The sequence below is a fragment of the Pelobates fuscus genome, chromosome 1, assembly GCF_036172605.1.
Source record: "Pelobates fuscus isolate aPelFus1 chromosome 1, aPelFus1.pri, whole genome shotgun sequence".
Lineage (NCBI taxonomy): Eukaryota > Metazoa > Chordata > Amphibia > Anura > Pelobatidae > Pelobates > Pelobates fuscus.
Genome location: NC_086317.1, coordinates 255,197,354 through 255,269,442, shown reverse-complemented (window position 1 = coordinate 255,269,442; position 72,089 = coordinate 255,197,354).

The following is a 72,089-nucleotide window of genomic DNA, read 5'->3' as shown; positions in this document are numbered from 1 at the left end:
CATGTTCTATACACCAAAACTGCTTCATTAAGCTAAAGTTGTTCAGGTGACTATAGTGTCCCTTTAATGGAAAGAAAGATGCTAACAATTACAAAATCCAGTGAGAAAAAAAACCCAAAAAGTGATCAAGTGTAAATTAAAATCCAAGGATCCACAAAAGCATTAGAGAGTTTCTAAATTTGAATTCACAGACCTATATACCTTATTCACATTATATTTCTATCAATACATATTTAAAGCCATAAATTGTATATGGATAAAATATACAATGTTCTCTTCTCTTACATTAACTGAGACACAATAACTCCTGAATGAGTGAAATAGATACTACTATTTTGTCTTATAATACAGGGGGGGTCTTACAAGTGACTACACATTAGAAAAGCACCTGTGACTAGAAAATGCAGCATATTCCAAACCCCATTAAGAGAACATTAAAGTCCTCACTGGTTGTACAAACTAACAATTAGATTGTAAATTGATTTAAGCACAATATAAAAATAATCAAAGCTTGATAAAAGCTTAAATATATCAGTCATCAATACCAACAAGGCATGAATTTAGGTCTGTGGTCATTCCTAGTGAATTTGATTACACAAATGTAGCCAGCAATTCAGGTGCAAATCTTCTATTCGGCCCACTACTGAAGAGAAACTGCAATGATTACCTTGCAGGACTAAGACTGCCACTAGTGGCTGTCAATCAGACAGCCACTAGAGGCACTTCCTGATCCTAATTGACTTTTGTCATCTAGATGATGCTGGACATCCTTACACTATGCACGAGGACATCCAGCATCAGTAATATCCTCATAGGAAAAATTGAAGCAATGCTTTCCTATGGAGAGGGCCTAATGTACTCACTTCGCTTTTTAAACCCCTGTCAGATGAGGGGGAGCACTCACCCAGTGCTGAGGGAGAACAAAGGTTTTTTTAACCCTTTACATGCAAACAAACTTTTTTTTTTTTTACATGTCGTGGGAGCCGCGATGGAGGAGGAACCAGAGGGCACTATAGTGTAAGGAATACGATTTTGTGTTCCTTACACTAAAAATCCCTTTAACCCCAGGTAAAAGGTTAAACCGTTTGTAAACTGGAGGGACAAAAGGCACCATACACTGTACTGTACACTGGACTGTATGTAGTTTTTATGGCACTTGGACTGTTCCTTTAACCCCTTAAGTCCGGAGGACGTATATTTACGTCCTTTTAAAAGCGGCTCTAAACGCCGCAGGACGTAAATATACGCACTCCGTTTTTTTTTTTTACTTACCCGGTCGCCGGCGGTCCCACGCCGGCGATCACGGTTGGGGGGACTCCCACGGAGCCCCCCGCAGCAGATCTTCCTCCTCCGGTCCCTCCCGGTCATGTGAGAGTGAGGTCCTTGCGAGGACCTCACAATCACATGGCCGGGATAGCTGGCTCAGGCATTGCCAGCAGGGGGACCAACTGTAATGACATGTAGTCCCCCTGCTGGCTGAAATCAAATAAAATCAAATAAAATAAGTGTAAAAAAAAATATACATATACTTAGATCATATATATATGTTATATATATATGATCTAAGTATATATATACACATATACACACACACACATACACTGTCTAGGTGTATTTTAATATTAATATATATATAATTATATATATATATTAATATCAAATTACACGTAGACTGATACTGATTAAATATATATATAATTATTGTTATATATATATATATTTATAAATAATATAAAAAAATAAATATGTAAATACGTAAAAAAATTAAATAAAAAAATAATTAAAAATAAAATATAAAAAAATATATAGATGTGTTTTATTTCGTTCTAACTGTATTGTGATATTAATATATATATATTTATATCAAAATACACGTAGAACAAAATAATATATATATATCTATATACATAAATATATACGTATATATCACTATATATATACCTATATATAAATAAAAATATTTAAAAATATATATATATATATACGTATATATATAAATATATACATATATTAATTCTACACATATATTTATGTAATAATTTTACATAATTAGGTATCCTAATTAATTACAATTAGCGGGACCTGCCGGACAACCCATGCCGAAAGTATAGGGAATTTAATTTGCTAGCACTATATTTAACCCTATAACTTTCCAAGACACCATAAAACCTGTACATGGGGGGTACTGTTTTACTCGGGAGACTTCGCTGAACACAAATATTAGTGTTTCAAAACAGTAAAATGTATTACAACGATGATATCGCCAGTAAAAGTGAAGTTTTTTGCATTTTTCACGCACAAACAGCACTTACACGGACGATATTATTGCTGCAATACTTTTTACTGTTTTGAAACACAAATATTTGTGTTCAGCGAAGTCTCCCGAGTACAACAGTACCCCTCATGTACAGGTTTTATGGTGTTTTCAAAAATTACAGCATCAAATATAAGGCTTGTGTTTCATTTTTTTCACATTAAAATTCGCCAGATTGCTTACGTTGCCTTTATGACCCTATGGTAGCCCAAGAATGAAAATTACCCCTATGATGGCATACTATTTGCAATAGTAGACAACCCAAGGTATTGCAAATGGGGTATGTCCAGTCTTTTTTAGTAGCCACTTAGTCACAAACACTGGACAAAATTGGCGTTTTTTGCATTTTTCACACACAAACAAATACTAACGCTAACTTTGGCCAGTGTTTGTGACCAAATGACTACTAAAAAAGACTGGACATACCCCATTTGCAATACCTTGGGTCGTCTACTATTGCAAATGGTATGCCATTATGGGTGTAAATTTATTTCCTGGGCTACTATACAGTCTCAAAGGCAACGTAACCAATCTGACAAATTTCAATTTCAAATGTAACACGCTATATTTGACCCTGTAACTTCCCAAAACACCATAAAACCTGTACATAGGGGGTACTGTTTTACACGTGAGACTTTGCTGAATACAAATATGTGTATTTTATTGCAGTAAAAGCAAACAGTATTATGACATTGACAGTTAAAATGTCATGTAGAACTAAAAAAATAAAAAAAAATCTTATTTTCTCCCATGTTTTTCATATTAAATTATGTTTCATAGCTAAATATTTGATATTAAATGAAAGCCCTGTTTCCCCTGAATAAAATGATATATAATAAGGGGGGGTGCATTTAATATGAAAGAGGTGAATTACAGTTGGACAGACATATAGCGCAAATGCCAGGTTTTGTTTACATTTTGTTTCGTTCACAACTTGTACATTTGGCTGCGGTGTTAAGGGGTTAATCCTGTTCATTCATTTACTAAACCAGTAAATTTCTGATTTAATGAGCAAGTAACCCTGTTTTAGCATTTAAATTTTAGGTCGAAATAGCAAAGCTGAAAAGCCATGATTATTCTTGTTTTTAATGCCTAATCCTGGATATGTCAAATGTGACGTTTGCATGATTGAACAAGATATAAACAGGGTTATTCACAAAATTGTGAGTTTTGAGAACTGATAAAAAAAAATTCAACTTTTAGGTCAAACTAGCAAAATTAGGACAATTATCATTTGTACTTTTCTAGCTCTGAAATGCTAAATTATTTGTGAATTCCTGGCAACTCATGTTTATTGAATAATCTGGAAAGGGGACCAGGACATAGGAATACCTGACTACTAAGCAGTATTATATTTTATTGTATCCTCACAGACATTTCAGCAACATTTTGACCTTCCCAAAAGTTTTTGACAAGCTTTGCTAGAAATGAAAGATTGAGGGAGATTTATCAAGGTAAAAATAGCTGCAATTCTGGGGAAAAAAAGTGTTAAATAAACAAACTTATAAATTAATAGAATGTCTGTCAACATAGTTTGCACTGAAAATAGCACCTGTTTACCTTTGATACATTTCCTTTATTCTTGTAATGCATGTGTGAACTCAACGCTCTATGAGGGACATCGGCGCTGGATTCAGGAAAGTGGCAGAAGGGTTTTTATCCCATTCTGTGCTGAGGGAGGAGGAGGGGGGCGTGCATGGGGGACACTATAGGGTACTATAGTGCCAGAAATACAATTTTTTATTCCTAGCACAATTGTTGCTATTTAAGGGAAAGGAGATGCCATCCCTGCTCATGTATACATGTGTAATATGTTATCACTTGTGCATATGTGCAGACTATATACAATATACATACCATCATGAAGTAGAACACATAGTTTAATAATACTATTAGCTAAGTGATGCACACATGTATGAGAATAATGCAGTAAAACAGGAAAAGGGTGCACCAATTGTGAACAAATGTGTTTAAAATATTAAAATACTAAAACAAATAAACAAAGAACAAGTAGCAAATATAAAAGTCCAAAGTCAATGTGTAAATTGGCAAAGGTAGCAAAAAAATCTCATAGCGGAGTCTTTTCATCCTATTCTATATGGTTACCGGATCCAAAGTTTCTTGGTAATCGTATAGACATACAAAATAAAACAAAGAAGGAAGCCAAGAGTGCAATATGTTCCAATATTTTGTGGTACTTTTAAAGTGCAAGTCTTATATGGTCCTACTCATGTTTTATAGAGCTAAGACCAGCTCTGGTATGATAGGCATATAATTACCAGATTTTACTAATTACGACATAAAGTCATGATTTTATTAAGGACACGGAGGCTCGTATTAGGCTTATCTCTTTCTTTATTCCTCAGCAACAAAGAAAGGATATTAAGGTATTAATATTAAAAAAACAAATACCCCTTAAAGGGTTAACCATATAACACATTCAACCAATGGGAGCAGTCATTGTTCCATATACTCTCATGTGACCTAAGCCACTCCCCCTCTTTCTTGATGCCGAAGCTGAAAACGTCAACAATAAACGACCAACTTGAACAACTGACTCAACATGACCAAGATTCCAACTTCCGAAAGAAGCGAAGACATGATCCGTTGGTAGAGGGTTCTAGGGAGCATTCTCCATTGCAACCAAGAGAAGAAAAACAATCGAGATTGACCCATTGTAAAGGTTTAACCCCTTAACGACGAGTGACGGACGAGGTCCGTCACTCTGGGGATTGCCTTAACGACGAGTGACGGACCTCGTCCGTCACCCGTTAAAATTAACCCCAGATCGCCGCAATCGCGGCGATCGTGGGGTTAATGGTGCTCCGGTCTGCCTCTGCATTAGAGGCAGACCGGGAGCACCGGATCGGGCTGTCAGAGTACATGTGCCCGCTCTGACAGCATGCCAGAGCGGGCACATGTGCTCTCTATACTCACCTCCGCCTCCCTGCACTTCCTGGTTCTGTGTGAAGTGCAGGGAGCCGGATCTTCAGTGATCCTGCCCCCTGGTGACAAAACAATAAAGTTAAATTAAAATCCCACCCCCCTTTACCCCCCCTTTACCCATTTTAATATAAAATTAACCCCTTCCCTGCCAATTGATCACTGACTACAGTGATCAATTGGCAGGGATTACATTTTACTATGATCTGATTTTTTTTTTAACCCCTGAGGGTTAATTATTATTTTTTTTAACCCTCAGGGGTTAAATTTATTTTATTAATTAATTAAAACATTTTAAAGTTATAAATTTAGCTAGCTGGGGAGGGTGGAAGTTAGTGGGGAATTGGGGGATTTAGTATTAGGCTAACTAGGGGTTAACGTTAAAAAAAGTTTAAAAATAAGCTTTAAAAAGTTAAAAAATTAAGTTAAAAAAAAGTTTTAATAACGTTTAAGTAAAAAATGTAAAAAAATAAACCCTTTACCCAGTCCAAATAAAAATTAACCCCTTCCCTGCCAGTCGATCACTGCCTACAGTGATCAAAATACAGATCACAGTATTATACTGTGATCTAATTTTTTTTTAACCCCTGACGATTAACTTTTATTTATTTTTTAACCCTCAGGGGTTAAATTTATTTAATTAACTAATTTAAATATTGTATAATTAAATATTTTGCTAGCTGGGGTGGGTGGGAGTTATGGGGAAATGGGGAATTTACTGTTAGTGCTGCTTACTGCTAGTTAGGGGTTAACGTAAAAAAAAAGCTTAGAAAAATGTTAAATCTGTAAAAAAAAGTTTTACGAAAGTTTAGGAAACTTTAAAAAAATTAATAAGCAAAACAAAAGTTTAAAAAATAGTTTTAAAAAGTAAAAAAAGTTTTAAAAAGTAAAAAAATACATTTAATAACGCTCATTACCACTACACCTGGTACAAGCTAGCGGAAAAATGATCCCACGCTAAGGTTCAAAATATGCCTTTTAAAATACCCTGGGATGTCTTCTTTAAGAAATGGTATGGCTTTATGGGGTATTTGGTTTATATAGCCTGGTAAAATACTCTAAAATGGGACATGGGCACAGCGTAAAAATGTAAAGTTTGAAAAAAAAATGGAATGGCTGTGTCCCAAATGTGCCCCTCCGATGTCCACATATACCTGGCAAAGGTACATACGGGGGTATTTTTGTACTCAGCAGACATAGCTGAGCAACATATGAAGTATTATACAGTGGTAGTACACATAAGGTTTGCAAAATATACTGTGCAAACTCACTTTGTGTGTCAAAAAGGCAGAAAAAACGCTTATTACCACTACACCTGGTACAAGCTAGCGGAAAAATGATCCCACGCTAAGGTTCAAAATATGCCTTTTGAAATACCCTGGGATGTCTTCTTTAAGAAATGGTATGGCTTTATGGGGTATTTGGATTATATAGCCTGGTAAAATACTCTAAAATGGGACATGGGCACAGCGTAAAAATTGAAAGTTGGAAAAAAAATGGAATGGCTGTGTCCCAAATGTGCCCCTCCGATGTCCACATATACCTGGCAAAGGTACATACGGGGGTGTTTTTGTACTCAGCAGACATAGCTGAGCAACATATGAAGTATTATACAGTGGTAGTACACATATGGTTTGCAAAATATACTGTGCAAACTCACTTTGTGTGTCAAAAAGGCAGAAAAAAACGCTTATTACCACTACACCTGGTACACGCTAGCGGAAAAATGATCCCACGCTAAGGTTCAAAATATGCCTTTTGAAATACCCTGGGGTGTCTACTTTAAGAAATGGTAGGCCTTTGTGGGGTAGTTTGAATTTAAAACCTGCGAAGATGCTTGGAAATTGCACTTAGGCCCGGCGTCAAAATTCAAAGTTCGGTAAAAACTGATATGGCTTGGTCTCCTATATGGCACTGTAGCTTCACGAAATAGTGCCATAGACATACAATGGGGGTGTCCTTTTACTCAGAAGACTTAGCTGAGCATAATTTGGGGGGTTTGAGCTTAGTGGCACATATGAAATATACAAAATGCCCAGCAAAAATGCAATCCGTATGTAAAAAATGCACAAAATTATTTTTTACCACATACTTTGGCATGTAATGGTAAAAAAATGGGGGCATGTTAAGGCACAATATGCACCTTATGACATACCCTGGGGTGTCTACTTTTACAAATGGTAGGCCTTTGTGGTTTTTTTTTGAACAGTCAAACTGTTATAATACCCCAAATGGAAGCATAGGCTCATTAAATCCGTCTCTCAAAATTCTACTGTGAATACTGAAAAGGACAGGTCTCCTATATGGCACTGTAGCTTCACGAAATAGTGCCAAAGACATACAATGGGGGTACCGTTGTACTCAGCAGAAGTAACTGAACACATAATAAAACTTTGTACAGGAATAGCACACACCAACTTTACAAAATACACATGAGAAGTTTTTTGTTATAAGTTTGTGTGCGAAAACCCCCAAAAAACACAATTTTACTCCAATATTTAGCAGAGGTTGGCGGTAAAATGGCTACGTAGAAAGTGTCAAAACAACCTTAGGTAAATAGCCTGTGGTGTCTACTTTATATAAATATATACTTTTGTGTGGCAATTTTGTTTTCTTTTATGGCTATTAGGCTTACAAGACAAACATACCAAATTCTAAAATCGCTCCACATAAAAAGTGTATTTTACTCCTTGTGCTTTGTGACCTGTAACTACCAAAAAAAACTGAAAATCCCAGACACATTATATATTCTGTAATTCAGAACAACTAAATGAATTTATTTTTAATTACTTTCCTTAACCTGCACTCATTATGTACACATTATTATTGCAAAAACTGTAAAAAAAAACACACAAAAATTCATTTTTTTGCATATTTCTGTATTTTTTTAATAATAAATAAGCATTTATATATATATATATATGTGTGTTACATCAAATTAAAGCCCTTTCTGTCCTTTAAAAAACGGTATATAATATGTGTCGGTGCAATGAATAAGTAAAAAGCAAATTGCAGTTGAACGCAAATAGCAAAAAATGCAAAAAATGCCGTTGTCATTAAGTGAAAGACAAGCTTCTGAAGCTCTGTCCTTAAGGGGTTAAGCTGTAGGAGACAGAGAGACGTGGTAAAATATGTTCAAATACTGATGTCATACATTTGTAACTGTGACAATTAAAAGTTTATAAAATTGATATTTCACTGTGAATCCAGCAAAGAAACAAATCATTCTAAGTATTCGGCTACCCACACTAGTCAAATCATACATGCTGTCGATATTGGGTGGGAAGACAAAAACGTACAACTTACCTGTGTTTTGGGTGGGCTAATACTCGCTTTTATGTCATGTAATTATACAAATCTGGTAATTTTATTACTGGACACGGAGGCTCATATTAGGCTAGTTTAAAGCTGTGAGATAACCATAGAAGAGATGTTCCAATGGCCATTGGAGGGAATGCACGCCTGCCAACGTCAAGGCAGACCCCCCTAAGCGGGTCCTAACACTCACCCTTCAGCCTGCTTCCTTGAGCTTCTGGCAAAGATATCTCTAATGAGACAGAGAGGGGTATTTTTTATATACACCCCTATGTACTTATTAACCCTTAACAGGGAACACATGGGATGGGCGACAGCATTGTAACCAGGCTGTGTGATACAAAGTAAATACAAGTACAAAAAGATAAGTCCTGCACTCACTCCCATCACTACTGGGCCAGCAGCAATGACTACAGTACACATCAGCCCCAATATATAGTAAAAACCAAAGAAAAGAAAAAGTTACCTGCGCTCTCTCCTTAATCCTTATGTAAATTTAGACAAATGGATGTCATTTAGTTGCTCCAATGGTCATTGGAGGGAATGCCCGCCTTCCAACGTCAAGGCAGACCCCCCTAAGCGGGTCCTAACACTGACCCTTCAGCCTGCTTCTTTGAGCTTCTGGACCAGTAGGGAATATGAAGCCAAAAAATTCCTTTATTTAAACAGAGTAAAGTACATTGTAATACCAGTTTCTACTTAACCCCTTAAGGACCAAACTTCTGGAATAAAAGGGAATCATGACATGTCACACATGTCATGTGTCCTTAAGGGGTTAAAGAAGCCTGTTTAGGCGAAACGCATCTAGACACTTTTTTACTCTGCTTAAATAAAGGAATTGTGTGGCTTCATATTTTAGCTGCCATATTCCTTTTTTTTCTTTTATTATTTTAATTTATATACTTGACCTGACATCATCATTTTTTATCGTTCCCAAGAACCATAAAGAATCCCTAGGTGGGGATTATACCACCCATACGCTATTCACTGAGCAGTGAGCCTGCTCGGTATACTGTAAGTACATTTCATACTTTTATTCTTTTACGTAAAGATACAGTGAGCACTATATTCTATTATTCCTTTTCTTTTGGGTATACTACTGTTATGGGCAAATGCAAATATTACAAGTTTTAGAATGAAATGTTGTATTTCTTAAACTGTGTACTTTGTCTTTAAGAGATATTGCAAACTGACAAGGTGTTAGAAATGGAACATATTGTTTTTCATAGATGTTTCTTTAAGCAATAACCTCAGTGCATATTATGTTCACGCCATTTTGTCCCAGACGAATTACAATAACAACAATGCATAAACAAGCTTCAAGGCTATGCTACGACTCTTTCAGTACAGAATATACTGTGGTAACCCCAAGTTAATGGAACGTCCCCAAATCCGGGAATCTCCCACGACTGTGCACTTACGTCTTAGTATAAACAACAGATAAGCTATTCAGACTTTGGGAAGCCATCTTGTCCCTTGAACTTGATGGAAGTTCCCCAGGTCCGGGAGTTTCCCATGACGTGTGCACTCGCTAGTTATGGACTTTTTCATATGAACTATGGTGACTCTAAAATGACGACACCTAAGGTATAAATAAGTGTACTTTTAAATGTTAACGTACAGAGGAGAGACTTGGAGACAGACGCTGCTCCATCTTAAAATGACTGAGAGGCTGACATGATGACATGTTCAGAAGGGTATGTTAACCTATTAATGATATTTGCAAGCATTTAATTTCATCTTATAAACTCTGCTATAATGGATTTGATATGTCTACATTTATATTTTTTATATAATAAATATCTAAAAGACAAAATCTATTGCTTCCAAGACAATCCTTATTTTATATTGTATTCTCAATTATTTACATATGTTAAATAGAGGATCTCTTACTAACTATATAACATTATGGCTAAGATATCTGTATGGTTAGCCCTGCTAAGTTCTATGCTTTAAGACATTATAGAGGTAAATAAGGGAACCGCAAGCGGTTACAGTTGGCGACCACGAAGGGCGACTGAAAAGGAATATTGGTGGCCCAATATGGGAAATACTGTAATTCATGTGTTTAGTAATCATAAGCATTTGCTTATTGCCACATTACTGATGTACTGTTTATTGAAATATTAATATCTAACGTACTTTTTGAATTACTATACATTGGAAGTTTGCCAACATCTCATGGTTATAAATATGTTTTTGTATGTGTTGATGCATGTACCAGGTTTACTTGGATATATCCTGTGCGAAGTGCAACCTCTGATACCACGTTTTCTAGTCTCACTTCCTTAGTATGCATTTGATAATCCCAGGACCATCCATTTGGATGGTGGTCCTGCAGTTACTACAAAGGAAACCTAAAACTGGGCAACCACATTTGGGTTACTTTGGGATTTCAGTGCCCCAACCACCCCCAAAGTAGTGGGGTTGTGGTCTGGGAAAATGCTGAGGTTAAATGATTATTAACCAAGTTACCAGTTGCTTGCCCCACACAGTGGTATCTATTTATTCCTATGGTACAGATGATCACAACATACCTGATGATACAAATGGTGAGACACCATATGAAATGTTACATGTTTTTCACTGACAAACATATTTCTGCACCAGGGAGAGCTTAGAACCATTGGTTCTATTAGAGAAATTTAGGGATTTTTTTTCCAGCCCACCTCACCATGCACCACCACCTATTTCCTACTGTTGGCCAGCTTGTCCTGGAGAGGGTGACTCCGAGAACTGTTACTACAAAGAACAATCAGAGCCAACAGAGAACAGTGAGTTTTGATATTTTACAACCTGCTAAATACTTCCAGGACGTTCACAGAACCACTGACTGACACAATGGATGCTGGATGGTGTTAAAGATGACAAGATAAAACAAACAGAGGACGACAGAAATGCCACTAGAACACAGCCACCAGAATCATAGCCATGTAACAGACTGAATCATGATCTGACATCTGAACCTGCAAATGTGAAGGAGAAAGGATGAACAGACAGGCATGATACATTCACAGTTAACATGGAATGTATGAAAAATGAATCATCAACATCATTATAAGAAAGACTCTGGAGAAAACAGACTGAACCTGAATTATCTTATACAGTAAGAAAGAAATGCAAAGATGGAAGCAAAAGGATGCTAGAAAATTGGTTATGGTGTCTCCTTCTTACAATCTGCAGCATTATCATAACATCAACCCAAGCTGTCGTTTTAAAACTGCATTGGGATTATGTTAACAAGCAGGAAGCACCTGAACTGACTTGGACTGCACATTATACAAGTTCTTTGATCGTGAGGACTGCCTCCAAGAACTCTCAAAAGGAGAGACACAGCTCACAGTGCAATGATTGCTAATGTGACCTACACTGGTATTTCACAAGGAACCTATTGAGATCATTCCAAAAAACGATTATACATGAGAGAGATGTGATTGGACTATTTCAAATCCTAATAATGGACTCAACGATGATGGCAAAGCATGCTGAAATCAGAAAAAGATGGGACAGATGCTTGTGAAAGACTTTGGATGCACCTATGAAGGTGATTAATAAAATACTTTGCCATATAATTTATCATTGAATGACTACTGCAAACAGCCTTCTTATGCTGAAAAGAAGTGCTATGCTAATTCTGGACATTGCTATTATCCAGACAGAAGATGACCGGAAAAAGAAATAAAGGCTGATAATTGTCAACACCCAGCTGTTTCTCAAGATGGAACATGGTACTGAGAAAACCTGATTGATTATCAAAGCACCTCACAGTACAAGACACAGATTGTTGCCTACAACTCAGAAAACGTGGTTAATAGGAAGGAGCAGAAGAGGAATGTGGATTTCCTACTGGAGTGAAAAACCATCCTGGAACAATATGCTGTAACAATGAACTTTATTATGACATTTGGTGGCATATGAATTTGAATTCGGCAGAAACATATCAATTAACGAAAGAAACCTTGATGCAATTAATAAATAATAACAACACAGGCCTACTAAGAGCAGATGCCCTGCCAAGAGAATGGAATATAAAAGGCCAGCAAAATCTGTCAGAAACCTGACATCACGGGACACTTGTACTAAAGCACGATTTGCAGCTTTTCTTAAACTCTACATATTATGTACATACCTGCAAAGTAAGGAACTCCTGTAAACATAAACACAGATACATTGCTACAACAAGGAATCTGTAATTGTTCTGTTGCAGATGTGCTCTACCGATGTACTCCTTGCTATTTTGGTATAACTATACCAATCAAAACGTTAAATGGCTCCATAGAATCAAACGACAAAGGATTTTTGCTATATTCTGGACTTCCAGGAATGTGGTGCATGGACAGAAAAATTATAATTACTAAAGCAATCATGCTACTTTTTTCCCTGTATCAGAAATGTGTCAGTGACAATGTGTAATATAATACAGATACTATAATTAATGGTATAAAATAAACACATAATGTGTTAATTACAAAGGTGGATAGACTTTGTGAATATCTGAAACGCAATTGAAAATTATTGCTAAAATGCCAAATGCAGCTGCAGTATGGCCTACAAACAAATATATTAGATAAAGTATAAGAGCATAACAGCTAATTACCCAGATAAATAATTGAATCATGATAGTTAAAGATCATATGATTACAATAACAACTGCAATAACGTTTAAACTTTAGAAGAAAATGTGAACTGTTCTTATTAAATCAGAAACTACTTGATATCCGTATAAGTTGGCAGAGTGGTATAATTAATATAAGTGAAGTACTTCAACAGTTAAAACTTAACTGAAAGACAGGCAGAAACTTTACTTCACCTATCATAAAGTTTATTTACAATGATAAACATATTCAGTCTGCCATAGCTAAGGCCAGCCAATGGAAATCAAAGAGTATTATGGATTAACCCGTCTAGGTGATATACATGATGATTTTGGAAATTGATCATTTAGGTCACCTATTGCAAACAGGTGAAAAGATGTCAAAGATATAAATTCAACATCCATACCACTCTATGTATATATATTAAAATACACGTAGAAATATTTTATCGGTTTTTCAAATACCAAGGAATTGTTATTTGGTTTGTGATGGTTAAAGGTAAATAAAACCACCTATACACATAGGTAGAGATAAAATATAAATACCTTCAATATTGTATCTGAGTGCTTTCTTAACTCACTTTTAGAAATAATAAATATCCAAATCATCTTAAGCCACACCCAACAGCCACTGAAAAATATACTTGAACAATTAAGATTCACATTGTTAAGCATCCAATCTCACGAACGTAACTTTCCACAATGGCTGTCAGATCTTGGTAAAAATAAAATTCAATATTTGGGTGTTTCTGGTATTTTAAGCCACTAATAACTGTAGTTATTATATTATCTAACCATAACTTAGGGAATAAGTTGTCTTCTACCTAACAGGACAAAGAAAGATAATTAATGTCATATTTCCAATTAGCAACTATTCTAAATATATTGAGGGATTTTGAATAAAAGAGTATTTTTAACATTTAAATAGAATTTAATTGTATATACCATTGTGAACAAAGGTGGTAAATACTTTGCTGCTTCAAAGTATCCTTATATCTCTAAATCATATACAATGGTTTATCTTTAAAACAAAACACTAGAAAGATTAACTATGTTACTATTTCATCTATCATTATTATACAAAGTATAACAACAAATGTAAAGATTTTTCCACAGATTTTACCTGTTAACATTTTTAGCACAACAGCACCTGATGTCAGTGAGATGTCTATCACTGAGATGTTACAAAGATTCCAGTACAGCAAAAAGAGGCGTTCTTGAGAATCCACTTCGATTGCTGTATCAACATAACATTTACTATAATGGGAACCATGTCACTTAAGACAATGTCTTGGAAATGCTGTCAATTAATTTATTCCGTAAAAGAATATCGGAGAGTATCCAATCTATACACATCATAATCGGTGTAAAGATATTTCATGAAAAAACAAAACAAAAAAAGCAAAGACAAAGACAAATACCAACACCATCACCACGGTGATAACAGATGATGCTGATTCAATATCTGCAACCAATTCTAGCCAAAAATTTGGAAAGCTGGACTCCACAACCTATACTCTACAACAAATACCCGGGTATTCTACAAACACAACCTCCAGCAATATATCTAAGGAATGTAAACTTCTACAGACCTTTAAAGACTTTGGATTACAAATACAATTACTACTTTTAACTTTGGATTACAATTCGTATCCGGATCCATCCAAGAATATCTTACTCTGGAACTTTGTGTTCTTTTCAATTCTTTCCTAGACAAAAGCTTTGCTCATTTTAATCAACCACCTTTACAGGAAAAGATCACACTACGGATATTTTACTGTTACAACAATGATCAAAGATGCTGGGAGCACAAAAAACCTAAAGACTGTTGGAGAACTTTGGTTCACTAATTTAAGGAAGAAATGCTCTACAATGCCCACAGTTTAATGGAGAGGGTGTTATGGGCAAATGCAAATATTACAAGTTTTAGAATGAAATGTTGTATTTCTTAAACTGTGTACTTTGTCTTTAAGAGATATTGCAAACTGACAAGGTGTTAGAAATGGAACATATTGTTTTTCATAGATGTTTCTTTAAGCAATAACCTCAGTGCATATTATGTTCACGCCATTTTGTCCCAGACGAATTACAATAACAACAATGCATAAACAAGCTTCAAGGCTATGCTACGACTCTTTCAGTACAGAATATACTGTGGTAACCCCAAGTTAATGGAACGTCCCCAAATCCGGGAATCTCCCACGACTGTGCACTTACGTCTTAGTATAAACAACAGATAAGCTATTCAGACTTTGGGAAGCCATCTTGTCCCTTGAACTTGATGGAAGTTCCCCAGGTCCGGGAGTTTCCCATGACGTGTGCACTCGCTAGTTATGGACTTTTTCATATGAACTATGGTGACTCTAAAATGACGACACCTAAGGTATAAATAAGTGTACTTTTAAATGTTAACGTACAGAGGAGAGACTTGGAGACAGACGCTGCTCCATCTTAAAATGACTGAGAGGCTGACATGATGACATGTTCAGAAGGGTATGTTAACCTATTAATGATATTTGCAAGCATTTAATTTCATCTTATAAACTCTGCTATAATGGATTTGATATGTCTACATTTATATTTTTTATATAATAAATATCTAAAAGACAAAATCTATTGCTTCCAAGACAATCCTTATTTTATATTGTATTCTCAATTATTTACATATGTTAAATAGAGGATCTCTTACTAACTATATAACATTATGGCTAAGATATCTGTATGGTTAGCCCTGCTAAGTTCTATGCTTTAAGACATTATAGAGGTAAATAAGGGAACCGCAAGCGGTTACACTACTCTGCCATATTTGGTAACCTGAAAAACCCTGTTCTCCTCGAAACCTGAGGAATCCTATATATCCTTGAGTGGGGATTATTCCACTTCACTGGATTTAAGCTCTGGATATTGTGAGTAGTTCAATATTACACGTTAAGTACCCAGTGTTTTTTATATACGATACCATTGGAGCCCTCTTTCTTGTGTTTCCTCTCTACATATTCCATCGGAGTACAAGCCTACACTCGTGACCACCAATCCCATGTGTTGGCCTAAAAACAACTTTTCCTAGTGTTGGTGGATGACCTTGTTTGGACCAGTGCTAAGTTACCCGGACTATTATTTATTATTACTGTTTAATTCCAATCTTATATTTTTACAAATATACTCCTAAAAATTATTTTATATACTTAATACAATTATATTACGATAATACTATCCTTTGAAGGCGCACCCCTTTTTCTTGTTATTTTCTTATCACATTTATTTTGGGGGGATAAGAGGGGACCCCTCTATCTATAGGTGTGCTGCCTACATTTTCTCCATATTTCCTGTGGCATGTTAGCGCTCACCCTCATTCTGATTTTTCTCTTTACATATATATGCATTATATATGTATAATATATTATAAAATGCTTTAATTATAATTGTGACGGACCACCTGGCACTACGACCGAGTGCCTCCACTAATCGATGCTCCTAGTGCTCACCAAGGAATTCCAGCACTCCACCAGACACCATAAGCACTGCAGACCGCACTTCTAGCGATGCAGTTGCGCCGGGGTCTCGCCGTCCTTCACCCACACTGGACCCAAGACCGGGATCCAGCTTCCAGTGGGAAGACCTCTCCTACTCCCAGAGAGTGTAGCAGGAACAGCTCTTCTTATAAGACCTAGTGATTATAATTCCTGGGGAGTATAGTGATATAGCAATCCCCAGGATAGATACAGCCGTTTCCCCCATACATGAGATGAGACTCTATGTTGAGGGTAAGCAGGAACAGAATTTTAATGGAGGCACACTGGCCATTCATGCAAGTTTCCCAACAAGTGTGAAACCCAGGTGGACCTTGTTGGGCACAGGGACACAAAGTGAATAAACCAATAAAAACAGACTCATACAGTGAGACACACCCATACACAAACAATAGAATCCCTCCTCTGTGCTTTAGAGATAATTGAATCAGGAACTGTACTAATCTAACCCCATTATCTCCGAACACAGAAAAACATACAATTTTATTAAAAAAAACAGATAAACCCCATACAGTTACATCCCCTGATACCCCAGATCTAGGTGAACAACATATGCAAAAATCACCCAGATCGGTTCAGGGGATCAGGAATTTCCTAGAAGTCATAGTTTTGACCGACTGTGCAAATGGTCCTATGCCATTTACAGGTTTCCCTGCAGGGCCCATAGTCTGTGGGCAGGAGCCTGGCAAGCAGGCCCCTCCAAGTACAAGTGGCGAGGTTACTTACGCCATAATAATATATTGTAAATATATAGGAAATAAAAGTGTGTGTGTGTATATATATATATATATATATATATATATATATATATATATATATATATACACACACACACACACACACACATACTTATTATATACACACGTATTATATGTATATGTGTGTGTGTGTGTGTGTATATGTATATACACACACACACACACACAAACGTATTATATATATAATATATATAATTTAATTGGTTATGGAATATGTTAGATGATGCAGTGTTGGCTGAGGTGTGCCGAAACCAACCAACGAGTAGGCCTGTAATAAAAGAGGGCAAAAAGGATGATGCAAAAAACACACTTTATTGCTTCTTACAAGGCTAAACATTTGAATGCTTGTCTTAGTTCTTTCTCCGGTCGTGGGATATAGTTATTGTAAATGGAGGATTTCCAACGACCCAGTCTCTTAATGATGAGGACTGGCGTGTTAGAGCTACATGCCGACGAATCTGCTCCTATCCAGAAGGAGTGACCAGAGAAGGAAGAGGGGTTGTAGCCAAACCTTAGTAGCAGAGTTCTGATGTGAAACGTGAACTTGGATGTGGTGAGTTGGTGATTGTGGAGTAGTAGTAGTGGAGAGTTAGGTGAGTGACTGTGGTGAGAACTTAGGAACGTATCTAGTACTTTAATTGGGCACCAGGCATGTCCCGTAGGGAAGAGAGGAATGGTAGTAGGTTGATTGGTGTGATTTGTTTTGGATATTTGCAACGAAAGGATGTAATGGTCATTGACTTTAGTCAGGTGAGAATGCTTAAGACTTAAGTTGGCATCTGACTGGCGTATGACAGTGAATTGAAGATTATGCTAGCGCTAGTGTACTTATAATCTTAATTTTAATAATGACAGGAGGCGAGTATTTTGCTTTACTCTCTTTACTACAACTCCACAGCAGTAAAGAAAGTGAAAAAAACGTTTTAACCAATCAAAATGCAAATAGGGTGTATATTATCCCAGTCAACAGGCTCCTCCCCCTCTTTCGGAAGCGAACATCGGAACAGGGAAGAAAGTAGTGATAAAGTCTGTAACGAACATCAGTAATGGAATCCAATGGGAATGATGAACTTCTTGAGTTGAGTAGGAAAACAGGTACCAACCGGAGAACGTCCGATGCTTGGTCTTTATATGATGAACAATAATGCTATGGTCATGCCGTAGATGTTCCAAATTCTTTCACACTTAAACTGAAAAGAGAATATGAGAAAGGTTAGGCACTGGTCTTGAAACTGTTTGTAGTCATGACAGTGATCCATCGGATTACATTGCAATAATTTAATTTGTATATTCAGTGTATAGACTACTAGTAGTTAAATAGGCTAATGACAACAGTGAATACCTTATGTCAACATATGATTCAAGGAGTTAAGAAGAAACAGAAGAATTAAGAAATGTAGATAAGTATGATTAGAATATGAATAGAGTGGTTCCCCTCCTCCCCGGGTGGGAAGGGTGGGAAAATACTCACCTCCTGTCATTATTAAAATTAAGATTATAAGTACACTAGCGCTAGCATAATCTTCAATTTTATTACATGACAGGAGGCTTCATATTTTGCATTTTTAACGCTGTAGAATCAGAGACATGGCAGCACCGGAATTCGGACGGAAATAGAAGGTGCGGAATGTAGATTCCCTAGACCAATCTGCGGAGCGTAGGATATCCGTTAAGGAAGCACCCGCCATGAAGGCTGAGGATGCTGCTGCTCCGCGTACTGAGTGGGCTCCGAATGTAGTGTCCACACCGGCTAGCGATAGTAACCAGCGAACCCATCTTGCCAGGGTGGTGGAAGTGATGGGGACATGTGGTCTGACGTATGATACTAGGAGTTGACCTGATGGTGTAGACCGGAGAGGTAGGGTGGTTTCCACGTACTGTTGTAGTGTGGAGACGACGCAGAGTTGTGGTTCTGTGGGGAAGAAAGGATAAAACACAGATGTGGAGTCCGTCTTAGTGCGGCGAGATATCCGGAATTTAACTCCTTCTGGAGAGATTGAGAAAGCGTCTATGTCCAGTGCTCAAATGTCTGACACTCTGCGGAAGGAGACCAGGCAGAGCAAGACTGTGAGTTTTGCTGATAATTGACGGAGGGAGAGTCTGTCATTAGTTGGCCAGTCTCTCAGGAATCGGAAGATTACGTCGACGTCCCAGGAGTCAGCATATAAGTGGTTCTTTACCAACCGGAATCCCTTGTATGGGGACATGGGCCGCTGAAATAGCTGAGCGAATTACATTAAGTGATCTGTAAGACCGACCTAATGAGAAAAGGTGGGATAGGAAGTTCAAAATGGCTGAAACAGGGTCCGTAAATGGATCGAAGTTCCGTTCCAGACACCAAGTGGACCAGGAATTCCAAGCGGATAGATAGCATCTTCTGGTTCCGGGGGCCCATGAGTGCCAGGAGCCCCTGAAAGCGTCCAAGCCACCAGATGGAGATGGTTGTCTTGGATTAGTGGATGAGGGTTGCCTTTTGGATCTGTTAGAATGTATTGATGATGAGGTAGTAGAAGGGGATCGTGGCATGATAGAGCTAGGAGATCTGGGAACCATGGTTGTCCCCTCCATAGTGGAGTGATGAGTACTAGTGAGGTTTGCTGATTCTTCAGATAGTGTATGGTCCTCGCTATCATGGCGAAGGGAGGGAAGGCGTAGGCTCCTGTGATCGGCCAAGGTTGTAGGAATGCATCCACTGCTGCGCTCTCCGGGTCCGGGAGCCAACTGAAGTATAATTTTGTTTGTCTGTTGTTGAGGGACGCAAACAGGTCCAGGTGGAGTGGACCTAGGCGTTCCGCAATGCAGTTGAAGATTTGTGGATCCAGTTTCCAGTCGCTGGTGTCCCGCCAGTGGCGTGAGAACCAATCCGCTGTGAGGTTTGTCTCTCCTGGGAGGTATTCCGCCGTGAGGGAGATGTTGCGGGGTAGGCAGAAGTCGAAAATGTATTTCGTTATTTCTGACAGGAGACGTGAGCGGGCTCTGCCTAGGCGGTTGATGTAACGGACTGCGGAGATGTTGTCCATCCGGAGTAGGATGCAGCAGTCCGACTTGTCCTTTGCTAGGCTTCGGATCGCGAAAGACCCGGCTAGGAGTTCTAGGCAGTTTATATGTAAGTTGAGGCCTTGGGATGTCCAAGCGCCTCCTGTCGATACATTTTCGCTCGTCGCTCCCCATCCCCAGAGGCTGGCGTCTGATTCTAATATCATGTCGGGAGCTTTCCCGAAGATGGCTCGGCCGTTCCATGCCTCCATGCTGTCCAGCCACCATCTGAGTTCGTCTCTGACTTCCTCTGTCATCGGGACCGGCTGATCGTATGAGGGGTTTTCCCTGAGAAAGGAAGCTTTGAGGCGTTGCATTGCCCTGTAGTGAAGTGGACCTGGAAATATAGCTTGAATGGAAGCAGAGAGAAGCCCTACGATGCGTGCGAGGGTGCGGAGTGGAATGGTGTGGGAGCGGATGGCCCTGCGTAATTCCTTGCGAATGGCTGAGATTTTTGCTGTCGGTAGCCGTAGAGTGCTGGAGGTGGAATCTATCTCGAATCCCAAAAATTGAACTGTTTGTGATGGGGAGATAGCTGATTTTTTAAAGTTCACTGTGAAGCCCAGGGATGATAGGAGATCCGTGGTGTAGCGTGTGTGTTGTATCAGTCTGAGTCTGTCTGAGCAGAACAGAAGGAGGTCGTCCAGGTATATAATGCAACGAATGCCTTGAGCTCGAAGATGTGCGACCACGGGTTTCAGCAGTTTGGTGAAACACCATGGGGCCGAACTGAGGCCGAAGGGGAGGCACGTGAATTGCCAGGGACGGCCTTGCCAGTGGAAACGAAGGTATTGTCTGCAGGATTGATGGACGGGTACTGATAGATACGCGTCCTTGAGGTCCAGTCTCGTGAACCAATCCTTGTCTTGTAGGAGGTCTCTTAAAAGATGTATGCCTTCCATCTTGAAATGGTTGTAAGTGACGTATTGGTTGAGTTGTCGTAGGTTTATGACTGGTCGTAGATCGCCCGTTTTCTTCTTGACTAAGAAGATGTTGCTGAAGAAACCTCGAGGGTCGGATGCGGGTTCTATCGCGCCTTTTGAGTATAGGGTTTGTAGTTCGTCGTTGATGAGAGATGTGTCTGTTCTTGAGCAGTTGATGGGACGTGGTAGTTCCGTCTGTCGGGGTAGGTCTACGAAGTCTATGACGTAGCCTCGTACTGTCTGTAGGATCCATGCGTCCGTGGAGATGGAGGTCCATTCCTGGAAGAAAAGAGATATGCGACCTGCTGTATGCATTGGAAGGGAAACATGAGTGAACTGGTTGCTTACCTGAGGAGAAACGTGCTCTGCCTCGAGTGCGTGGTCCGCGACCTCTGTCTGCGCCTCGTGTGTAGGAAGATGGTCGGTATCCCATCTCTGGGTAAAAAGGCTGTGGTCTTGTAGCTCTGGGGCCTGAGGGCCAGAAGCGGCTGGCAGCACGGCCCCTTTGGCAGCCAGCCCGTCCAAAAACACCCCTAGAGGGGTTTTGTCTAAAGACTCTTCTCATTGATGACTGAGCCTTGTTCAGGGATGTGTAGACGTTAACATGTCTGCTTAATTCTTTAAGAAATGGTTCTCCGAAAAGCTTGCCCTGTGCCATAGGACCTAATTCCTTGGTGCCCAACTCCACCAATTTCCCGTCAATGCGGAGAAGTGCTGCTTTGCGTCGCTCAGATGATAAGGCGACATTGGCATTACCCACAAAACAAAAGCACCTTTGAGCCCATTCCCGCACGTCATGCGCCCATTCGCGCACCATAGTAGGGTCAAATTGATCGGCTTTGGCTAGGGCATCGTCAGCCAAGTACATAATTCTGGATAGTGGTCCCACCGAGTCCAGAAGTTTATCTTGTACCCCTCTAAACCCTTTTTCCACACCTTTTCGTGGGTCACGGCCACCTCGTGACATAAAAGTTGTCATCACTTGGTCGAATTCTGGCGTGTCCGCAACGTGGTCGGGTAGAAAGGGCCGTGGGCATTCTGACCTCAAATGGTTGTGGACCGTCTTGTCCATGGACTTACGTAGCCAGAGGTGCATAAACCTCGCTAGGTGGTCAGGTGGTGTCCAATCGCTTGAGCGAGGGTGTCTAATTTTTCTTGGGTCAAAAAGTTTTTGTCCCAGTGGGTCAAGGATGGTGTCTTCATCCTCTTGCGGGGTTTCCGCGTTATCTTGGTCTTGGGGTTCTCCCATGAATGTGTGTTGCGGAAAAAATTATTGGGATCCGGAGTCTGAGCCCCAAACATCTTCATTGGAGTCTGAGTCGTCCGCTTGCCACTCATCTAAAATGGCCATGGGTTTAGTTTGGGACTCTTCTTCATCCGAAGAGTAGTCGTGTTGAGGATTCGTGATGGTGACAGAAATGGGTTTAGAGCGTTTAGCGGGGTTTTTGCCTTTATATGGGTGGCCCTTTTCGCCTTTCCAATGGCGTTTGCCCGTGAGTGTTTCAGGGCTTTTGCGAGATTCTGATGCATCAGAATCGGAGTCATGGCGGGATGGGTGGGCTTAGGATGGTTTCCTCTTGTCGGAACCAGAGGCCATCATCTTGGAGAGGACTTTCTCCATTGAGGCGGAAACGGCCTCGTTCACCATATTTTGGAGATCTGTGGTTTGAGAGGTCTCCATAATGTTTGGGTATGTTTGTTGGCACAGGGCGTGGTAGAGGTCAGTCTGCTGTATTTCAGTCGATATAGACTGTATGGATGTCTCTATGCAATACCCCAGCAGGGTGCAATAACCTTGATAGTTATATAGAGTACAATAGGAACCCCCGCAGGGTTAGTAGTTGTATAATTATACCCAGTGGGTATAGTAGGTGTTTAATAAAAAAAACGAGTACCCCAGCAGGGTCTAGACGGTATATTAACTGGTCGGTTGTGAACCAGATGAACCCCAGCAGGGTTGTAATTAAATGATACCCCAGCAGGGTATGAGTAGTGGTCTGCAGGGGATTGTGTCCCAGCAGTGTAATAATGAGAATTATATATAATCACCCCAGCAGGGTGTATAGTGCCAAAGGGCTTGGTAACAGGCACTGTATTCCACTTTAGCCCCAGCAGGGCAATTAGACCACTTGTTGGGATGTTTTGTATGTTCTGGGCCTCACCCAGTATGATAGAGGTGGCCACAAAGCGACCTCCTTAGCAGCACAGTATAGGGCAGCACCCCAGTCAGGCACAGGTTAATACCTGATGTGCCTTTAAAACAGATTTGACTGACCTCTTTGCAGACCATCTGTATGCTTGTAGAATCCGTTAGCCTGATGTCTGAGGGATTCGCGGCAATTTGCGGCGATCCGAAATGGCGGCCGTAATCTCGCGAGACGCGAGAAAAAAGGCCACGGCTGAAAAAAGAGAGCCGCGAAAATCGCGGCGGGAAAAAGAAGCCGACGATCGGCGGTAAGGTGGAGAAAAGGGGAATAAGGAGAAAAACTAGGTAGGCAGAAAGGGGGCAAATAAATAACCACAAGGGAGAGAGTAACCCTGGTGGTCCCTAGGATCGAGGATAGTAGTTAGAGAAAACCAGTAGAGGTATTATAGTTAGTACTAGTTAGATAATGGAAAAACAAGTAATAAAGTATAAATATGTATAAGGAAATAAGTAGCATAAACATTCAATAGGTTATAATAGGGAAGAGCCAAAAACTCTGACCTGTCTGCGATGGAGCAGTAAAGAAAGAGGGGGAGGAGCCTGTTGACTGGGATAATATACTCCCTATTTGCATTTTGATTGGTTAAAACGTTTTTTTCACTTTCTTTACTGCTGTGGAGTTTTAGTAAAGAGAGTAAAGCAAAATATGAAGCCTCCTGTCATGTGATAAAATTCCTTAGGTCTAAGAAAGCCGTAGAAGGCATTAAATATAGTGACTCTGATGACAGAATTAGTCTGGGAATCAAAAGAGGAGGCATCTAAGAGGTCGCTAAGTTGACTGCATATGGGCCCATCAATAGGCAGTCTCCTAGTTGTAGGGGAGCCGATGGTTTTATTGATACCGTTAAGGATATTCTTGATTGGGTAAGAGGATAAAAAAGGAGGGTGTGATGTTGAACCCCTGTGAGATATAGCTTAATGGTGTTGTGTGATAATTTAAGATGTAAGTGGCAGAAGGAGGCAAAAGCCACCATGGTCTCTATAGAGAAATTACCCTGTACTTGGAATTCAGCTGCAAACTTGTGGAAAATGGTCAGTGCCCTGGTGGTAGTGGTGTTGGTTGAGAGTGCGTGAGTGATTGTGCGTGATGTAGCAGTTCAGTCAATCCATGATTCATTTGTGGAATGATGGTATCCTGGATGGTAGGTTGTGGGCAGTAGGAGAGCAGGAATGAGCGTCAGCAGCTGTGTTATGGTTGCCCGGGATGTGTTCACAGACTAGGTGAAACTCTGCAGTTGCTGCTAGCCATGTCAGCTTGAGGACCAACCTCATGATGGTTAATGAAGAGGACCGTCCTTTATTATGATCTCGCAAGCTGCTGTGTAGCATTTAACTACCTTACCGGTCCAGAGATGACCCCAGGTATGGGCAGCTGCCACGATGGGGTAAATTTCAAATAAGGCAGATGTTTCTCTAATGGCCGGCAAGGCAGCCGTCTCCATGGGCCTGTTGTCCCTAAACCAGTGGTCGCCAAATATTGTGGCAAATCCAGTGTGTGCTTCTGCATCTGTGTGAATTATTGGAGATTGATCGGATAGTGGGGGAATGAACAGGGATACTCCATTCCACTCAAACATGAAATTCCTTCACATGAGCAAGTCTGCCCTGGCTGGTGAGTTGATGGTAATAGTACCTGTGTCAGGTACCCCATGTAGGAGACATAGCAGCCTTGAGACAAATGATCTGCCCTGTGGAATGATCTGTATGGCGAAGTTAAGGGACCCAAATAAAGATTTGTGCAGATATCACTCCAAAGGAACAGATCGACTTTCTCTCTAATGCGGGCCAATTTCTCTTGTGGGAGGCTAGCTTGGAAGAAAACTGTGTCCAGTGAAATACCCCAAAAGACTAGTTTGGTGGTGGACTCCAGTGTTTTGTCTGGGGACAGGGGATGTGAAGAGGGCTGTGAAAGCTGCCAGGTGCGTGGGAGCCTGTTTCTATCAACAAGAAATAGTCTAAATAGTGAATGACTGATGGACACCTGACTATGTTCAGGAGCAGCCAGCAGAGTGTTTCTGCAAAGATGTCAAATAGTTTAGGGCTTCTCCTAGAACCCAACGTGAGTCATGTCGCAAAATAGTATTTGCCTCTCCATTTTACGCCATGTATGTGCCATAGTGACGGGTGAATAGGTAGGAGTTTGAAAGCATTAAAGATATCCGTTTTACTCAGCCGTGCTCGACTGCGTGCTAGTATGATGGCTTGCATGGCGTTGTCTATAGTGGCATACTGGAGTGAAAACTCTTCAGCGGGTATGAGTGAGTTAATGCTGGGGATGTGTAAAGAATGAGGAGCTGAAAGATCGATTATCAAGCGTTTTTTATTGGATTACTTGTTTACTGCTGGCCGATATGGACTTATGATAGTCGTAAAATGAGGAACCCCGTATTTGATACCTAAGTCAACCACTTGATGCATGAATAAGTCCAGTTCTTCCCTACCACACAGAGCAGATGACGTCTCTATAAATACCAAATGCAATGACAAATTGAGGGATGGACGACATAGTTGTAGGCTCTGTTCTCCAGGATATCCTGTGAGGCAATAAGGAGGGAAACCAAATGGACATCCTTCCCCTCCAGTATGTCTTTATTAATGGTTGCTGGGACATAGTGGATTAGGGAGTACCAGGGGAGGACCTGAAGGGTCCTGATAAATAGCAAACATTATTAAATAAATTGGAGTGGAAGTGATAAAGTGCTTAGTCCTTTAAATTTAGAAGAGGAAATGGAGTGAATACATGCGGCAGCTTAGTCAACATACGAATTAGCGAACAAATGATTTAATGAAATGATTTACACGAAAGACTAGGTGAACGAACGTAACGAAAGAACAATTAGTAATTGTACAAATAAATGAGAGACGAATGGGTGAAAGACCGGTAAGCTAAGTGCTTGAACCGTTCATATGTATGAATGGTATAGTAAGATACTAACAAGTGTACTAGGATTTTGAATGAATTATACAGACAGTGGTCGACAAAATTTTGCCGAACGAATGGATAAAGTAAACAACCAGGTAAGTGAAATAAGAAGGGAGTCTATCCTCGTGTTTTTAGGCCTGAACGTGGGAAATAACCAAAAGTTATTTCCCATGTGGCACTTACATGTACGTGCTGGGTCTCGTGTGCAGAAGCCGGGTGAAGCGTCTTACGGAGAAGCCGGGCGGAAGGACCGGAGGTCGGAGGCAGTGGACGCTGAAAACAGAAACTTTTGCCGGATATCTCGAACCGGAAGTGCTGGTTTCTATGGGGACTCAATCAGCATGAATGGCAGAGGTGAGTAGGGGCTCAGGGTTTAAATAGGGGACATAACTCCTCCCACAAATATAGGCCTGATGGCCTTTTAAGATATATAATATCAACTGAAAAAAAAACATTTATAATAAACAAATAAAAATGCTAACTTTGGCCAGCGTTTGTGACTAAATGGCTACTACAAAAGACTGGAAATACCCCATTTGGAATACCCTGGGTTATCTACATTTGAAAATGGTATGCCATGATGTGGTTATTTCACATTCCTGGGATACCATATGGTCTCAAAAGGCAACACAGACCCAGCAAACCACTCTGGCAAACTAAATTGGGCAAGCCCTATATTGACCCTGTAACTTTCCAAAACACCATAAAACCTGTACATGGGGGGTATTGTTATACTTGTGAGACTTAACTGAACACAAATATGAGTGTTTAAAACAGTAAACTGTATCACGATGAAATCACCAGTAAAAGTGCAGTTTTTGTGTGAAAAAAAAATGCAAAAAACAAATGTGAATGCTAACTTTGGCAAGCGTTTGTGGCTAAGTGACTACTACAAAAGACTGGATATACCCCATTTTGAATACCGTGAGTTGTCTACTTTTACAAATGGTATGCCATGATTGGGTTAATTTTCATTCCTGGGCTGCTACACGGTCTCAAAGGCAACATAGGCACAGCAAACCAATGTGGTAATATTCAATGTGCAAACATGGAAAAGGGGAAAGCCCTACATTTGACCCCTGTAAGTTTGCAAAAACCCATAAAACATGTACATTTGGGGCACTGTTGTACTCGGGAGATGTTGTTGAACACATATTGGGGGTGTTCTTTGTCAGTAACACATAACAGGAACTGAGAATCCATGCCTAAAGTACAATGTGAGAGAAAAATAACACACAAAAATTACTACTCAAAAGGTTGACAAAAAACAGGTGATAGAATTATTGCATGAAAAGTATTAAAATACCACCATTTGAAATATCCTAGGGTGTCTACTTTTCAAATATATATGTTTTTATGGAGGTAAATCTTGGCCATCTTCAAAAATGTCCCAAATAGGACATGGGTGCATGATGACCAGCTATGAAAATTCCAAGTTGGAAAACTGGAATGCGCACCCTCCAAATAAGGTCTTTTAGCCCCCAGAGAACCCAACACACCTATACATGGGTGGTATCACTGTACTCAGGAGATGTTGCTGAACACATATTGGGGTATTCTTTGTCAGTAACACATAACAGGAACTGAGAATGAGTGTTGAGGGGGGTGGAGGGGAATGTGTGTTTGTGTCCTTGGCTGTCTGTATGGCTGTGTGTGTATAGCTGTCTGTATGCATGGCTTTCTATGTCCATGGCTGTCTGTATGGCTGTCTGTGTGTGTGTATAGCTGTCTGTGTATGTGTATGGCTGTGTGTGTGTGTATGTCTGGCTGTATGGCTGTCTGTTTGTATGGCTGTCTGTGAGTCTGTGTCCATGGCTGTCTGTATGGCTGTGTGTGCATGACTGTCTGTGTGTATGGCTGTGTGTGTGTGTGTGTGTGTGTGTGCGTCTGTCTTTGTGTGTGTATGTCAGTGTGTGTCTCTGAGGGAGCCTGTGTGTCTGAGTGATTGTGTGTTTCTGTAAGTCAGTAAGTGAGTGAGTGATTGTGTCTGTGAGGGAGCCTGTGTGTCATCCAGTGTATGTCAGTAAATGTGTGTGTCTGTGAGTGTATGTGTGTGTTGGAGTGATTCTATGTGAATGTCAGTGAGTGTGTCTCAGTGAGGGTGTGTGTGTCAAGGGGCTGGGGAGGGAAATAATAAGACACATCGAGGGTCTGGAAGGGACCCAGGACAATTTTTGCACCAGGCACCATGGTTTCTAATCACGCCTCTGCCTGCAGGGCCTGACTACAGACACCAGAACAATTAAACTGTAGTTGCTCTGGTGACTATAGTGTCCCTTTAAATTGGCATCATGTTCACACCACATATCCTTTTATTTATTTGCTTGTTTGTTTGCTTTTTTTTTTTTTTTGTGGCAGTGGAATAGCAAACGCCGACCAGCAATCACATACGTAATCCTCACACAACTAAGGGATTTTTTTTTAAAATATAAGATTTTTATTTTTCACAAAAAAAAAAAGATAACTTGGGGATACAGAAAGGAAAAAGGGAGGGGGTATAAAGTCAAGTCAGATTATTTGACATTTTTCTGACTATCTAGAAGCATATAAGTGAATAAATACACATGCATGAATAAACATGAATAAACATATATGAACATATCTCAGCATCTGTAATATAGTAAACATCTTACTATATGTTATTATCTGGCTTTATTTATCATTATCAATTGAATCTATATCCAAAATTTATTAATTTGCTTACTACAATCCTGAAAGTGCGAAATACCTTCAATAATTAGCGCTATTTCATGTGCGATCTATACTGGTCACAAGCCACGTCCTATATTAATCTGTGTTAACCCCTGCGTACCCTTTGGTTCACTTTTACTACCTTTTCATAAGTTTTATTTATGTGAGGATAAAAAGGTATCTAACGGCTCTATCTGGATTGTGAAGTTTGCCAGTGGTGGGTCGGGTGATAGACTTTGTTTGTTGTTACTATCGTGTAGCTGAGGTGCCGGTCAAGATAGCCAAACCAGCGCTATATTTTAGAGGGTGGGGGAGGAGAGAGTATGTAACTGGGAGGGGGGAACAGGAGTGTCCGTATTGAACGGTAAGAGTGCCCTCCAACTATGTATATATTTAGTCAGGTCTGGTCTATGTGTTTAAGCATTATAGCTGTTCCATGAAGTATTTCTCTAGGCAATTTTTGCTATCAATTGTCCCTGTTTATTCTGATGAAAGCGTGTCGCCCGGATGTTTTTTTTTTTTTTTTTTTTTTTTTAACTATAATGTTTTATTTTTCTGTAAGGTAAAGAATGGGATACAGAAAGGAAATAGGGGGGGAACACAATATGATCAGTCGCTTTACATGGTGCAGTTTACATTGTACGATCAATCAACGTTAGTATCAATTCTAGTCTGAAGCTCGTTACATCAACCTGTAAAGTGCACTATATCTCTGGGTATAGGATCAATTTATCTGCTTGACCAAGGGGAGGGGGGGGGAGAGGAAAGGAGGGGAGACCACAACTCTGAGCTTTATCACCATCTTCGCAAGGTAGTCAGCAGCCACAGCTTGGCGTAGAGTATTAAGAGGGTAAGGTCTTGCAACAAACGGTTTTGACGCCTGTGTTATGTTCCTGTAGATGGTTCTAGCTAGGTGTTCTGAAATGTCTCGACGTGTCCTTAGGGACGCCATCTATACCTGCCGGGCTTGTTTTCCTTTCGTGGTTAGCCTCCTGTGTGGCTTCCAACCACGGTTTCCATAAGGATTCTAGTTTTGCAGTCCTGAGATGGGACTCCGAGGAGAGTACTTCATATCTGTAATACTGAAAAACTTTCCGTGTGAGTTCCTTGTTCGTCGGACAGTACGTGGACTTCCAATTGAGTGCCAGTAGATTTCTAGCTGCTAAAATAATCATGGTAGCCAGTTGTTTGGATTTTTGAGGCCAATCATCTGAAAATAAAAGTAGCAAGCCGGTTTTGGGAGTGAGCGTGGGGCATTGTCCAGTGCCTACTGTGATCAGTGTTTGAACGTGTGCCCATAACGGCCTTATCAGCTCACAATCCCACCATATGTGAGTCATGTTCCCTAATGTTTTCTGGCATCTCCAACAGTTGGCTCCAACCGTTGGGTATATCTTATGTAAGCGGTGTGGCGTTAGGTACCATCGAAACACCATTTTCTTGTGCGCTTCAACGTGTGAGAAGCAGGTTGTAATGCCTCTCAGGGCATCCAGCGATTTGAGCCATTGTTCATCTGTGAGTTTGGGTATACCCTCTCTTTCCCACTGTGACGTGTATTTGAAGAGTTGCGGAGAGCGACATTCTAGCAGTGTCTGGTAACACAGAGATAAAGTTTTCGGTTTTGTCGGGTTTTTCTGGCATCTCTTGATAAGATTCGCCTTGTAGAGTTGTCTAGGGCTATGCCCTATGCGTGGGAATTCTACTTTAGTGTTGATTATACTCTTTAGTTGAAGGTATGAAAAGATAAAAGAGTTCGGGATTTTATACCTCTTTTGAATGTCGGGGAATGGCAATATCTGGGTCCCATCGCAGAGATCTTTGATATGCTGTATTCCTTTCTCTGTCCACTGTTTCAGTGAGAGCCAGGGAGAAATCGCTTCTAACGCCAATAGGGGAGCTCGGGAGTCAAAGCATTTGCGTTTAATTAAGTCTATGTGGACCAGATCCCAGACTCGCAACGTTAGTGCAGTTGTGGGGTACAGTGAGATTCTCTGTTGACGGTATGGCTTAGGTGTCCACAGAGTATTTTCCGGAGAGTGCGGGTGCATCTTCTCTCCTTCCATATCCACCCATTGGTATGTGTTGTTCTGTGCATGGAGTCGGACTGCTGTTTCTAAAATGGCTGCCCTATAATATCTGAGCAGCTTAGGTAGGCCTACCCCTCCGTTCCTAGGAGTCAATTGCAATAGAGAAAGTGGTAAGCGTGGTTTTGCTTTACCCCATATGAATCTGTTGAGCGTTTTTTTGCATATTCTGAAACCACAATAGTGGGATCTGCAGCTGTATCATCCTAAAAACATAAAGAATTTTCGGTAGTATCATCATCTTGATGGTTTGAATTCTGCCCATCCAAGAGATGCGTATTGATTTCCATGACTGAAAACTTGAGTTGCACATGTTGGCCAGCGGAGTATAGTTTAAGGAGACCATTTTTTGTTCGTGTAGAGCTAATTTGATTCCTAGATAAGTGACATAGTCGCGCCTCCAATCGTAATGGTAGGTGGTCTGCAAAGCTTGCAGGCGATGTAGTGGTATGTTAATCGGTAAAGCTTGTGTTTTTGTTGTGTTTAACTTGTAGAACGAAACTCGACCATATTTGTGAAGCAAACTCATAAGTCTGGGCAACGAAGATTCCGGATGGCTGAGGGATAGAAAGATGTCATCTGCAAACATCGCTAAGCGATAGTTGTGCGTGTGTATCTGGATTCCCTCGATCATCGGGTCATGTCTAATTATGTGTGCTAGGGGCTCTAGTGATAAAATAAATAATAATGGGGATAACGGGCAACCTTGTCGCGTACTGTTGGTAAGGCTGATTTTTAGGGGAAGGGATTTTTAAAAAACAATTCTAAATAGCTGCCAACAGACAAATAATCTGTAATATTATAATACAAATAATCTGTAATATTTAATACATTCACTAAATAGCAATTACATTTATTTACTGCATATCAATCTCTAAGCAGGCTAGAAATTCTGGCTCCTTCATGATATATTGTTTATGGGGGTGCACTTTAATTTGGATGAGTTTCCACTAGATTGTAGCAGCTTGTCTTTACTTTACTGCTGGTTCAGCTACATATAGGTAACATAGGGACAGATCGTCAATCAGGTCTCCCCTCTGCTTCGTTTGAAAGATTTAAACTTGTTTGGTTATACAATCCCTCGTATCTCCTCCATCCGAATTTGTTCCATTCAGCTTGCCCCATATAAACTTCTCCTTTTCCTAATATCTGTAGAGCCATTTTGCCTTTTTTTTTTCAATTTGAAACTTTGGTTTTATTGGTGTATCACATTGTTTAGCTTTCGGCTCCTGCTCGCCAGGGTACAGAATAAGAGAGAAGGGGTTATGCAGGACATTTTGTTACATCATTGGGGTCAAGTACATTTTCAGTTTTGCACATATTATCACCTTAACACATTACCTTCCTTTTCTCGGTTTAGCATTACTAATCCGTCTATAAGTTGGCTCGGGAATCTCCTGGTCCCCTTTCTGTCAGTACATGTGTTGTCGTTGTGGGTATGTAATTCATGTTTGTTGTACAGTCCCCTCTAGTCGTTGCCATGTCTCCCCCTCTACTTCCCTTCTTAATCGCTATGTCTCCTTCCCCCCTTGTTGACCTGAATGCTCGCTGAGGTACGTTCTCCATCTCTCCCCCGCTTGGCTCGTGTGCTTCCTCTGCCCTATGTCTTTGTCTGCCATTAGCTCATATTCCAGTTGAGAGACGTTTAGGTTAATAGGGCTTCTCTAGTGGGTGTCTGTGGTGATTTCCATGCCCTTGCTATAATGGTCACTGCTGCTACAAGTAGGTGGAATATCAATCTCTCTTCTGTTTTACCTAGTGTTGTTGGTATCATAAATAGTATACCTTGTTCTATGTTTATAGGCCATGTTCCACCCAACATCTCTGTTGCCACCCTCTCCACCTCTCTCCAGAACGGTTTGATTTTGTTATATGACCATTTTGGCTTTTTAATAGTTTTTTCTTTTATGTTATTTTGTCTTTTGCAATTGTCCTTTTTGCTTATACTAAATAAAATTGTGTGTTTGCATCTATCATTTCTTTCTTATTATACTACAAGGGTCCTTTTGTATTTTTTGGGCCTCAGTGTCCATTAGACATTTATGTGTTTATTTATATGTTATATCTAGGGTTACTCCCTTTTAGGTTCCCTTAGCAAACCACCAAGTCTCCTTTAGGGACTGAACTTTGTTTTTATTTACTGGATTGGCCTGTCTCCTGCAAGATACAATTTACATTCTGTTTTTGGTAAATTTGCAAATACAGAATTTTTATGTGATCCACATGCAAAAATGACTGATTTTACGCCGGATACCAATTGTTATTGACTGAATGGTTTGAATGATGACCACATTTTGACCAAATTCGGCTTTAGTAAATATGAGAATTTCAAATTGGTCAGAATTTGGTAATTTTAAAATGGAAATGGAATGTGAATGGTGGAATGAAATTTGTCAACAAAGGTCATTCCATTATCTTTACCTGGATATCTTCTTGTTTTCTAAAATGTAATCTTTCTAAACTTCTTCTTAACTCTCTCTCTCATAACTTTCAGTCCTTGGTCCCCTACTGTTCTCCATCTATACTGCCTCCTTTGGTAAACTCATTAGCTCCTTTGGCTTTCAATATCATTTCTATGCAGATGACACGCAAATCTACCTGTCCTCTCCTGATCTCTCCCTGTCCCTCTTGACTAGTGCCTCTCTGCTGTTTCTAACTGGATGGCTGCCCACTTCCTTAAACTAAACTAAACTTGACCAAAACTGAAATTCTGGTCTTTCCTCCCTCAAGTGTTGTTACTCCTGTGTCTGTCTCCCTCCAAGTCAACAGTGCTACCATCAGCTCCACCACGTAGGCTCACTGCCTAGGTGTTCTTTTTGACTCCGACCTCTCCTTCAAGCCTCATGTTCAATCTATCACCAAATCCTGTCATTTCCATCTCAAAAACATTGCGCGCATCCGCCCCTACTTAACGCCAGATGCGACTTAGGTGTTGGTGCATTCCACTGTCCTTCCTCGACTTGACTACTGTAATCCGCTTTTCAGTGGTCTTACGTGCTCCCAAATTGCGCCGTTACAGTCCATAATGAATGCGGCGGCGAGGCTCATCTTCCTGTCCGCCCGCACCTCCCATGCCTCACCCCTCTGTCAGTCCCTACATTGGCTTCCTGTAAGATATAGGACTCAATTTAAAATTCTGGTTCTTGCTTTCAAATCTCTACATAATGCTGCTCCCACCTATCTATCCTCCCTTATACACAAGTATGTCCCGTCTAGGCCCTTACGATCTGCTGAAGACTTACGTCTATCTTCTGTCCGTACTCCCACCTCTGATGCTCGCCTTCAAGATCTCTCGAGGGCTGCACCGTTCCTGTGGAACTCACTTCCCTCCTCCGTTAGATGCTCACCCAGTCTCCACTCCTTCAGAAAATCGTTAAAAACCCACTTCTTCATAAAAGCGTATCAATTAAACTGTTAATAGCTCCCAACTGATTCCTCTTCTGCAACTGTCGCTAGTCTAATACTATCCTTACCTTTTTGTGTCATTTTACCCCACTACATCTAGCATATAAGCTCATTGAGCAGGGCCCTCAACCCCTCTGTTCCTGTGTGTCCAACTTGTCTGGTTACAACTACATGTCTGTTCGTCCACCCATTGTAAAGCACTGCGGAATTTGACGGCGCTCTATAAATATCATAATAATAATAATAATAACTTCTTATCTTTCCTCCTTCAAATATCCCTTCTTCTTTCTCTACTTCCCTCAGGTCAATGGAACATCCATGACTTCAACCCACCAATCTCACTTTCTTGGTATCACTTTCGACTCTTACCTTACCCCCCTCCCCCCCCCCCCCCATCCAATCTGTATCCAAATCACAGAGCTTCCATCTTAAAAACATTGCACGTATTGGTCCATGTCTAACACAAGATGCCACTTGTTCATGTGCTCATCATTTTACAACTTGATACCTGCAACCCACTCCTCATTGGCCTTTCCTATGGCCATATAACCCTACTTAAATCTGTTATGAATGCTGCTGCCAGGCTTATCTACCTCCCCTACTGCTCCTCTCACTCCTCACACCTCTTCTAGTCTTGGAAGCATACAGCTTTAGGATAAAGAGGTGTGCATTTCTATATTTAATTGTATGTTTCACATCTCACAAACAGATTTTACTAAAGACTGGAAACGACTGTATTCCTACCAGAATGGCAATTCTCATATTTACTACAGCTAAGTCTGGTCGGAATTCAGTTAAACTGTCCAAATTTACAACTATTAGATGCATGTAGTGACTGGTTTAAGATCGATGCTTTTCGCATCTGAATCATACGCAGAGTTTAGGATCCAGAATATTTATAAAGCACACATTTTAAACCAAATTGGCACTAAATGTATAAAACAGCAAGCAAATAATAATTTGAAATATTAATTGGACTAGCAGCCAGTGGGCAAATAGTTTTTAAAAAATGGACTAAAATGGTCTAGCAAATATTTACATGAATCGCATGGAAAAAACATGTATTTATCCGAATCCTCTATTCTCTAAATGTCTAGTCTGGAAAAGATACATAGACGACGTATTCATATGTTGGAGCGGCACTAGGGCCCAACTACAGGAGTTTTTTTACTCATTAAACACACTTGATGCTAACATTAAATTCACCATGTACTGTGATACTACGACTGTTCCCTTCTTAGATGTCCAGGTTCAGAGGGCACAAAATTGCCTCCATAGTGACCTGTATATAAAACCAACTGACCGCAATAATCTACTGACCTACTCCAGCTTCCATCCAACTCATTTAAAAATGGGTTACCATATAGCCAACTGCTAAGGATAAAAAGGATAGTCTCACAGGAGGATAAGGTGATCACAGGCTTAGACTTTATGGCCAAAAAATTCATAGAAAGGGGCTATCCCGCACATGTAGTTGACAACCAGCGACAGAAGGTCGACACCCTTTCCCGACAAGATACTCTCTCGGGAACTGGGACAACAGATAAAGTAGAAAGGCTCACACTTGTGACACCCTATACCCCACTCAACCGGGATATAAGACAGGTTATATTAAAGCACTGGCAACTTTTTCAGGGAGATACCCAACTACCCCCGATATTTCAACAATCCCCGCTCTTTTCATATCAGAGGGCCTCTAATCTGAGGGACATGGTAGTGAAGTCTGATATTGGCAGCTCAAAGAAACAAACTAGGTTTTTCTCAGAACCCAAGAAAGGCACCTTTCCATGTCTCAATTGCTCACACTGTAACAGTGTGATCAAGGGGGAATATTTTGTTCATCCCAGATCAGGTAAAAAATTTTATGTTAAAGATTATTACACATGCAACTCAGATTTTGTCGTGTATGCTCTAAAGTGTCCCTGTGGGCTTCTATATGTGGGGGAGACCATCAGGCCAGTGAAAGAGCGGATAGGGGAGCACAAAAGGAGCATTAGGGCGGCATTACTGCACAATAAAGTGGAAGCTCAGGTACCCAGGCATTTTAAAATACATGATCATAATGTGAATCACATCACATCACATGAGGTTTCAAATCCTAGACAGAATCCCACCCCTACGCAGGGGGGGAGATAGACAGAAGCTCTTACTCCAGAGAGAAGAGAGAAACTAAATGGATAAGTACCTTGGAGACTCTGTCACCACTAGGACTTAATGAGGACTATGATCTCAAACACTTTTTATAATATATATTTTTCTGTATCCTCACTATTGTCTGCTCTATAATTTTGTGCTCCTTACAGAGGCTCCCCGTGACCAACTTTGGTCCGTGGCTCTTTCCTGCCAACACTTTGACCCCTCTGGGTCCACTACCTGTCGACAGTTCAGGGTCCCTCACAGACAGGGCCCAGGGACACAATGGGGCTATGTGAGACAGGTGAGTTGCACCTTCAAAATTTTACTTGTTCCTTATGATAAAGTTTTTTGTTTTTTTCCCCCCTTTTTTGTAAAATTTATTTTCCATAAAACGTTTCCCCCCCCCCTTTCTTGTAGAATATAATTAAAGATAATACATTTTCTTTCCTTTTTATACAGCTGGTTACCCAACTAGCTTTCTTATATCAAGACTTCCCTTTTTCCTCTTGATCCTCTGTTACAGGTGAGCATTATGATAACTGTACAGTATACTACTCTGAGACTTTGGTTTATGCAAGGCTGTTTCCTATATATCAATTGATGCAGTACCTATGTACTAATGTTTGATTGCATACTAATCCACCATTAACATTTAATTTACATGCTTATCTTATCTTCACTTGTATTTGCATTAATGTTCCTACAATAGGTTCTCATTTGCATGTATATTAATGTTACTACAATAGGTTCTTTCTCGCTAGTTCAATAGCTCTAGCGCTGTGTAACCAGAATGTCTGTAAACAATAAAGTTTGGTGAAACACGCATGACGTAATGACGCACGCTGACGTCGGAATGCGGAAGTAGGATCACGGATTAGACGCGGCAGAGTTTAGCCGCCAACATTTAGGATATTTAAACCCTGACGTTTTTCTTTCGGCAGCACGGAGTATACTGGGGCCATCGAAGGGACACACATGTCCCGAGCGCGCAGCCCAATTATAGGAGAGCCTTAGGATTGACTTCTCTTACTACACAAGGATTGACCAGCTACTTGCTGATACAGTGTGGTGATCATCTCTACAACCATCAGGAACTGCTTTCATCCCCTCCTATCACACCATCTCTCACAGACTACAGGATCTTCCTACATGATACAGCATAAAGAAATATACGACATTGGTGAGATCAACCCACAGATAGTGGGGTATATATAGTGCACTATATACTGGACTGCAATTAATCAGGACTGTAGTACTTTGCATTTTTTCCAATTTTTTCATTTTTTTTCATTGTTTTCTTTTTTCTTTTATTTTTATTTTGTCGTTTTTTCTTTTTTCTTTTTTTCTTTGCAATAGTTTCCTCGATTGGACGTTTTTTCTTATTTTTCCATTATTTCACTTTTTCATTTTTCCACATGATTTTTTCCTCATTTGTTTTTCTGTTTTTCTATTTTCTTTGCGCTTAAGATCACCAATTAGCGTGTACAGATATACAGACTTTGAACTGTTCATCAAACAAAGGAGGATTCTGTGTGTAGATATATGTAAATAGCTGGTGTATATAGGATGAATTATGTGTTACTTTGATGAAATACCACTATCTTTATGAATTATTCTAAAAACATCACAATAAATACTATGAAATTGAACACAGGTTTAACAATCAGATTTATTGCCATTGGTTGAGTGCGGTATTCATATTTTGTTTATGATATAGATTAGGAGGTCTATTGTGGGGTTATACCTCAAATACCGGCACCTAACACATAATTGAGTGCCAGCACATATTGTTTTTTTGTTTTATTGTTTTTTTGTAAAATGGTCTAGCAGCCAGTGGGCAAATAGTTAAAAAAACTAAATAACGTACCGGCTGGCTAGGGCTAGCCTGCTGCCATATAAAATAATAATTTAAAAGACTATGGGGTCAATATGATCTTGATTTTAGTAGAAGGGAGGTTTTAAAACTCCTTTGCTACATGCTACATTTTGGGGCATTTCTACTATTTCTGCCACTCTATTTACCATTGTACCTAGTTGTTAAGAAAGGTAAGAAAGGGCCCATCGAATGGCATAACGTATGTGCTAAAGACCTTACTTATAGCAATATAGGGTCATAGAATTTACAAAGAAAATAAATCCAAAGGTGGTCTAACTAAGAGACAACCATGAGGACAATTACCCAGTCCAATTCCAATAGTAAATGTTAACAGGAAAGAAAATAATAAATAACTTTATTGTGGTATATAATACAATGTATACATAAATACCAATCTAAATAGATAGAGTCAGTTAAGAGGAATAACCCACCATCAAAAATAGAGATAGGTGGCTAAATAATAGCCTACTGTATATAATCCTTCTAAAAAGAAAAGAAAAATAATAATGACTCAATGATGCTTGGGCTAAGGGTATAGAAACACTCATATGGGTGGAGAGGCTAGGTGGAGAGTAGTGGGTAATGGAATGTATGGATCATAATCTCACATTCATATAGCCCCACATATAGTAAACTCCTCCACAAGTAGTCACCCTTAGTGTTCCAACCCTATACTCCTGGGAAACACCTTCAAGGGTGTTCCAATCCAGACTTATCTATTATAGAAAAATACACCAGACTTAAAATAAAATAAAAACTAATGGTAACCAGTCTAAATAGAGAGAGACAGAGAGGAAAGAGGAGAGGCCAGGCACGAAATGGAAGTGGCTAATTAATAGCCTACTAAGAGAGCTACCTTTCTAAAATCGAAAGGAGATTAACTAAATAGTGCTCTGGCTAAGGGTGTACAAGCAATAAGAGAGGAGGGGAGAAATAAAGGAGAGAGGTAAATGCATAAGCATATATAAACGTTTAGGTAAGGTATCAAAAAACCAACCATATAATATAAACCTCTCCCCCCACTTATAGACTCCCAGCAAACAAACACTCTCTATGCTAAACCCTATACTCCTAAAGAAACACCTTCGAGGGTGTTCTAAACTCAGCTCAAACTAACATTAGAAAAGGTTCCAAGAGTTTGAATAAGTGTCAAATCATCTGTGCAGAGTGCTCACTTAAAATAAAATAAAAACTAATGGTAACCAGTCTAAATAGAGAGAGACAGAGAGGAAAGAGGAGAGGCCAGGCACGAAATGGAAGTGGCTAATTAATAGCCTACTAAGAGAGCTACCTTTCTAAAATAGAAAGGAGATTAACTAAATAGTGCTCTGGCTAAGGGTGTACAAGCAATAAGAGAGGAGGGGAGAAATAAAGGAGAGAGGTAAATGCATAAGCATATATAAACGTTTAGGTAAGGTATCAAAAAAAACAACCATATAATATAAACCTCTCCCCCCACTTGTAGACTCCCAGCAAACAAACACTCTCTGTGCTAAACCCTATACTCCTAAGGAAACACCTTCGAGGGTGTTCTAATCTCAGCTCAAACTAACATTAGAAAAGGTTCCAAGAGTTTAAATAAGTGACAAATCATCTGTGCAGAGTGCTCAAATCGTGAGTGAAAAAGTGGCTAAAACCCGACGCGCGTTTCAGCGTGTTCCACACGCCGTCATCAGGGGTAACGCTTTCTAAAACGGTTAACTGCTAACGGTTTCTAAAAATATTATACCGAGGGGACTAAGAGTACAAATCTCCCCAACACAACAAGTAGACCTAGACGAATTCCATAAAGAATGGGATGAGGCAGCCACAAAATGCTCTAATACCTTCATGAACATTATTTGCAAATATGAGTCGATCAAATTAGCCAACGTCCAACTAGAATTGGATAAAGAGATCGAATTGGTTCAGGGTTTCAAAATAGAACCATTATTTGAGACTTTAGAGATAAAACTCAAATCTAATCTGGACAAGTTCTCACATATTATCAAAGTGAGAAAACATCAAAAATATATGAGAGATATTAAAGACTTTGAACAAGGTAGAGTTTACCATCCATTTAAAAAGAGGACTAAAGTGGACTCTGACCAGTTCAGTACATCTGAATATGAATCGACTGATACTGAAACTGAGAGAACAATCACCACTCCTAAAAGTCCATCCAAAAGTATTCTTAAAAAAGGGGTGGATTTTTTAGGCCTAAAACAAGCGGACCTAACCCAGGGACTGCGCACCAGGTACAGAGGCAGAGGCCAGAGACGGCGCAGAGAGTGAATGAACCTTCTCTGCGCGTTATTAACCTCTCAAGTGTTACTCTTGGTCCGACTGAACTTACTGTGTTAGAGAAGGGCCTTTCGTTTGTGCCCATACCGACATTCAGTAAATTTAACTGGACCAAGGATGTAAACTTATTTGTGAGAAAATTGGCCCTTTTTAAGTATCATGCAATACGTAAAGAAATCAAAGCACAAAGCCTGGGCTTATTACCTAAGGATCTTGACTGTTTGGACACCTTGGTTGAGCTACTGAATCTAGGGGATGAAGCTACACACAATCATATCCCGTATACTAACTTGAAACCAAAGAGTAGATTTACTCCCCACTTCTCAGACTATAAGAGCTTGGAGGTTTTCCTTGAGATGGTTACCAGAGAAATAGAAAACCTAAACGAGAAAGAGTTTCATTTATCTCCTAATGGTAACCTGAATAAACAGGAATTAGAGTCCCTCAAAAAGCTACAAAGCTATACTGATCTAATTTTCAAACCGTCTGATAAAGGGGGTAATGTAGTAGTACTGGACAGAGCTCATTACATCTGCATAGCAGAAAAATTACTATCCGATGGCAACACTTACCGGACATTAGCAAAAGACCCTACTAAACAATTCCAAGAGGAATTGAAAAATCTACTCATTAAGGCGGCTAATGACCAATTGATTAATCAAGATGAGTTTGAGTTTATGTACATAAAACAACCATGTTTATCTACGTTCTACTGCTTACCTAAAGTACATAAGTCACTGACTGATCCCACCGGTAGGCCGATTGTATCGGGGTGTGGTAACTTAACCCAAAATGCGAGTATTTATGTTGATAAAATCTTGTCCCCAGTGGTACAGAAATTACCTTCATTTCTTAGAGACACCAAACAGCTGTTGCAGCTCCTGACTAACCTAACCTTACCACCAAATGCTATATTATGTAGCCTGGATGTGGAAGCTCTTTACAGCTCCATTCCCCATCATCTGGGCACTAAACATGTTGGTGAACTTCTCAGGCTTGAAATAAATTTACCTGAAAGCATTATCAATTTTGTGATGGAACTACTGGATTTCATTCTAACCCATAATATTTTTCTGTTCAATGGAAAAATTTACCACCAGACCACTGGTACTGCTATGGGGACGTCTTGCGCGCCATCATACGCAAATTTACATCTAGGCTGGTGGGAACGGTGCATTAAGGTAGACCCTAGGCTCAAAACGTACTTTGATCAGATTTTCTATTGGAAGAGATACATTGACGACGTGTTTCTAATATGGTTAGATACAGTAGACAGATTCCATGAGTTTGTACATCTGCTGAACGTCAATGATTTCAAACTGCACTTTACTAGTGAAGTTGGGGGCCAAAACCTCTGCTTTCTAGACTTAACCTTATTGATTTCCAAAGAAGGTAGAATTGAAACCACACTATATAGAAAGAAGACAGCCACCAACAATCTTTTGTGTTGGACGAGTTATCACCCGGTGTCACTTAAATCAGGAATTCCAATTGGACAATACTTGAGACTTCGTCGCAATTGTTCAACTTTGGAGGAGTTTAAAACAAAAGCTAATGAATTGCGCCACATGTTTAAAAACAAGGGTTACCCCAATAGAGTCCTCAAGAGGGCCTATTTCAGGGCAATCCACTCAGAACGTGAAATCCTGATTACTGATAGGATTACTAAGACCGAAGACACAAAAATACGTTGTATCGGCACATTTGACACAGGATGGGATGTTATGCTAAAAACCTTTCAAAAATTTTGGCCTATCCTTTACTCTGACAAACACCTAAAGGATGTATTGCCCCCCTCCCCTTCTATTACAGCACGGAGGGGGAGAAATTTAAGGGATATGCTAGCACCCAGTCACCTCCAGACTACAGCACCCTCTGGGTATTTCCAGAAGTACCTACCATTAGGCACATTTCAATGCGGCCGTTGCAGTGCTTGCCCCTTTATCAAGAGACACTCTAAATTAACCATTGATAGTAGTGGCATGAGCCATTTCAAACCTCGCTCCTCTTCAATTGCCTAACCACAGGAGTAGTGTATTTGCTAATTTGCTCCTGTGGTTTAAAATATGTAGGCAAGACCTTCCGTCACTTTAAGTTTAGGATACGTGAGCACGTGAACTCTGTCAGGAGACACCTAGAGACACCCATGTCAAGACATCTGCATTTACACCATAACCACTCCTCTGCTGGTATTCGGTTCATGGGCCTTGAACATGTTCCACAACCGCCACGAAAAGGGAACTGGGATTTGAAATTGAGACAGAGAGAAGCCTTTTGGATTTACCAATTAAAAACCCTGTCACCATCAGGGTTAAATGAAGGCTTCTCCTATTCCCCATTTATTTGACAAACTGATTAACAATGATATTTCGAGTTAAGTTTATTCACATATGTATATATCACTTTAACACCGATATCTTAAAATTCTCTTTTTTATACCCTTTTCTGAAGGAGCATTGACCTGTTTAAACCTGCCCCACAATTATATATACTGAGTATGCCATTTGTAATTGGTACATGTACAGTTAGCTATGCACATTATACAGGCATAATTTGTTTGCCTACTACTCTATACATGCACAGCCTGCTATGTACGTTTTTCTGGCACACTGTGTTTAACCTGTTTTGTTACTATTATATACACTATCCATGCCATGTGTAATTGACATATGTACAACTTGTTACACCAATACTGGCATAACTTGTGTAATCAGGTTATTCACAATCATATACAGTGTATATACTATCTGAAACTGACGTAGGTACAGGTTGTTATTTACACTAGTATAAGCATAACACTATATAATTAGTTGGATATATAGCTTCATTTGCTATCTTTTCCTCAGTGTTATTCTTGCAGATACATAGTGTACTTCACATTCTCTATGTTGGTGTGTATAATTGCACACTCTATGGGTTAATCCTGGACCTCAATTGGGCACCCAAACGGTTAATGCTATTATGCTTTCAGTTCCACCTGATCGCCGAATGAGTCATGTAACGGAGCTTCTAGACACGCCCCGTTTGCCTCATTAGTGGGACGATCGTTGATTGGTGGACTTACTGATACAGGGTATAAAACAGACTGCTGGGCTAGCTGCATTAGCGTTACCCCTGATGACGGCGTGTGGAACACGCTGAAACGCGCGTCGGGTTTTAGCCACTTTTTCACTCACGATTTGAGCACTCTGCACAGATGATTTGTCACTTATTTAAACTCTTGGAACCTTTTCTAATGTTAGTTTGAGCTGAGATTAGAACACCCTCGAAGGTGTTTCCTTAGGAGTATAGGGTTTAGCACAGAGAGTGTTTGTTTGCTGGGAGTCTACAAGTGGGGGGAGAGGTTTATATTATATGGTTGTTTTTTTTGATACCTTACCTAAACGTTTATATATGCTTATGCATTTACCTCTCTCCTTTATTTCTCCCCTCCTCTCTTATTGCTTGTACACCCTTAGCCAGAGCACTATTTAGTTAATCTCCTTTCTATTTTAGAAAGGTAGCTCTCTTAGTAGGCTATTAATTAGCCACTTCCATTTCGTGCCTGGCCTCTCCTCTTTCCTCTCTGTCTCTCTCTATTTAGACTGGTTACCATTAGTTTTTATTTTATTTTAAGTCTGGTGTATTTTTCTATTATAGATAAGTCTGGATTGGAACACCCTTGAAGGTGTTTCCCAGGAGTATAGGGTTGGAACACTAAGGGTGACTACTTGTGGAGGAGTTTACTATATGTGGGGCTATATGAATGTGAGATTATGATCCATACATTCCATTACCCACTACTCTCCACCTAGCCTCTCCACCCATATGAGTGTTTCTATACCCTTAGCCCAAGCATCATTGAGTCATTATTATTTTTCTTTTCTTTTTGGAAGGATTATATACAGTAGGCTATTATTTAGCCACCTATCTCTATTTTTGATGGTGGGTTATTCCTCTTAACTGACTCTATCTATTTAGATTGGTATTTATGTATACATTGTATTATATACCACAATAAAGTTATTTATTATTTTCTTTCCTGTTAACATTTACTATTGGAATTGGACTGGGTAATTGTCCTCATGGTTGTCTCTTAGTTAGACCACCTTTCTACCCAGTCTAGGTGACCATCCCTTACCTAAGAGACGGTAATAGGGTAGGGTTTTATCCTCCCTGTTTTCTGGTCCCTTAAGGTTTCATCTATACTGGGTCATAGACTTTGTTTTTCTTGTTTTTTTAACACTTTAAAGTGATAGCTGGCTTGCAACTGCTTCCAACAACCTCATAACATACCCTTCGCTCCACTGAGGAGCTGGACTATAATATGGACTATAATAAATAAACCAGATATTAAAAATCCTTGGAAGTATATATAATTTTTTTTCAATATGGAATGATGAACATCTGCCTGGAGAGGGAGCTCATGCATAGCAAGCTGAAATATACTGAATTACCTAAAACATGTTCAAAAAACAGTATAAATATGTATTTATTAATTTATAAAATATTTACATTAAGATTTCTCTCGTTTTCGAGTAAGTCCTGGGTCCACAAAACATTGCATTGATACAATAGTGTACAATAAAATTCAAAAACACTATGCAGCCCGATATAAACTCAGCCACATATTAGAACACATATTAAGCATATAAACCTATTTCTGGAGTGCATGTAAAATAGTGCATACTGCTAATTACCCTTTATTAATTTCAACTCTGAAGTGACTAGCTGAGGAACTCTACACATCCTTATAGATGACAGTGTGGGAAAGTCAATATGGGGCATTAAGGATGGGCTCCCGCATTGTGAATGCTGCACTCTGACACCCGCAAGTCATACACAATATCCCGGAAATCACACACCCAATCTGATGTGTGTGTGATTTCCATTATATTGTGTATGATTTGTGCCCTCTAACACCCCCATATTACCCACTAATCAGGGGCCCTTTAAGAGCCGACCGAGCCCCTGTGAAATCAGCAGGCAGGGAGGAATTGACAGCTAATTCCTCCCTGCTTCACAGAGAGCTGCCCACCCGGGACCAGGGCCCGATTAAGAGCCCATTGGGCCTGGTGCTGACAATTATGATGGGCCTAATTACATAATATTATCGACAGAAAACACTAAAACAGTTATACCTCCCAAACGTCATGTATCTAGTGGAGGTGGTGCTGGAAGGAAACTCACAGGATATAGCTATCAGAAAACACAAACCCTATGCTAATCTCTCACTTTTATTTTTCAAGTAAATCCATACCCCCTAGCAGCAGTGTCCAGTGAAGTAGGATTTTGGTGGGCGGGGTAAAAGGGTTTGCCACTCATGTGAATCACGTTACGAGAACCGCACAAAGGGACAAACATGCCCCCAAAGAAGCGTGTCGGCACAAGGAATTTAGATGGACAGCCGGCATGAATGCACGTCAGATTCCCTGCCAATCATGCAAGATGACCAACCAAGGGCATACTGTGCAGACAGCATTCTGAGCTTGGCGTAAATGCGTCTAATGATGCGCTAGCTCTACGCTTTCTAAGGACTGTCCCCTAGCACTTGCTGGTCCAGTCCATTCCTCTACTAACCTTCTTACTAGAAGGGAGAAGCTCTTGTTGTGCAGTCTGAGAGCAAGTAGTGCGCAAACTCAGCTTTAACTCAACTAACTTCATTGTCAACCACTCCACACCAGTTTTGTTCACCTACATCCCTCTTAGGTTTCCATACTTAAGCAAGAGCATGTGAAGAGTAGCCATGTGAAGCATGGGCCTGGAGCTGCAGCTCCATCAGCCCCTATGTTAATCTGGCCCTGGGTACAATAACCTTGCTGTAGTGGCTCTGGTGTTTGAATCATGTAGTAAATGGGCCATGGAGTTGTTTTACATTGAAAGAACATGATCAACAAAAAAATATTTTCTTTTAATTAAATGTATTTATTTATAATGAAGAAAAAAAAACTTTTATAGAAAAGGAAAAAAATCTTCATGAACAGTTTTAATCATTACATTTTGATTTGTAGCAAATTAAAGTCTGATGACAAAATGTGGGCAGAGTAACTAGTCCCAACTTGGCTGTTTTGAGTAAATTTGAATATTGACAGGGTTATTCATTACAGTATGGAGACCATATTATAGAACCTATCTGTGATAAAAGAGGCTTGTACAAACAAATAATGAATAATAGAAAGATACATAGAATAAGCTGCTACAACACTTGGATTGGTTCGTTCCTTACACCACACCAGAACTGTACAAAAAGATCTTATACTGTGTGACCTTATGACGACTCCAACATCAGTAAATGAGTGGAGCGCTTGCTGGTAAATATATATTATCATTACGCAATCACTTACCCTTGATATGCACTGGGTGTACCGTTACAATTGGCTCAGTCATCCAGGGAAGCTTTCTATTACCGAGGATATTGGCCTCTTCTCTGTCTCCAGGACTGTGTTATTCAGGCAGAGTTTATACAACCAGGATATCCATTATCAGAACTCTTTTGTAAATGCATTATTAGCACTCTTTTGTAAATTGCAGCATTAGCACTCTTTTGTAAATTGCATTATTAGCACTCTTGTAAAATGCATCATTGCATTATTAGCACTCTTGTAAAATGCATCATTGCATTATTAGCACTCTATAGTAAAATGCATCATTGCATTATTAGCACTCTTTTTGTAAATGCATTGTTGCATTATCAGCGCTCTTTTGTAAATTGCATCTTTGCAATGTATAAACTTTCCTAAATGCTCACCACAGAAACCTCCTAAATATCACCGATTTGTTAGAAAGAACATGTCATTCGTCACCACCAGTGGGGGAAGGTTATAAACAAACCTACGGCATACCCATGTAGTCACCTTATGGAAGTGCTGTTTATTGGGTCGTCAGGGGTAAGAGGCTGAACCCTGTTTTGACCTCATGTATGCAGTGGACCACTGTCATCCCGTGAAAGAGTTGGATTAGAGCCCCGTTCACTAAAGGGGGTACCCAGGCTGGCGGCTCAGAGAGATGGGTCTTCAGGGATAAGAGACTGAACCCTGGCATGTATGCAATGGACTGCTTTCATCCCCTGAGGGAGCGATTGGATCTGACCTCCGTTCACTAAAGGGGGTATCCAGACTGGCGACTCATAGAGATTGGTCTTCAGGGATAAGCGGCTGAACCCTGGCTGGGCCTCAGGTATACCGTGGACCGCATTCATCCCTTGAGGGAGAGAGTTAGGTCAGACCCCCAGTCACTAAAGGGGTTACCCAGGCTAGCAACTCATAGAGTTATGCTGTTGCTGGGTCTTCAGGTATAAGAGGCTGAACCCTGGCATGGCTTCATGTATGGACCGCTTTCATGTCCAGAAGGAAGGAATTGGGTCAGACCCCAGGTCACTAAAGGGGTTACCCAGGCTAGCAACTCATAGACATATGCTGTTGCTGGGTCTTCAGGGATAAGAGGCTAAACCCTGGCATGTATGCAATGGACTGTTTTCCTCCCCTGAGGGAGCGATTGGGTCTGACCCCCGGTCATGAAAGGAGGTAATCAGTCTAGCAACTCATAGAGATGTGATGTTGCTGGGTCTTCAGGGATAATAGGCTGAACCCTGGCATGTATAGAGTGGACTGTTTTCATTTTAAAATCTAATTTACATAATAGTGACGTCATTATTTTCCCTTCAGATTAGAGGCAGTGCTTATACCACAGGCATTTCTAATCTGGAGGGAAAAAACAGGCAGGCAAATCTCCAAAATTTTCCAAACCCCTCCCCCAATTAAATCCTTTCTGATAAGAAGCAGCTCCTCCTGAACATACCCAGTTCTTTGCCTGCCTTCGGCAGGGGAGGTTAGACAGGAGGTTCTCCAAGGAAGCAGGTGAGAAGGGCTGAGGCTCGGGAGGCTCTGCTTTCTTTGTTTTCAGGTAAGTAGCGTTTCACACGCCGGACGGCGTGGTTTCTGCCTTTTTATGCCGTCTCGTGCCGTGCCAGGTGCCGGTCTGACGAAGGACGCAGGCGTGCGTCGGCTGGGAGGTCCTGTCGGTGGAACGCACACACAGGTTGCGTTGCGTTCCACCAGGGATTCGCCGGACGCTATGCACATGCGCAATGCGAACCTAGATTCAGGCGCCAAATTTGAACGCGGCGTTTGGTTTGGTTTACAGGACTTAAAAGGGAGCATTATTACCAGCCGCAACCCCTGTTTGCCAGGAGCTCTCAGATCGGTTGCAAAGTGTGTTTCTCACCTGCCCTCCAACACACTGTCAGGCCATTTAAGGTAAGACTTCTTAGTTTTTATTTTAAATGTTTTTTAGCCTGAATCTTAAAGGAGAAAACATTTATTTATTTTCCCTTTCTTTCTTGTTTTTCCTCAGTATGTCTAATCCTGAGACTTTGGATAAAGTTTCTGAAAGGGGGAAATGTACATCTAAAGCCAAGCATTTAACTTGCTCTGTGTGTGGCCAACCTATGCCAGATGGTTATAAAAAGAAACTTTGCTCACTATGTTCAAAAGAAGCTTCGGAGGAAACTAAAAGAGCAGAAATGTCCACGTTTCTCAGCTGGTTACAGCAGAGTATGCAGCAAACATTTGTGGAGATGCAGTCGGCAGCGTTGCAGTCAGTCCAGGCTTCGGTTGTTCAGGATTCACAGATTGTGAAACATTCTAAGAAAAGACAGAGATCTTGGGAAGTCTCCGATACAAGTTCAGGAACTAGTGGTTCTGATTCTGGCGAAAATTCCGACAGTGACTCATCGGATGAGGAATTTGCATTCCCAGAAGAAGCCATTGGGAAGCTGATAAAAGAAGTGCGGTGCATTTTTGAGAATGAAGAAGCAGGAAAAAAGTCTAAAGTGTTCCCTTTACACCCTCAGATTAAGGAGTTAGTTTTAAAAGAATGGAAATTCCCAAGCCACAAACCTTTTATTTCTAAACATTTCAAAACACTTTTTTCAATAGAAGCGGACCAAGACTGTAAGCTGGATACGGTCCCTGTAGTGGACGTTCCTATTGCACAAATAGGAAAGAAGACTACATTACCGATTGGGGACTCAAGCGGGCTGAAAGATGTCATGGAAAAACGCATGGACTCATCCTTAAAGAAGATGTTTATCTCTTCAGCGGCCCAAGCAAGAGCTTTGATTGCGGGAACATCCGTGGCCAAAGCCCAAAAACTGTGGTTGGAAGAGCTAGAGAAGATCTATACGGGAGAATCAAAGGAAGATCCGGTAAAGCTGCTAAAAAATGTCAAGATGGCAGCTGATTTTTTAGTAGATGCTTCTTCGGAAAGCCTGAAATTATCTGCCAAGAATATGGGTCTTTCAACAGTTACCAGAAGAGCACTTTGGCTTAGAAATTGGTCAGCAGATGCAGCATCTAAAAATTCGTTATGTGAATTAGCTTTTGAACCAGGAAGACTGTTCGGCTCGAAATTGGATGACCTGTTAAAACAGATGAAGGAAGGAAGGAAGGCTTTACCAGAATCACATAGGAAGCAGTTTTGGAACCGGAAATCGGAGACTCATCCCTCATTTAGAAGTTCCTTTCGCAGGAACTACTTCAGGGGTCAACAAAAAAGGGTTTTCAATTATAGGAAGAAAGAAAGATTTACAGACAAGAGAAATAAAAAATTGTGACGCCAGGCCAGTGGGAGGAAGGTTGAGGCACTTCCTAAATCACTGGAAAAAGACAACATCAGATCGCTGGGTCCTCGCAGTGATAAAAGACGGGTACGCTCTGGAATGATCAAATACCCCAAAGAAAATGTTTTTATGTTCCACGGTTCATTCTCTAGAAATGGAATTCTCTCTGATGCAAGAAGTGTCAAGTCTCCTACAGAAAAGAGTTGTGGAAGAAGTTCCTTTAAGGGAAAGACATCAAGGCACCTATTCAAGGCTTTTTTTGGTGCCAAAACCAGATGGTTCGTTCAGACCCATTTTAGACCTAAAAGCCGTAAACAGGTTTATTATCAAAAGGAAGTTCCTCATGGAAACCGTAAAATCAGCTACTCTTCTTATTCATCCAAGAAGTTGGTTTGCGTCCCTGGATTTAAAAGATGCATATCTTCATGTGCCCATAGCAGAAGCAAGCAAAAGTCTTCTAAGGTTTGCGGTGTGTGTCCAATCGGTAACCAGTCATTACCAATTCAGGGCACTGCCTTTTGGCCTGTCATCTGCACCCAGGGTATTCACAAAGCTTCTGGTAGTCGTCTCAGCATTTCTAAGAGGGATGGGCATCTCTGTCATTCCTTATTTGGACGACTGGCTGTTGATTGCAGAGTCACAAGATCAGCTAAAGTTAGACCTGGGGACAGCTATAAATACTCTTCAAAATCATGGCTGGCTAATAAATTTCAACAAGTCGGAATTAGTGCCAGTTCAAAGGATTCAGTTTTTGGGTCTAATTTTGGATTCGATCGCTATGAAGTTGTTCCTGCCAGAAGAGAAGAAGCTAAAGATCAAGCGATTGATCCAGAACCTCAGGGGAAAAGGTGTTTTTTCGGTCAGAGAAGCCATGTGCTTACTGGGTCTGTTTACGGCTTCAATCCCGGCAGTCGGTTGGGCAAAGGCCAGAATGAGGCCTCTTCAGAGGAACATTCTGCAAGTCTGGAATCGACAGGCACACGGACTGGAAGGACTTATGAAGTTCAACAATCTAACTCTGAGAAGTCTGCATTGGTGGACCTCTTCTCGATTCATGCACGCAGGTCTTTCATTCCAGATGAAGTCCTTCAGTATTATAACAACAGACGCCTCTGCACTGGGCTGGGGGGCCCATTTGGAAAACATAAAGAAGCAGGGGTGTTGGCAAGAGAAGGATACGAGAAATTCCTCAAACTTCAGGGAATTAAAGGCCGTATGGATGGCGCTCTTGGCATTTCAGTTCCTCATCAAAGATCAACATATTCAGATCCGTTCAGACAATCGAACGACAGTGGCATTTTTGAACAAACAGGGAGGTACAAGATCAACAAAGTTGGAAAATCTATGTTCAAAGATCATGCTGTGGTCAGAAGTTCACCTTCTATCGATCTCAGCAGTTCACATCTTAGGAAAATTCAATGTGTTAGCAGACGCCCTGAGCCGTCATCATTTGAAGCAAACAGATTGGTCCCTGTCATGCAGAATTTTCAAGCTCATTACAGACCGCTTCGGTGTTCCGGATATAGATCTGATGGCCTCCAGGATAAACAAGAAGACAAAACGTTTTGCATCTCTAAATCCAGCAGACAAGCCAGATATCATAGATGCTCTGTCAGTACCATGGAAGTTCAACCTGGCATATATCTTCCCGCCAGTAGTGCTTATTCCCAGAATACTTCAAAAAATAAGGTTGGAAAAAGTAAGGATTATCCTAATCCTTCCCTGGTGGCCAAGACGAAGTTGGTTCTCGGTTCTTCTAAACGTTCCAGGGGCTACTTTTTGGAAACTTCCTCTATCAGAAGAAAGTTTAGAGGACGCCATGGTACCTCTTCCGACCCTTCGGAGATTCCAGTTGACGGCCTGGTATCTGAACTCCAGATTTTAGAGAGTAAAGGACTAGATCCTGAAGTTATAAAAATTTTGTTGGCAACTAACAAGGAATCTACTTCTAGAATCTACACTAGGATTTGGAAGATATTTTGTCTGTGGTGTTGTAGGTTTAAAGTCAACCCTGTTTCCGCGTCCATCCAGAAGATTCTTAGTTTCCTTCAGATGGGATTTGCAAAAGGTCTTAAACCTGCTTAGTTGAAATTACAGGTTTCTGCGATCAGTTTCTTTTCCCTCAGATGCTTAGCCTCAAATAGTCTGATTTCAAGGTTCTTCAGAGCATTGACCCGTTTGGTGCCCTATGTTAGGGAAACCTGTCCTCCCTGGGATCTAAACTTAGTCCTTTCTGCACTTTGTGAGCCACCATTTGAACCATTGGAGGAAGCGTCCCTGAAGATTATTTCATTAAAAACCGTTTTTTTGGTGGCTATCACATCAGCTAAGAGAGTGGGTGAGATCCAAGCTCTTCGGGCGAATTTTCCTTTTTTGGTTTTTCATCAGGACAAAGTGGTCTTAAAGCTCGACCCTTCATTCATCCCGAAAGTGTTGTCTGCTGCTAATGTCAACCAAGAAGTTGTGTTGCCTACTTTTTGTCAGAATCCGTCTAATGCCTTGGAAAGTAAATTTCACTGCCTAGACGTAAAGAGATGTATTTTGCAATATCTTAAAGCTACGGAATCCTTTTGGAAGGATAACAATCTTTTTGTCTTGTTCAATGGCACGAGAAAAGGTATGAAGGTTTCAAAGAGTTCACTGGCTAGATGGCTGAAGGATTGTATTCTTTTGGCATATTCCACAAGTGGCGCAGAAATTGCAGGCCCTATAAAGGCCCATTCTACTAGAGCTGTTTCTACATTGTGGGCTCTGCGAGCAGCTGCTTCACCTTCTCAGATTTGTTCAGCGGCTACTTGGTCATCTCTCCATACGTTCTCAAGACACTACAAGTTAGACATACTGGCCTCGGAGGATGCAGCTTTTGGGCGTAAGGTGCTTCAAGCAGTAGTGAAATGAAACCCGCCCTCAGGATTTGCTTTCTTATATCCCTGTGGTATAAGCACTGCCTCTAATCTGAAGGGAAAAACATAAATTTTACTTACCGTAAATTTCTTTTTCCTGAAGATTAGAGGCAGTGCTACAATTCCCACCCCTTTTTTCTAATAAACTCAGTATTTTGCAGGTATTTGGCTTGTGTATTTTCTGGGTATGTTCAGGAGGAGCTGCTTCTTATCATAAAGGATTTAATTGGGGGAGTGGTTTGGAAAATTTTGGAGATTTGCCTGCCTGTTTTTTCCCTCCAGATTAGAAATCCCTGTGGTATAAGCACTGCCTCTAATCTTCAGGAAAAAGAAATTTACGGTAAGTAAAATTTATGTTTTTGGTGCCAAAAGCTTTACACGTGTCAAGCAGAGATTGGTCCAATACGGAAAATTCAGCACGACATCTATCTTTTTAAGAGACTCTTTGGTCATTACTGTTTCTACCCCTGACGAAGGTGCACATCTAAGGCACCGAAACGCGCGTCGGACTTCTTTATTTTTCACAAGGCACTCTATCACACAAGTGCAGGCAACCAGCATTCTAAGCATGGTTCTGCACTTTAGCACTTAATTTCACTTATTGTTTTCTTTCCTCCTATGCTATCTAGACGAATATTATGTTTACCATGTTTATGTCCTCACAATTTTGTGAGTTCATTTGTTTAGACGGGGATATCTAGACTTAGCTAAGATTTGGAACATAGCCCTCTTTTTTACATTTGGCTAGTCCATACTTAGTATCACTGAGACTGCAAAGAGATTTTTTTGTTACTGAGTTTGACAGATGTATCAGCAGTGTCTAGTTACATTTTTCACTGTGTGGTTTTGATACTTTACATCCACACAATGACAATATCCTCCTCTAATATGTATGAAGATCTGTATTTGGACTAAGCATAGCTTTTCCCAGATTACAGCTTGCTCTCATACAGCAATCTGTAGTGAGAACTCTATTCAAATTTACAACATCTAGATGCTTATTACTCACCCATGTATATATATTACGATCCTACTTTAGACATTGACCAAATTATTAAAGTTTAACCCCTCAAGGACACATGACATGTCTGACACGTCATGATTCCCTTTTATTCCAGAAGTTTGGTCCTTAAGGGGTTAAAGTCTGAGTAAATATTTTTAAGCAGAGTAAATGGAGGATTAGCCTTCTGGCTTTTGTTACTTTTTTCTTACTGACCATCTTTTTGTTTTGACCAACCTTTTGTTTATAATATGGGGCTTGTTTGATAAGCATATATTTATTTGTTCGTTGAATTTTCATTATTATTTAAGCGATTATTTCCAGTAGACACTAACCTGGAGGAATTTTTTATTCCATAAGGTAGAGTGTCATTTATTTTCGTTCTACACATAAATACTGGCCTGGTGAGCATAGAAGAAAAATCTAGGCCTGCTTAAGCAGACTCCTTCCAAACTGCTGTGAAGGACAGAAAAAAAGACTGCCTGTTGGGGAGGGGATCAATCTATTTATACCAATTTCAGAGTTATATTTCCTGTCCTTTCTGCTGTGAGGGGAGGAGCTAACTCATGAGTAAATGCTGCCATGTTTCATCATAAAAAATATATAGTGCAAAACTGTGGTTTAAAATATGTGGTCAGAATGGACCTATTATTATTATTATTATTATTATTATTATTATTATTAGAAATCATAATATGTTTTTTCCCTATTATTGGGACATGGCACTATATTTGTGACAGCATATTTGTAGAAGCATGAGGATAAAATATATTTAGTATCAGTTACATATGGCAATTCATCAATGAAATATTATTTCCCCTTTTTAAGGTGTTTAAAATGTATTTTATTTATCTTTGTATTTTTGTAACCTACGTAATTAAAAAGTAACTATTTAATGAATCCAGTCTTTTAATTTTATTTGGAGTGTTTGTCTTTAAAGGGAAACTCCAGTGCCAGAAAAACGATCAGTTTTTCTGGCACTGGAGGGTCCCTCTCCCTCCCACCACCCAATCCCCGGTTACTGAAGGGGTGAAAACCCCTTCAGTGACTTACCTGGGACAGCGGCGATGTCCCTCGCCGCTGTCTCCGCCTCCGTGACGCTCCTCCTTGTGATTACGTCGGCCAGTGGGCGAGACTAATCTCGCCCACCGGCTGAGGAGACCTAATGCGCATGCGCGGAAATGCAGCGCATGCGCATTACGTCTCCCCATAGGAAAGCATTGAAAAATCATTTCAATGCTTTCCTATGGGGTTTTGAGCGACGCTGGAGGTCCTCACACAGCGTGAGGACGTCCAGCGACGCTCTAGCACAGGAAACCTGTGCTAGAAACTAGGAAGTGACCTCTAGTGGCTGTCTAGTAGACAGCCACTAGAGGTGGAGTTAACCCTGCAATGTAATTATTGCAGTTTATGAAAAACTGCAATAATTACACTTGCAGGGTTAAGGGTAGTGGGAGTTGGCACCCAGACCACTCCAATGAGCAGAAGTGGTCTGGGTGCCTGGAGTGTCCCTTTAATACATTTGTACCATGCTTTTATATATATATATTTTTTTAAGAGTTACAAAAATACAAAAACACATGTGGATAAAATTTGGTGTTTAGTGAATAAACTGGTCAGATAAATTTGCTACAATTCAATATTTAGTGAATTAGTGATCCAGAGGAAGGCGAAAAAACCTGGACATACAATGGGTAAAATATCCAAGTAAAAAAACTCCTTCCTGACCCCATATTAAGGCGATCGGTTACAAGTCTGTCCCTGGATCTGTATTCAATGTATTTCTTATGAATCATTTACCCCATACATTACCATTCTCTTCAGATGCTCTTTAGGTCCATGCAGCAGATTATCCAGAAGGTTTTGGTTTGTTCTGATGAGTTTCTGTTTACCCTGTAGTCCCAGCTCCACACTGACTGGCTTCAGATTGTTCAAACTCTTGTAAAATACTCTCAGATTATTATGATGCATGATGACATCACTGCTTAGAGATATCCTTATAAAGTAAATAGGCACATTAAATGTCTTGGGTTTATTTATCCTTAATAGTTGTCTAGAACTACAAATTGTATATAAAAATAAGTCAGTACAATATTGTTTTTTATTTTATGATTTTATTTTTATTTTTCAGTGACAATTTAATCAAAATTACTCTAATTGTTTGAAATGGTTTGGGAGAGGAACACTGCTTTACACATTCAAAGACAAATAGCTTTAACTATCCAAACATAAACCAAAGATAATCAACTATAGTCGGGGCCAGATTAAGAGCCCTGTGGGCCTGGTGCTAATAATTATGATGGGCCTACCTCCCAAGCATCATGTATCTGATGGAGATGGTGCTGGATGCAGCTATGAGAAAACACATACCCTATGTTAATCTCATGCATTCACCTTTCAAGTAAATCAATACCCACTAACAGCAGTGTCCAGTAAAGCAGGTAAAGGGGTGGGCCACTGATGCAAATCACATAACCAGAACTGGCGAAAGGGGCAAACATACCCAAAAGGGGGCATGTCTGTGTCCCCATGTCTTCCAGTCCCCTAGTGTCTGCGTCCCCATGTCTCCCAGTGTCCCCCAGTGTCCCCATGCCACAACTCCACTAGGACACAAACACTTGAGGACAATGGGAGACATGGGGACACTGGGTGACTTTGAGACATGAGGGGACACTGGGAGACATGGAGCACTGTGATACATAGGGGACACTGTGATATATAGGAGACACTGGAGACTTGATAAAGACCTGAGTACAGGTCAAAATGCTGCGGTATCCAGTAAACCTGCTTAAATGTATCACAGTGAGTGCCTGAGATTTTTTATTTCATAATTGGGGACACTTGGAGGCACTGTGAGACATAGGGACACTGGGAGACTACGGGACAGTGAGACACTAAAGGACACTGAGACACTACGGACACTGAGAGACACTCAGAGACATGGGGCACTGAGACACTGTGATACATAGGGGACACTGGAGACTTGATAAAGACCTGGGTACAGGTTGAAACGTTGCGGTGTCCAATAAACCTGCTTAAATCTATCACAGTGAGTGCCTGAGATTTTTTTCTTTTATGCTAGGGGACACAGACACTGGGAGACATGGGGACACTGGGAGACATGGGGACACTGGGAGACATTGGGACACTGGGAGACTAGGAAACACTGAGACACTAGGGACACTGGCACACTACGGACACTGAGAGACACCAGGGACACATGGGGACATTGAGATACTAGGGACACTGGCTGTAACTTCTTATCCCTGCCTCTCTCCACACACCCTGCTGGATGATGCTGGTATTGTATATAAAAATAACTCTGTACAATATTGTTTTTTTTTATTTTATGATTTTATTTTTATTTTTCAGTGACAATTTAGGAGACTAGGAAACACTGAGACACTAGGGACACTGGAACACTATGGACACTGAGAGACACCAGGGGCACATGGGGTCTCTGAGATACTAGGGACACTGGCTGGGAGACATGGGGACACTGGGAGTGCCTTATGTCTCCTAGGTTTCAAAGTCGCACAGTGTCCTCATGTCTCTCAGTGTCCCCTAGTGTCTGTTTCCCCATGTCGCCCAGTGTCCCCTAGTGCTTGTATCCCCATGTCTCCCAGTGTCCCCATGTCACTAGGACACTAGGGGACACTTAGAATCATTGGGACACTGTGAGACTTGGGAACGACTCGGTGTCACTAGGGGACACTGAGAGACTAGGGGACTCTGGGAGACTAAGGACATAGACACTAGGGACACTGAGAGACACCAGGGACACTGAGAGACATGGGGACACTGGCTGGGAGACATGGGAACACTGAGAGACTAGGGTCTACTGTGTCCCTGGTGTCCCCATGTCTCTCAGCAAAACTGCTTCATTAAGCTAAAGTTGTTTTGGTGCCTATAGTATTCCTTGAACCCCTTAATGATGGATGATGGACCCGGTCTGTCATGCTGGGGAAGCACGGATCGTTTTACTCACCTAAACCTGGACATTCCGTCGAACCCTGATACCACCCGGTACCGGGCACCTCACCATCCCGCCCAGGGTGAAACGCTACACTGATTGATGCCGTTCCGGTATCCCACAGGGCGACCCACGCCGAAACGCAAGGCTGCGGCCTACCTGCAGCCGCCACGCTTCTCCCTGGAGACACTACTGGGCGGCCCACTGGCACACAACACACCCGGGTACGCCCGTAACTCACCCTCTCCACCTCCAGATTGTACCATGGGCCGACGATCACAGAAGCCTGAAGGTAGGGACATCGGAGCTATGCTCCAAAAACCCCCACAGGGCAAAGCAAGCCAGACAGGGGAACACCCAGACGCAGCCTCATCCCAGCAATCGCTGGAGGCCCAGAGCACAGGGCCCAGCCAGACACCTGAGGCTATGACACAGCCCTCCCAAGCGCTCACAGGGGGATCAGCACCAGCCACAAAGGACGACCTCAAGGCCTTATTAACAGACCTGCACAGTATGATAGCAGCAGACAGGGCCTTAGCTCAAAGGGAGATCCAGGCAGTCGCCACCAGGGTACAAGCCACAGAAGGCACTATACGTGAGGTACAAACAGCGATTACAACGCTTGGCGACACGGTCCGCCAGCTCCAAGGAACACAGCACTCTATGCTTATGCAACTGACCACAATGGAGGACCGCCACCGCCGCACCCACGTTAAAATCCGCGGAATACCCGCAGAGATAACAGCGGAGGAATTACCCCATTATGTACGGAGGCTACTGGCAGCCATACTACCACAGGGGGCCGCTAAGAAGGTGACTCTAGATGGGGTCTACCGAATTGCCAGGAATCCACAAAGTACCACTATAACGCCACGGGACGTCATCGTGAAATGCGTATCATACGCAGACCGGAACCGCATTATGTCTACCCTGCGGGGAAAAGCTCCGGTACAATTTGAGAACTCTCACCTCTCGTTTTACCAAGACTTATCTAAAGCTACATTGCAGTGGCGCAGGACCATGGCTCCCCTGACATCTCAACTACGTACCGCTGGAATATCCTATAAATGGGGACCCCTGGGCACCTTACAAGTAAACAGGAACGGGACCACCCATCTAATACGATCCCCAGAAGAAATCCCTGCAATCTCGACAACCCTGGGCCTCACACCGCAGACACCAGCTCGACCAGCCGCGACCGGCACAACAACCTGGGACCCGGATACGGTTGAACCATTTACCCCAAGAGCAGGCACCTCGAACTTTACCGGGACCTGAACCGCAAAAGCCGGCAGAGGCTTTAACGTCCCCTGGAACTGTTTCCTCACCAAGTTCGTCCTATGATCTCTTGAGCCAACGAAAAGTTTTATTTTATTTTCTATTTTTTCTCCGATAAGTTCACTTTATGTCTTCTCCTCCTATTTGTCAACACTACATACATACATATGCCCATAGACATAGCGGCTCATTACTGAGTCCACCCAACAGGAGATAGCTCCCCTGGGAGATGATACACCAGCCCTTCCACACGTACAACAGCACAAGAAAGGGACAGTACGCCGCGAGCTCACTGGCCACCCCCCCCCCCCCCCCCGCAGCTCCCTTGGTTAGGAGCACCCACTCTATGTACATAACACATGTAGCTTGCTCACAACTTAGGTCCCGGCACACGCTTCGACATCTATATTAGCCTGGCACAACGCCCACAATAACCGATGTCATGAAGCGCCCGGCTTGACCGAATTAAACCCTCCTGACACGCTCGGGTCACACAGGCCCCCCCAACCTCATGTCGCTCTGAGCACAGTAACCCAAGCCACATGTTCAGTACTACAGCCCTCACATGTATACCCACAAACATGCACCACTGACATGTAACTGTCTGTTATGATTGTTCTGAAAAAAAAAAAAAAAGTGCGATGCTCGCAAAAACCAAGCACCTGTGATATAATGCTATACACTGTTTTCTGTTTCAGTCATTTGCTTGGTCAAATTGCATTACTGTTATCAAATGCACTGAAAAAATAAAGAATTTTAAAAAAAAAAGTAAACAAAGTTTAAAAAAGTAAAAAAGAACACATTTAAAAATGCTAATTACCACTACACTTGGAACAAACTAGCGAAAAAATGATCCCACACTAAGGTTCAAAATATGCCTTTTGAATTACTCTGGGGTGTATTCTTTAATAAATAGTATGTGTTTGTGGGGAAGTTTGAATAACCGACCAGCTAAACTACTCCGAAATGAAACATGGATACAGTGTAAAACTTCAAAGTGAGAAAAAAACTGAATGGCTGCGTCTCAGCATCCACATAACTGGCAAAGTTACATACAGGGGTATTGTTGTACTCAGACGACATAGCTGAGCAACATATGAAATATTATACAGCCATTGCACACATAAGATTTGCAAAATATACTGTGCAAACTCCGTTGTGTGTCAAAAAGGCAGAAAACTTGGTACACTTGGTACAAGCTAGCGGAAAAATGGTCCCACGCTAAGGTTCAAAATATGCCTTTTGAAATACCCTGGGATGTCTTCTCTAAGAAATATTATGCCTTTACGGGATAGTTGGAATATATAGCCTGCTAAAATACTCCAAAATGGGACCTGGACACAGCATAACAATTCAAAGTTTGAAAAAAACTAGAATGGCTGTGTCTCAAATGTGCCCCTTCAATATCCACATATACCTGGCAAAGGTGCATTCAGGGGTATTGCTGTACTCAGATGACATAGCTGATCAACATATGAAGTATTATACAGTCGTAGCACACATAAGGTTTGCAAAATATACTGTGCAAACTCACTTTGTTTGCCAAAAAGGCAGAAAAAATGCCTTTTACCACTACACTTGGTACAACCTAGCGGAAAAATGATCCCACACAAAGGTTCAAAATATGCCTTTTAAAATACCCTGGGATGTCTTCTTTAAGAAATCGTATGCCTTTATGGTGTAGTTGGAATAAGTCGCTTGCTGAAGTGCTCCAGAATGGAAGACGGAGCCATCAAAACCATCTGTGAAAATTCTCACTTAAAAAACAGAACTTGTTACGTCTCTTTTACAGCACTGTAACTTCACAAACTAGTGTCTAGGACATATTGTTTTACTCAGAAAATATAACTGAGCATAATTTGGGGGATTTTATGACAGTGGTACATATCAAGTTTAAGAAATACTCAACAAAAATGCAACATGTATGTAAATTTTGTTATTTTTTTCCCTCACCACAAACTGACATAAATTGGTGAAAAATGGTGACAAGTTAAGGCCCAATATACACCATATAAGATACCTTGGGGTGTCTGCTTTCTCAAATGGAAGCCCTTTGTGGGTTTATTATAACATTTAAATTGCTATAATGCCACAAAAAGAGGCATAGGCCCGTCAAATCAATCTATGAAAATTCTAACTATAGAAACTGAAATAGCCTTGTCTCTTTTATGTCATTGTAACTTCACAGAATATTGCCAAAAGGCATAACATGGGGAGTTTGTTGTACTCATCAGATATAGCTGAACACAATATGGGGTTCTGTAAGAAAAAGCATACACCAGCTTTGCGAAATACACGTTTAAAAAACCTTGTTATATGTGTACATGCCAAAATAGAGAAAAAACTATTTTACTCCAACATTTAGCAGAGATTAGCGATGCAATTGCTATGCAAAAAGTGTCAAAATAACCTTAGGTAAATAGCCTGTGATGTCTACTTTATATAAATATATATTTCTGTGGGGCAATTTAGTTTTTTGTGATGGCTACTAAACTTACAAGAAAAACATACCAACTTCTAAAATTGTTTCACATTGAAATTATATTTTAGACCATGTATTTTGTGACCTGTAACTTTCAAAATAGGCTGAAATCATATTCATATTGTGTACTCTATAAATCAAGACACATTAATTAATTAATTTTGAATTACTTTTCCTAAGCTGGACATATTATGCACGCGTTATTATTGCCTAAACTGTGAAAAAAAGTTGTTTTTTAAAATTCTTTTTTCATTGTGGGGCTTTTTTTTATAATAATGAGAATTTATATATGTATATGTGACATCAAAGCCCTTTTTGTCCTCTAAAAAAGGTATATAATATGTGTTGGTGCATTAAGTGAGAGAGATGCAAATTGCGGTTGAACAAAAACAGCAAGAAATGCAAAAATTGCTTGTGTCCTTAAAGGGACTCTCCAGTGCCAGGAAAACAAATCAGTTTTCCTGGCACTGCAGAATCCTGCAGTGCCCCCCTCCCTCCCACCACCCATCTCATGTTGCTGAAGGAGTTGAAACCCCTTCAGTGACTTACCTGAATCCAGCACCAGTGTCCCTTGGCGCTGGGTCAGGCTCTGCACACGCTCCTCCCCTGCCAACGTCTGGCCGCGAGCGCATTAGACCTCCTCATAGGAAAGCATTATTGAATGCTTTCCTATGGGGATTCCGGCGACACTGGAAGTCCTTATACAATTTTCGTGTTTTAAGAAGCCGGAAGTCCCTCTAGTGGCTTTCTGATAGATAGAGGAGGACTTAACTCTGCAAGGTAATTATTGCAGTTGAGAAAACCTGCAATAATTACACTTTAAGGGTGATGGGAGTTTGCACCCAGACCACTCCAATGGGCAGAAGTGGTCTGTGTGACTGGAGTGTCCCTTTAAGGGTAAGATAAGCTTCTGAAGCTGTGTCCTTAAGGGGTTAAGAGAATTTGAACAGCGAGTAAACCATGCCAATTGAGAAAACTGCACTGTAGTGAAACACGTCTGGGACTGGCTCATTCTACATATCTATTTGTGTAATATTGCTATCTTTTATAGCCTTTGATTTGAAGTCAAAGAAATGTTCACATTTTAATAGCATTAAATAGTGGCATCTTTATTATTGCTCTGCACTTCTGCAAGTTTTAAATGAGGTAATGACTACCCTTTATTTTATTAAGACACGGAGGCTCCTATTATGCTGCACTCTTTCTTTATTTCCCTCAGCAGCAAAGAAATTTTTTTTAAAACATAACCAGTACATAACATTAACAGTCTGAGAGCAGTGTCTCCTTAGCAACGGTAACAGCCAATCAGGTTCTTCTCTCCAGCATAATAGGTTCTGTCAACCAATCCAATTCCTCTTTCTTTGCTGCTCCCTCAGTTAAGTAACATCAGGTCCCCACGGTTCCTTAACTGTGGGGATCATATTTTGTATTATTATTATCAAATTTTGTATTATAATTCATTATTGTACCTTTAATAATTTACTGATTAATATTGTCTATGTACTATGCCTGTGGGATTTATGTATCTCTGTAATTGATTCCTGTCATATACAGTTTTCTCCTTATACTTTCATCCTTTGTGTACATACTTGTTGTTATTTTCTAATACTCCTGGATCCTAATTCCTACACTGCCAACCTGAGCCCAATCTTATTGATCGGGCGCAGGGAAGTTGAGCGGAATTTTGGTGTCCTGTCAGCATTTCTGCGCGCCATTTGAGCCTGTCAGATCCAACCGTCATTCACTTTGTTCTACCGAATAGCTTAGTATTATACAACGGCATTCGTGTATTTACTTACGCATTCGGTAGTTTAACCGCACAGTGATATCTAACTTCACCTTTCGCGGCAATCAATTACACGAACACTGCCTTGTTTGTGACTTTAGCCGCGCGCGGCGGCCATTTTATTGGTTTCCCGCGCTCTGAAGCTGATAACGCCTCCAACGGCCGGAATTCGGTGTTGGGGTTTAGCGTTAGTGGCGGTCGGACGGCTCTCTGTGCATCCGGTTGATTTTTTACACTCATTCATTCGTTTATATTGTGAGTACCTATTTGTACCCTCATTTCCCCTCCTTTTTCCTTGGGGTTAATCAACCCTCCCTTCTAGGTTGTTTTATTCCTCTAGGTTGTATAAATTGAATCTGTTCTGTTTAAACCTGTCAGTTTCTCAGCATAATCATTATGCCTACTGACAAGGATGGTCAAAATCCCTCAGGGTCTCATGTCCCCATTCAAGGGAGTTCTAATACACCCCCAGCTGAATTTAATACCACTGCGGATATGCAGACTGTATTTGACAGATCCATGTCACAGGCTATGACAAAAGCCTTTACTTCAGCTATGGGACTTATGTCTGATTCACTGTCACAGACACTGACACATGCCCTCATGCAGGCACAGAAATCAGCTCAAACAGCCACTACCCAGGCCCCTATACAGCCTCAGGCTGGCCGCAAGGCATTGACAAAATCAAAACACTCCTCTCTATCTCAGATGGACAGCTATACACCTGTCACAGATGGCGCGCCTATTCCACCACCGCGCAAAAGAGCCACTAGCCGGGCAAAATCGGCTAGGTTATGGAAGAGGGCAAAAGCCCAGCTAGACTCTGAGTCGGATCTCAGTGATATTGAGGAGGAGACTTATCAGGATTCTGAAGATCCCTCGGATCTAGAATCAGATAGTCTGGCTGAAGGTTACGACCCTGACCGAGATCGCACTGCGTCTCAAACCGATGTATATCAGTTGGACCAAAAAACCCCAGGGGACACGGATATGATCCTGGACCCCCACGGGGAACCCCTGTTTGACCCTGTTGACCTGCGCCACCCGCGTTCAGCGGAATGGTCACCCTCGGACCATGTGGCGAGATATATTGCTTCTAGAGTGCGCAAGCCTTTGGATAAGGCGACACGCAATAAACTCAGGGCGGAATGCCCACGACCCACGGTCCCTGATGATGCTTGCAGAACACCTGCAGTAGACCCCAAAATTATACAATTCCTGAGTAAAACAGGTTGGAAGCCTAACAAAGGCTTGGATTTTTCCCTGCGCAATTGCCAGGATAAAGTGTTAGACATACTTGGTCCAGCAACCAAGATTTTTGAGATGGTCGAGGACGACCAGGAGTTGGACCGAGCCGCCATAAGCGGGTGGATCCAAAGACTGATTTGCTTAATTGGCAATGCCAACACTGCGATGGCTACGGAGCGTCGCAAATCTATATTGCTTAAAATTGAACCAAAATTAATTAATATGGCTCTGAATGAGCCGGGCACCCAAGCCAAAGGTCTCCTGTTTGGAGACAACTTCGTTAAGGAACTGGGCTCCTTCGTCCAGACGTTTACTGCCCTTGATAAGGCGCAATCTAACATGCGCAAAGTATTCCACCCTAAGATTTTTGGTGGGGCCGGAAGAGCCAGGAGCCGCCTGTCCGGCCGTGTTAACAGGAGTTCTTTCAGACAGAACCGAGGCTCCTACATTGGGCGAGCTACCTTCCAAGAACATCGCAACACCCCGGCCTTCTTCCCACAACGTGGGCAGCCATGGGTTGCTCGCGGACCACGAAGTGCCCACTCAGGACGACGGCCTTATGGTAAGTCCTCTTACGTTTCATTCTTCCCTATGGGCAGTGGGGGGCAGACTCCGTCATTTTTCCCATGTATGGGCACACATTACATCAGATGTCTGGGTATTGAACACTGTAAAGGGATATGGCATAGACTTCCTATCCACACCAATACAACACTACCCCCCACGGGAAATCCATTTTTCCCAACAAGACACAACCCTTGTCACCAAGGAGATACGAGATTTGGTAAGAAAACAGGCCATTACAGAAATCCCTGTGAACACACCAGGGTATGTGAGCAACCTATTCCTAGTTGCCAAAAAAGGTGGCGGTGTTCGCCCAGTGATCAATTTGAAACACCTCAATACTCACGTAGCATACAACCATTTCAAAATGGAGGGAATACATTGTCTAAGGGACCTCCTCCAGCCAGCAGATTGGATGGTAAAGTTAGACCTACAAGACGCGTACCTCACGGTACCGATTGCCCTACAACACCAGGACTTCCTGCAATTCATATGGCAGGGAAGGAAATGGAGATTCTCATGTCTCCCGTTCGGACTATCTTCAGCCCCGTGGTGCTTCACCAAGCTGATGAAGCCCGTGGTCGCCTTACTGCGCAGTCGAGGAGTACGTCTCGTAATCTACTTAGACGACATCCTCGTTATGGGCCAATCTTCGCAACTTGCCGAAACCCATCTACACTGGACTCAGACTCTGCTACAAAACCTGGGTTTTCTCGTCAATTGGGAGAAATCAATTCTGGTCCCCACACAACACATAGAATTCTTGGGGCTCATCGTGGACTCCACGTCTCAAACCTTACACCTGCCATTAACGAAACTGAACGGTATAAAGAAAGAGATCAGACGCACGCTGGCTATGCCCCAGCTCACTATCAGACAATTGGCAAGGGTGATAGGTCTTCTAGCGGCCTCTATACAAGCCATTTTTCCGGGCCCTCTCCATTATCGGGCACTACAGCGCCTACAAGCTTCCCATTTGAGAGACGGGGTAACCTACTCGGACTGGATCACCCTAACCGCAGAAGCAAAAGAAGAACTAAAATGGTGGCTCCTCCATATGGAAGCCTGGAATGGTCGCGCCATCTTTGGCACCACACCAGACCTCATTATAGAATCCGACGCGAGTTTAATCGGTTGGGGTGCACGCTGTGGGAATGTATCTACAGGTGGCAGATGGTCCGACATAGAATCATCCCTCCATATCAATTGCCTGGAACTTCTCGCGGGGTCCTTCGCGATCCGCAGTTTTTCGCCGACCCATGCCCAGTGCTCTATTCTTTTGAAGATGGACAATATATCAGCAGTTCGATATATCAACCATCTAGGGGGCACGAAATCGAGGATTCTGGCGAACATGGCACGAGATTTCTGGCAATTCTGCCTGGCACAAGGCATTTCAGTCACAGCAGAATACATTCCCGGTCTATGCAACACCACTGCGGATTGGTGCTCACGACACCTCAAGGACCCCAGCGACTGGCGACTGAGCCCCAGGGTCTTCAAAGAGATACGGTCATTATGGGGCCCCTTGGACAAAGATCTCTTTGCTTCCCGCTTGAATGCACAAATACCCAGATTTGTCAGCTGGAGACCGGACCCATCCGCACTGGCAACAGATGCATTCACCCAAGATTGGGCGTCCACAAGGAATTATGCCTTTCCACCGTTTGCCTTGATCCCACGTTGCCTACTACAACTGCGTCGCCAGACGGGAACAATGGTGATTGTGACACCGTTATGGCCTTCCCAACCATGGTTCCCTCCCCTCTTAGAGATGGTGATAGATATACCCCGCACTCTCCCGCACTTCGAGTACCTCCTCCAGGACCCGGACGGGTCCCCTCACCCCTTGATACAACAAGGTCTTCTTCAGCTCACAGCGTGGCTGATTTCAGGGGACCTTGGACAATCCAGGGAGTTTCGGAGGCAACTCTTCAGCTTCTCGAGGGCGCATGGGCACCCGGCACGAGACAGGCTTATAAGTCTGCTTGGAACAGATGGCGTGATTGGTGCCTGGAACGAGATTTGGATCCCATATCGGCTCCTTTGACTTCGATCCTTCAGTTCCTGACCTCACTATTTCAAGATGGCAAGGCCTACCGTACGGTAAACCTGTATCGGTCGGCCATTTCGGCTTCACATCGGGGCTTAGATGGAATCCCGATAGGAAGACAGACAATGATATGTAGACTGTTGCGCGGCATAAAATTTGCACGCCCACCGTTACCACGATATTCAGTATTATGGGACGTCTCCATCGTTCTCACTTTTCTAGAAGCATGGCCAGACAATGCAGTCATGTCTCTGAAACAACTGTCTGCCAAACTAGTGATGCTCCTGTGCCTCATATCCTGTAAGAGGGTTTCTGATGTCAGGGCTTTAGACCTCACCACACGCTCCTATACCCCCGAAGGGGTCACTTTCGATATTTCTCGAAGAACAAAGACATCATCAAAAAGTGTGTCATACCCAGCGTTTCCAGACAGGCCACTCCTATGCCCGGTCAAATGCCTACAAACTTACGAATCTCGTACCTCAACAATACGAGACATAACGAAACATGAACTCTTCATCTCATTCCAAAAACCACACCTTCCAGTTTCCACTCCGACACTAGCTCGCTGGGTTAAGTGGATTATGTCCTCAGCGGGCATTGACACTGCATTGTTCACACCTCACTCTGTTCGGGGAGCGATGGCCTCCAAGGCCTCCGCGATTGGTTGCCGACTGGAAGACATTATGAAAGCGGCCGATTGGTCATCAGAATCCACCTTTCGTGATTTTTATTTTAAACCTATTCAACACTTTGCGGGAACGGTAGTCTCCCAGCTTTAAACCAGCATAATAGGAGCCTCCGTGTCTTAATAAAATTCACAGATTTTACTATTACCATGACGTAAAGTCATGATTTTATTAATGACACGGAGGCGAGTATTATCCCTCCCACCCAACCCGAAGAAGGAGAGAATTTTGGGTAAGTTGATCTCAAGGTAAGTCCTGATTTGGGAAGTTTTCTTCGTAATGTCATAAAGGTTTGCTTGATCCTAACCACAAAGGTCGGATTAGTGGTAAGTGGGTGCACGGTAAGTCCTGATGTCATATAGTTTCCCTCCGGTTATGTTTCTCACCCATTACTACGTTTTCACAATAGCGTAAAATACAGACACTATCCACAATGCCTGGTAATGTTGCATACATCCAGTTTTATACTAGAATATTACCATATTTCTCCTTTTTCTACAGCCTAACCTACGTCTCACTATGGATATTACATTGATACCCGGATTAATTTTCTCAGTTTGACGGTTATCTTTCTTCGGGATCGCAAATAAAGAGGAATTGGATTGGTTGACAGAACCTATTATGCTGGAGAGAAGAACCTGATTGGCTGTTACCGTTGCTAAGGAGACACTGCTCTCAGACTGTTAATGTTATAAAAAAAATTTCTTTGCTGCTGAGGGAAATAAAGAAAGAGTGCAGCATAATACTCGCCTCCGTGTCATTAATAAAATCATGACTTTACGTCATGGTAATAGTAAAATCTGTGAATTTGGCACCATATGCTATTTTAACTTGGATACAGTTTCCTAAGTCTTCAAACAAGGAATACTTTTAGGAGCAAACTGAGAAAGGTACATACACAATCAACAATTTATTGGCTATACATAATGTGAGTGTGATTCACAGAGCATTTATACCTTATTTGGACTTTTCATGGCAATATTGCACTAGATTTGTCTTTTCTTTTCTCTTTTGGGTTTATTTGTGTAATTTATTTTTCACCCTCATTTTGAATGGTAAATGTATATTTCATTGGGGATTGGAGGACATACAGTACTGTGATTGGAAAACACACTGTCAGCAAACATAGTTCTGGGATTGGAGGGACGTTATCAAAGACATACAGTACATTTTATTTATGTATTACTATATTTATGTAGCTAATTGAATCTACTTGAGTCAGGTAAGGTTTTTTTAACTTGTTCTTTTTTTAAAAGAAAAATAAACATTGTTATTATGTAACATGCAATGATCATTGAATGTGGAACAACACGTGTACTTAACAGAAATTAAACAGTAACATTAATGATACTTGTCCAGGTTTCAATAACAATATTCACAAATTATATTAGAATAATATATATATTATTATATATAATATATTATTTTTAATGCTATATATATATTGAAATATACCTTTCCTTATTACTATACTTAAAGAAACACTATAGGATCAGGACAAATGTGTACTCTTGACCCTACCATGTTAAAAACAATATTCAGCCCTCCTTCCGCTCCCATACCTCCCTTTAATATAGTAAAAACTTACCTTATTTCCAACGTCATGTGTGTCCACCGGCACTGGCTGCACCTCCAATCCGCCTCCTTGTCTGACATCATCAGAACTGGAAAGCATTGGATTGGCTAAAATCACCAGTTCTGATGATCTGACCCAGGAAGCACCTCTAGTGGCCGTCTGAGGAGTGGCCACCACAGGTGTTCCTAGGCTCTAATGTAAACACTGCCTTTTCTCTGTTTAATACAAAAATCCCATCAGGACATGCTATACTCACCAGAATAACTCCATTAAACTGTAGTTGTTCTAGTGACTAGTGCCCCTTTAAGAGGGAAAATAAGAATCAAATTTATAAATATGAACAATGAGAAAAAAAACTACTAAAAAAGTGGCTACTAATGGACATACCCTATTTGCAATACCTTGGGTTGTCTACTTTTGCAAATGGTATGCCATAATGGGGGTAATTCTCATTCCTGTGCTACCATACGGCAATGAAACCAATCTGTTGAATTTCAAGATAAAAAAAACGTAAACACAAGCCTTATATTTGACTCTGTAACTTTTGAAAACACCATAAAACCTGTACATGAGGGTTACTGTTATACCCCAGACTTCGCTGAACACCAATTTTAGTGTTTTAAAACCGTAAAACGTATCACAATGTAACTGCCATTTGTGTGTGAAAAATGCAAAAAACTTCACTTTTACTGATGATATCATCGTTGTAATACATTTTACTGTTTTGAAACACTAATATTTGTGTTCAGTGAAGTTTCCTGAGTAAAAGAGTACCCCCCATGTATGGCGTCTTAGAAAGTTACAGGGTTAAATACAGTATTAGCATATTAAATTCTCTGGACTTTCTGCCTGGGTTTTCAGGCAGGTCCCGCAAATTGTAATTAATAAAATGACTTAATTATGTAAAAATATTACCTATATATATATCTTGATAAAGACCTGCGGGTCGAAACGTCGATTATGTTTAACACCGATAAAAATTTATTCTTAAGTCCTCTGGAGTGCTCTTCTCATTTTGTTCTATATATATATATATATATATATATATATATATCGTTTTTAAGAATTATTTTTATTTATATATAGGTGTATGTATATTGTGATATATACATATATATTTATGTATATAGATAGATATATCATTTCGTTCTAAGTGTATTTTGATATCAATATATATTAATATCAAAATACAGTTAGAACGAAATTACACATATATTTTTTTAAATTTTTTTTATTATTTTTTATTTTTCATTTTTAACATATTTATATATTTATTTGATATTATATATATTTAATTATAAATCTATATTTCATTAATATCATTCTACGTGTATTTTGATATGTGTAGGTATGTGTAAGTGTATATATATATATATATATATATATATATATGATCTAAGTATATATTATTTCATTTTAAACTGTTTTAAAACTTTATTTTACTGTTTTCAGGCAGCAGGGGGACTACCTGTCATTCCAGGCACTCCCCCTGCTAGCAATGCTAAGGACGGCTATTCCGTCCACGTGATAGTGAGGTCCTCGCAAGGACCTCGCGATCACATGGCCCAGGAATGCCGAATCGGCAGCCGGGGGACTGCCTGGGATGCAAGGCAAGTCCCCCCCATCGCGATCGCCGGCTGGGGATCGCCTGCGAGTCCCCTGGACTTAAGGGGTTAAGCTTATCCAGACACCAATAATTCATTATCAGTGTTTATTGTTGTGAAAAAAGAGGAGGAGACATTATAGCACTGCAGTAATATATGGGCTGTATGGTAATATTTATGTTAATCCTCTCCCCCAGAAAAGCAGTGTTAGTAGTTTACTCTTTTACAACTGGCAATATTGGAGTAATACTGGAGTATTTTTTTATTATAACACAATTATATCATTTTTGCTGCCCTAAGTGTCCCTATTGATGAACC